Source organism: Panthera uncia, chromosome D1, assembly GCF_023721935.1.
Source record: "Panthera uncia isolate 11264 chromosome D1, Puncia_PCG_1.0, whole genome shotgun sequence".
In the NCBI taxonomy this organism is placed as follows: Eukaryota; Metazoa; Chordata; class Mammalia; order Carnivora; family Felidae; genus Panthera; species Panthera uncia.
The window spans coordinates 49,378,219-49,432,562 of NC_064808.1; the positions used below are offsets into that span (position 1 = coordinate 49,378,219).

Below are 54,344 nucleotides of genomic sequence, written 5' to 3' on the forward strand. Positions count from 1 at the left end.
GGGGGGTGGGAGGGAGGGCAGGGTGGGTGATGAGTATTGAGGAGGGCACCTTTTGGGATGAGCACTGGGTGTTGTATGGAAACCAATTTGACAGTAAATTTCATATATTAAAAAAAAAATAAAAATAAAAAATAATAATAATTAAAAAAAAAAAAAAAAAGGTGAGGAGAGCAGGAAGGGTCTAAAATAGGGTGGGAAATGGAAAGGACTGCAGTTGGGGGAAGCAGAACGATTTCTGGTAAGCATCAATGCCCTGTAAAGAGCTGGATGACTACTTCAGACCGCACATGGTGAGGTACATGGTGCCAGAAATGTGTTCACTGTAAAAGCTGAAAGAAGAGTCCTATGTTTGTCTTCTACGAACTCCCTGGGCACACGGCACAGATTTCTCTCACAGCAGTGATACAAGTCTATGGCACAACATGAGCTGTTAGTCCTATCCTTACAATCTAATATAGCTCAGTATTTTTCCCTGAGGACAGTTTACACATCTTATTTACACTTAAAAAAAAAATCAGTTGCCTTCTATACACTAATAATAAACTTTCAGAAAAAGAAATTAAGACAAAAACCTAATTTAAAGGGCACTGGGTGGTTCAGTGGGTTAAGCATCTGACTCCTGATTTCAGATCAGGTCATGATCTCATGGTTCTTGGGTTCAAATCCCATGTCAGGTTCCCCGATAAGCATGAAACCTGCTTGGGATTCTCTCACTCTCCTTCTCTCTCTGCCCCTCTCCGTACACATACTCTCTCTCAAAATAAACAAATAAATAAAACAAAATCCCATTTACAACTTCATGAAAAGGATAAAATACCTGTGGATAAGTTTAGCCAAGGAGATGAAAGATCTATACGCTGAAAACTATCATTCATTGATTAAAGAAACTGAAGAAGGCACAAACACAAAGATCTTCCATGCTCATTGACTGAATTATTGTTAAAATTAATATTGTTAAAATTACCCAAAGAATATAAAGATTCAATGCAACCCCTCTCAAAATTCCAATGGCATTTTTCACAGAAAAAGAAAAAAATCCTAAAATTTGTATGGAACTACAAAAGATCCTGAATAGTCAAGGCAAACTTGAGAAAGAACAAAGCTGGAGGCATCACACTTCCTAATTTCAAACTATATTATGAAGCTATAGTAACCAAAACAGTATGGTACTGGCATAAACACAGACACACAGATCAATGGAAGAGAACAGTGTGCCTAGAAATAAACCCACACATATGTATGGTCAATTAATTTACCACAAAGGAACCAAGAATATACAATGGGGAAAGGACAGTCTCTTCAATAACCATTATTAGGAAAACTGGACAGCCACATGCAAAAAAGAAAATGGACCACTATCTTAAACCATACACATACACAAATAAAAAATGGATTGAAGACCTGAAATCATAAAACAAGTGAACACAGAATAATTTCCACATTAACTCATCATAAGTGTTCATACTCCAGTATACCTTTTCTGTTTTTGAATAAGATATGAGTTTTAACAAGCCACCATTCATTCATTGGGAATGTCTCCAATATGAACATTTTGAGGCAGATTAAGATAAGCCTCTTGGCTGAACACTGTTTGGGATCCTGAAGTAGCTTACAGAAGATAAAGGAAGTTCTAGTATACAGAGTATTATTTAATACAGAGCATTAACACACCTTACTGACCTCTTAATGTTTGGAATAAATGATAGACCCAAGGTTATGGATGTCTCTCTAGCCTATATCCCAAAGAGTACTTTTAAAAATGCAGACTTGAAGACTACATGTAGATTTGTTACTCTACTTCCCATTGCAGTTGATAACCCTCCACCAATTCTAGGTCCCACTCAGCACCAGGACAGCCAAGGATATTATCAAGAATGGAGTAATTTGCTGTCACTGTGGTCTCTGTCATTCAGAGTTCAGTTCTTCGTTAGCAGTCTTCCGATATTCTTGTGAGCTCGTGGTTTCTCATGACCTTCTCATAAGGACTGAAAGTTTGAGTTTTATTAAATATCAACTCTAAGGGTATTGCTTGGCTCCTCCCTACTTCAATAAATTAGGTGAATATATGGAAGCCATAGGTCCCATTTATGAAGTAGAAATGATGATGGCCGTGATATCAAAATCATGATAGGCAAAGACTTTATGGTGATATATTTAAACTCCATACCCTTGTGGCTTCCTTTGGGAGACTGGAAAAGCTCAGACAGATATATGCCCAATAAAATATTTCCCTCTAATATAGTTCTGTCATATCAATTAAAGAATAATCCCTGACAAACGTTTTATTGCATTTACTACATTCACAGGATTCCCTCCAGTATAAATTCATTGATGTAGGTAATCCTGGGTTTCTTCCTTCTCTTGAGTATGAAGTTTTTGGTGTTTTTTAAGGTTTGAACTCCTATTGAAGGTCTTCTCACATTCCTTACATTTGAATGGTTTCTCTCCTGTATGAATCATTTGATGTCGAATAAGGGAGGAGCTCCGGCTGAAGGATTTTCCACAGTTAACACATTCGTAGGGATTATCTCCAGAATAAAGTCTTGAATTTTTATTACTATTTTTACTCTCACTGAAAGCTTTTCCACATTTACTGCCTTCACAGACCTTTGCTTCAGTATGAATTTTTTGATGCTTAGTAAGATTTGTACGTCTGTTGAAGAATCTCCCACACTCACTACATTTATAGGGTTTCTCTCCTGTGTGAATGATCTGATGTCGAATGACGGATGAACTCCGGCTGAAGGCTTTCCCACATTGATAGCATTCATAGGAATTCACTAAGGTATGACTTTCTGGGTGCTGAATGTCTATACTCAGGCTCAAGGCATTTCCACATCTATTATATTCTAAATGTTGCTTACCTACTGAATCTAAATTAAATTTGAAGTTAGTTTTAAACTTATCACATTTTGAGAACCCCTTTTTCATAGAAATTCCCTGTTGTATATCAAAAATTGAATTAACTGACTCAACATCTAAGCTTTTCTTATTCTCACTACCTTCAAAGTTTCCCTCCTCAGTGTAGACTGTCTTGTGAACAAAAGCTTCTTCTGGCAAATTTATGTCCCAGTGTTCCTGGCTCCTGCATAGCCAATCATCACTCATCCAAGCATCTGAAGAAGGGGGTCCACTTTTGGTCAGTCTTCTCATAATTTCTCCATGAGATGATGATTCTCCAGAAATTCTCTCCTTTGTAACTGAATCTTGGTTTTCTGAAATTACCTCTCTGTCTAAAAAGAAATTAAAAATTCTATGAGCTAGCAGAAGGGAAATTGTTTAATTAGGAAAGGGATGCTAAACCACATAAGGAAATATGCAGATTTTATGGGTCTTAAATACAGAATGGAAATGTGAGGTGAGATTAGAAAAGGAGAAATACAGAAGAAATAAAAGGGACAAAAGTATTAAAAAGGAGGTTAGAAGATCATAAAATATGAGAAGAGCTATTCAAGTATATTAATGAGAATACATAGAGCTTGGGTCAAATATCAGCATATGAACTGGGATAGGGTAGCATTTCATAGTTCACATTGTTACTGGTTCATAACTAGTCTGTGTGGATTACACATAGTCTTCCTTTCCCTAGCATCTTGTCTTTGTCTCTTTTAACCCATGCTGTTCATCAATAATAAATACACCCTTCTGAAACACCAATTTAATCATATCTTTAAAAACAATCTACATTTACAGGCTCCACACCTTAACCAGCTAAAACAAACTTGCAATCAGTGTCTCTATTTCCATACAAGCTGCAGTTATTCCTCATATTTAACAAAGGCAGAAAAAAAAAAAAAAACTATAATCAAAGGTAGCAGAGAAACCACCCTTTTTGTGGGCTCAAAATCACTCCTGATTCTAATAGCCCTATGATACTTCTCTAGGTATTTCCTAGAATGCAAAACTTCACCTGTTCTAGTTATGATTTAATTCTCTTGTTTTCACCTGTCTTCAGTTTGTTTCATTTAATAATGTCCCACTTCCCTTCTCAAAATTGCTTTCTCACTTAGCTTCTGTATAAATACTTACATTCTAACAACTTTTTAAAAACTAAATTTCACTGACTTCCCTTTATCCTCTCACATATAACTTCAGGTTTATCTAATGCGTTTACTTCCATACTTCACTGGTAGCCAAAACACATCTTCCACTTGGTAGTCTCACATATATTATCGACCCCTGTTTTTATCCATCTCCAAGACAATGCCACTCAACTATCCTACTACTCTCTTCCAACTTAACAAATGAGCCTGAGAATTTCATCTTTCATGTGGAAAGAACTTCCCTCAATGTCCTCACTTGTTTAGTGAGTCACTGTCCTTCTAATATTTACACTAGAGTCCACAAAGAGATCTTGAATAACCATTGCTCTTTAGCTCTCATATCTAATCTGCCCTGAGGTACTATTTTTTTATGAAATGATGTTTACCTCAAAGCAGCTCCACTGATATATCCAACTTTGTCAAATACCTATTAATTCTGCCTGGTTTAGTCTAATTTCTAGCAGAAACTATCTGTCTGTGTAATACAGTGGAAACTAGACCATTAAGTCAGAATCTCCTGGGGTGGAGCCTAGGAATATAATGAGGGTATCAATTGTAGTTTCGCTGTTTCTGCCTCACCAGCGTAAACTGGGTGTGTGGGCAGATAACCTATAGGTCTTCAGTGAGAGAGGAATCTCTTCCAAACCTGGACCTAATTTAGATGGTGAGATCCTGGACTTCAAGCTTGATGCCATAATGAGGTCTTAGGAGAGAATAAATATATTTAATAATGGGGAAAAAAATAATTTGTGGCCAGAGGACAGATTATAGATCAAAATGGCTGCACATTCATAAAAAACTCACAGCTAACATCATACTCAAAGGGCGAAAACTTAGAAGCTTTCCCCTAAGGTCAGGAACAAGACAAGGATGTCCACTCTCACCACTTTCATTCAAAATAGTACTGGAAGTCCTAGCTGCAGCAATCAGACAAGAAAGAGAAATAAGAGGCGTTCATACTAGTAAATAAGAAGTAAAACCCTATTTGCAGATGACATGATACTGTACATAAAAAACCCTAAAGACTCTATCAAAAAACTACCAGAACTGATAAATTTAGTGCAGTTGCTGGATGCAAAATTAATATACAGAAATCTGCTGCATTTCTATACCTTAAAACAAAGTAGTAGAGAAATTAAGGAAACAATCCCATTTACAACTGCACTAAAAATAAAATATGTAGGAATAACTTTAACCAAAAGGGTGAAAAACTTGTACTCTGAAACCTATTAAACACTGATGAAAGAAATTGAAGTTGACACAAAGAAATTCCATGCTCATGAACTGGGAGAACCAATATTGTTAAAAATGCCCATATTATACAAAACAATTTATAGATGTAATGCAATCCCTATCAAAATATCAATAGCATTTTTCACAACACTAGAACAGATACCATATGTTTTCACTCTTATGTGGATCCTGAGAAACTTAACAGAAACCCATGGGGGAGGGGAAGGAAAAAAAAGAAAAAAAAGAGCTTAGAGTGGGAGAGAGAGCCAAAGCATAAGAGACTCTTAAAAACTGAGAACAAACTGAGGGTTGATTTGGGGTGGGAGGGAGGGGAGGGTAGGCGATGCGCATTAAAGAGGGCATCTTTTGGGATGAGCACTGGGTGTTGTATGGAAACTAATTTGACAATAAATTTCATAAAAAAAAAAAAAAAGAGAATCCTAAAATTTGTATGGAACCATGAAAGACCCTGAATAGTCAAATCAATCTTGAAACAGAAGAACAAAACTGGAGTATCATAATCTCAGATTTCAAGATATACTACACAAAGCTGTAGTAATAAAAACAGAATGGTACTGGCATAAAAAATAGACATATAGATCAATGGAACAGAATAGAGAGCCAGAAATAAATCCATGATTTTATGATCGATTAATCTACGACAAAGAAGGCAAGAATATCCAACGGGAAAAAGACAGTCTCTTCAACAAATGGTGCTGGGAAAACTGGACAGCTACATGCAAAAGAATGAAACTGGACCATTTTCTTACTCTACACAAAAATAAACTAAAAAACGGATTAAAGGGGCGCCTGGGTGGCTCAGTCAGTTAAGCGTCTGACTTCAGGTCATGATCTCACAGTTCATGAGTTCGAGCCCTGCATCAGGCTCTGTGCTGACAGCTTGGAGCCTGGAGCCTGCTTCAGATTCTGTGTCTCCCTCTCTCTCTGCCCCTCCCCCACTTGCGCTCTGTCTCTGTCTCTTTCTCCCTCTCTCTCAAAAATAAATTTAAAAAGGGATTAAAGACCTAAATGTGAATCCTGAAACCATAAAATTCCTAGAACAAAATATAGGCAGTAATTTCTCTTACATTGGCCGTAGCAACATTTTTCTAGGTAGGTCTCCTTTGGCAAGGAAAACAAAAGCAAAATTAAACTCTTGAGACTATACCAAAGAATCTTTTGCACAGTAAGGGAAACCATCAACAAAACTAAAGGATAGCCTACTGAATGGGAGAAGATATTTTCAAATAATATATTCAATAAAAGGTTAGTATCCAAATATATATGGAAGAACTTGTACAACTCAACACTAAAAAAACAAATAATCCAATAAAAAAAATGCGCAGAGAACCTGAATAGACATTTTTCCAAAGCAGTCATTAGATGGCCAACAGACATATGAAATGATGTTCAATGTCACTCATCATCAGAGAAATGTAAATCAAAACCACAATGAGACATCAGCTTGCACCAGGCAGAATGGTTAAAATCAGAAACACAGAAAATAACAGCGTTGGCAAGGATGTGGAGAAAAAGGAACACATTTTGGGGGAATACAAGCTGGTGTAGCCACTGTGGAAAACAGGATGGAGGTTCCTCAAAAAATAAAAAATAGAAATACCATATGATCCAGTAATTCCACTACTGGTTATTTAGCTTAAGAAAATGAAAGCACTAATTCAGAAAGATGTATGCACCCTATGTTTACTACAGGATTATTGATAATAGCCAAGATATAGAGGCAACCAAAATGTCCATTCATAGAGGAATGGATAAAAAAGATGTGGTATGTATATACAATTGAATACCACTCAGTTATAAAAAAGAATGAAATCTTGCCATTTGCAACAACATGAATGGATCTAGCAGGTATCATGGTAAGTGAAATAAGTCAAAGAAAGGCAAATACCTTTATGATTTCACTCATATGTGGGATTTAAGAAACAAAGGAAAAAAGAAAAACAAACAAACAACAACAACAAAAAGAGTCTTAAATATAATGAACTGATGGTTACCAGAAGGGAGGTGTGTGAGGGAATGGGTGAAACAGTTAAGGGGATTAAGAGTGTATTATCATGATGAGCGATGAGTAATGGAAAGAATGAATGAATCATTATGTTATGCACCTACAACTAACATAACACCATATTTTAACTATACCTCAAAAAAAAAAAAAATGGATGCACATTCTTTTACACTCTCCTATAGAGCAATGGAGTTAATTTTTCTTCCCCTTGAAAATGGGCTCCTTCTGTGACTGCTTAGCCTACAGAATGTGGTAAAAGTGATACTATGCCACTTCTGGGCCTGGCCTTTAGGAGACTGACAATTTCCAATTCCTCTCAGGATACTCCCTCTCAGAACCTGGCTGGCATGCTATGAGAAAGAAGCCCATGCCTCAAGAAGAGGCCACATGGAGGTACTCTGGTCCATGGGGCCAGCTAAGTTCTCTGTGACAACCAGCCTCAACTTCCAGCCATGTGATGAGCCATTTTGATCATTCCATCCCAGCAGAACACTGTATCTTCAGCCAATATCGTATAGATCCTGAGAACTCCTAAGTCAACTCACAAAACTGTGAGAATTAATAAAATGATTGCTGTTTAAAGTCAGTAAGTTTGGAGGTAAGTTTTTAGAAACAATAAGTAACTGAAACAGTTAACTGTTCCAGTAGCATTTACTGAATGGCAAAATTCCTAAATGTATTTCTCTAAGCAAGTTTGTGATGTTCGCCTCATATTTCTATAACTCATTTTTCATATAACTCTATTATTCCCATTTTTAAAATAATTTTCATGTATTTTGTTATTTTCAAATCACTTAGTTCTAGCACATAGGAAAATTACCAATATTTTTATTTTACATCTAGCCACCTTATAAAACTCTTAACAGATATAGTAGTTTTGACAATGAGTTTCTTGGATTTCTAGGTAGAAAGTTACCATTTACAAATAATAGCCTTTTTTCCCTCTTTTCTACTAGTTAAATTTCTCATTTTTTGGTCTTTTTGTTCATTAGTTACATATTTCAGGTCAACATTCAACAGGTTGAAGCAGTGGCTGCTAACTTCCAAGAGAAAGAAGTGGAGTCCTATTACAGGCTAGACCCATAACTGGCAATGTCACTTCTGCAGCATTTGATTGATTAAATAGCTCAGTGCCAGCTGAGATTCAAAGGGAAGAGAAACAGTCGGCATTTTTTTTTTTTTGGTTTAATTGAAGTATAGGTGACACACAATGTTACATTAGTTTCATGTGTCCAAAGTCTACGTCTTGATGAAGAGAGCGACAAAGATTCCGTAGCCACCTTTAAATCACTATAATCTATTAACGGTTTTGGAAAATAAATGACATTTACAGAGGCAAATTCCAGATTGACTGAAGTATTATATTTAAATGATGAAATAGATGAAGTCAGAATAAAATCAGGAAATGTGTTTCTAATTTGGGGATGGAAAAATTCTTATGCATAAAACTAACAGATATAAAGCACTGGGGGAAAGATATGTGATAACATAAATTTTAAAAATATGTATGGCAGACACCATAAATAAAATAATAAAAAACCTGCAAGATCTCATTTGTCGTAACTATGATCAATAGTGAGAATTTACATAAATTTTATTATATATTAAAAACCTCTAAATTCTTAATAGATAATGGACATAAAACCATTTGCTGAATCACAAGTGACCAAAACAAATAAAATAATTTTCAGCTTTTTCATAATCCAATACACATCTATCTATCCATTTTTTTCCCCTTTTGTCCTATATATGTGCAAAAGCTTGAGATATAAAGGTAGGGCAGAAAGGGACATGGTCCCTACCCTCGAGGAACATAAAGCCTAATGTGGGAGACAATGACCTATACAGATACAAGTAAAATATAATTGTGACAAATGATAAAAAGAGAAGATTATGGTGCTATGGGAGTATATAACAGAAAAAACTAACTAGTAGAAAATGTGAAACTATCTGAGATCTGAGAGAAGACTAGGAGTCAACTAGGCAAAGAACAGGAGAATGAGATGAGAGATGATGATGGACTACATGGACTACAGTAGTGGCACTACGTATGGAGAGAAGTGGAGACATTCAAGGGACATTTAGAAAGATACACACACACACACACACACACACACACACACACACACACACACACACCCAAGTACTAGACAGGTGAAGGAAGGAGAAGTTGTGTCAAGGATAATACTCTATACTTGTGTAACAGGATGAATGGCAGTGCTGTTTACTCAGGGAATAGAAAAAGACTGGAAAGGAAAAGTTATGACTTTGGTTTTATGGAACTGAAGTTATCTTTACGACAGCCAAGAGAAATGTCATGTCCTTCAGAAAAGAAGCCTGGGCTGGGGATACAAATTTGTAAGTCACCTATACATGTGTGGTAAGTGAAGGTGCAGTTGTAGATGTGATAACCTCAGGAAGAAAATACAGAGTAAGAAAACAAGACAAAATGAGACCAAATCTTGAGAAACGCTGGAATTTATTAGAGAGCTAGAGAAAGATTAGTCTGCAATAGGCAGAGAGAGAATAATCAGAAAGAGAGGAGGAATATCAGAAGTATTCCAAGAACCTACGAGTGTTTTAAGAAAGAAGAGCAGATAATACTGTCACTTGCTTTGGAGAAGTCAGTGAAACAAGGAACGAAAACATATCCACTGGATTTAGCTACAAGAAAGTCATCTATGACCTCAGTAAGAACTGTTTCAGATGGATATTTGGAATAAGAGACAAGTGAAATGGACCGAGGACTAAAAGGTGAGGAAATGAGAAAAGTATAAAATATCTTGAGAAGTTTGGCTATAAAGAGGTGAGTGATAGAGAGGTTGAAAGAACAATTTTTTTAAATCAGTAATGACCTAAAAATGTTAAAAAGCTAAATGGAGAGGAGTGCCTGGGTGCCTCAGTCGGTGAGCATGTGACTCTTGATTTCACCTCAGGTCATAATCCCAAGGTCTTGAGATATCCCAAGATATCCACGTTGCCCCTGTGCTGAGCATGGAGCCTGCCTGAGATTCTTTCTCTCCCCAACTCCTGTGTGCTCTCTAAAATAAAAATTTTTTAAATTAAAAAAAACAAACATAAAAATAAATTTAAAAAAAAGCTAATAGGAGGACTAGCTAATGAGAGGCAGAAATGGTGAAAATATAAGTGAAAGAAGACAGGGAGAAATGGAGTCCAAAGGAAAATGGCAGGGGGGATGGGCAAGGGAATTTACCTTAGAAAGGATGAAATTGAGTAATCTGCGTATCAAATTAATAAAGATTTCAGGTAAACAATAGCGTGCTAGGGTGCTAATAGATAATTAGTGAGTATGATTGGTATAACCTTTCTCTAGACAATATGGCACAAAGTAACAAGACCTTTAAATACATTCATGTCCTTTGATGCTGAAGTTTCTCTTCTAATAAGGCATATCCTATGGAACTTATCAGACACGCCTGAAAACTGGGCAACAACCTGAATGTCCAATGGCTGGGGGGAATGGTTAAATATATTATGATACTTGTATGTGATGGACCATTACATGTGAAGCCCCATTTCCACAGACTAGTGATAACACGTAATTGCCCTTGGTATCATATTAGGTGAGAAGAACAGAATAGAAAACAACATATTCCTGATGATCCCATTTTGGAAAAAAAGAAATCTTCATAAGCCACAGAGACACATCATTGCAAAGAAAAAAGCCTAATAAATAAAAAAAAATGTTAATATTGCATAGCTCGGGGTAATGAGGTCATGGGTGAGTTCTATTCTTCATACTTTTCTATATATACTAAAATTTATCATAAGCACACAATACTTGATAATCTCCCACAAATACAATGTTAATAAGAATAAAGAGATTATGATGAAGGTAGAAAGTTAGGGCACAAGAAGTTCTATAGTAAAAGAAGGAAAACTGGAAGATTACTAAAGTCACTCTTGCATAAAGCAGAGCTTTGTTTTCTTTGAAAGAATACTACTTAATGTTAGGTTGTCTAATGTTTGTTAGCACTTCCCATGCTCCAGGAACTGCTCTAAGTGTGCCACACATATCAACTCATGTAGTCCTCACAGGAACGTGGAGATAAATACTGTTATTAACTCAGTGTTACAGATGAGGAAACTGGCAGATGGGTTGCTCCAGGCCACAGAGCTTTAAGTTAAGTGTCTGCGTTCCTCACCTGCAACATTCCTCCAATTACCCACTTATGAAATCGAATCTGTGAATGAAAAGCAATGATGACTTTTTTCCTTCAAAGCTTCTGCGGTTTTATCATCACCTCCCCAACTCTTAACTCAAAGGCTGTTAACCTCACCGTGTGTTTAACAAACAGAAGATTCTTACAAATGCCTCATATCTGCCTGGTTCTCACCAAAAAAAGATGTGCTTGGGATTTCTTGCTCTATTATCCATCTTCTGTCCTTACTTTCCAACTCAGAGAGCTCAACTGGTTTGGAAAATACATGTTCTTTTCATGGGGAACATGAAAAAACAACAAACAAACAAACAAACAAACATGACACTTCCGACATTTTTATAGGGAAAAGAATTCCATCCCTATGTAGTAGTCTAAGAGCTGCTGAAAGATAAGGCCAGGGGTCACCACAGACTTGTGTATTTCTAGCTCTATATTAGAAAAGACTCTCCCTCAGATACAGCAGGAAAATCTGCTATTGTGCCCAGAGGACATTAGGAAACCTGAACCCAAACCCAAGTGTCCCTACCTACTGTAGTAGTCCTATAGCTTTTTAGCAGCAGATAAAGAAACTACTGATGGGCAGCATAGGTAAACACATAGAAGTCACCTTGATGCAATGAATTCAGGTTCCTATAGTTCTCCAGCATCACGTCCCTGTACAGGTTCTTTACAGCAGGGTCCAGTTGTCCCCACTCTTCCTTGCTGAATTCCACAATCACATCTTTGAATGATATTGGTTCCTAAAATATTAAGTTTCTTTTTAATCAAAGGTCAGCCCCAAAAATATTACTAGAGAAGAAATGAATTTGGAAAGAATAGCGTAGGTGCCTAGAATATGTAAGAAATTGATGAAAATGTTTGGGGTTCTAAGTTTTGACAAACAGGTTATATTAGAGGCCTATCAACTTGGTACTCGCAAAAGGAAAATCAAGAGAAGTTTTAACCTGAAATTAACTTTCATTTTGGTTGAGGAGAAAAAGACAGTTGGAATAACTATGGAACAAAAAATTACTAAAGAGTAAAAATACTTGACATAAAAGGAATTCAGAAGAGAAAGAAAGAGTTTCAGATAGATTGACAGGAATTGTAATGAAGACGGAGGCTCTGCTAGCAGAAAAGTTAGGGCATTTCCTCTCGAGAAATATAGCCTGCTAACTCCTTACCATTCAGGTCACCCAGCCCAGCCCTTTCCTGATTACCCAAAGTAGCCACCCTCCTAGTCAGTGTCTACTGCAATATGCTTCTTTCTTTTCTTTGTAATTACTACTATCTGCAATTATCTTATTTGCTTGTGTTTGCCTGTCTACCTCTACTGTCATTTCTGCAAAGGCAGGGATCTCCTTTCGTTTACTATCACATAACCAGCCCTTGGACAAGTGGCATGTTAGACACTGTATCAATATTTGTTACAAGGGCCTTCACACCATCAACTGCTGCATTTCCCTCTTCAGCATTCTCAACCTTGTCATGACGGGCACATTTAATCACAATGAGATACACAAATCTTTTCCTTTCCTGTACCTCAAAGCCAGATGTCTCTAAGATATCAGAGGACCTTGTGAGTAAATTATCTAGGTTAGTTTTGCCTACTTCCTCACGTTTTTTCCTCAACCCTCCGCAACCTGGTTTCTATTCCCATGCCTGGTACCTCCGTGATGGTAAGTGAACGGGCACTACTCAAGCTGAATTTTCCTGAAATTTTAAAGGATTTATCCTTGAAATTTTCTCATCCTTGGCTTTCACTGACATCATATCTTCTTGGTTTTTCTCTACCACTCTGGTTCTTTCATTTCAGCATCGTCTGAGGTTTCTTCTGCTCCTGCCTATTAAATGACATTACTCAGCATTCTGCCCTTGGCTCCCTTCACTTTCAATTCTAAACATTCTCTGGGTAGGCTCTATTTCTCTGGTTTAAATTATCATCTACAATCCTGAGGGAACACATGCACAGAAAAATACAAAGATTCAATATTTTCCGAAGAGTGTATCACCAACGGAAATAAAATAGATCCAATGTCCTATGGAAGAAGTAATAGTCTTATATCCTTAGATGGACCTATGTTTGGCAAAAGTTCAAAAACCAAAAAGAAAATGCAGGTCATTTCAGTAGAGAGCAGAATTCTAATTCACCTGGGAATTGCTAGTCAGTGAGTCAGCTTCCATTTTCTCCTTGATGCTCCCCTTCTGGAGCGGGACAGAATCCTTGCAGGGTGTCTCTGAGGAAGATGAAGGAAAACATTATGGAGACAGATTTCCCCCGGAGAAACATTTATTGATTTACAGTAGTAGTTTTAACATGCTATTCATAAAAATCATCTTTAAAACTTTGGAAAAATAATGACATCAGGCACTATAAGCAATCAGAATCTCTAAAGGTAAGAGCTCAGATGTTATATTTTTTATTTTTTTATTTAAAAAAAATTTTTTAACGTTTGTTTTGAGATTGAGTGCTAGTTGGGGAGGGGCAGAGAGAGAGGGAGACTGTAGAATTCAAAGCAGGCTCTATGCTGTCAGCGCAAAGCCTGACATGGGGCATGAACCCATGAACCGCAAGATCCTGACCTGAGCCAAAGTCAGATGCTCAACCAACTGAGCCACCCAGGTGCCCCTATTTTTTATTTTTTAAATGTAGTTTATTTTTTAAAGTTTATTTACTTTTTTAAGAGAGATAGAAAATGAGCAGGGAGGGGCAGAAAGCAAGGGAGAAAGAGAATCCCAAGCAGGATCTGTACTGTCAGCATGGAGCCTAATGCAGGGCTTAATTTCACAAACTGTGAGATCATGACCTGAGCCAAAATCAAAAACCAGATGCTTAACTGACTGAGCCACCCAGGCACCCCTAAAATTATTTTTTAATGAAAAAATTTGACAGGTAATCCAGTCCTGGGGATCCCAAGGGCTGCTGACAGGCTCTGAAGACATCTCTGGGTACTTGGAGGATAGTAGGTGTGAACTCTGAACTATTTGTCTTCCATTTGACCTGTGGAGACTAGTGTGGACAGTTGTAAATAAATGCCTTATGGCGTTAGCTATAAAATCTTAAAAAAAAAAAAAGTCACATATAAGTAGACTCGTGCAGTTCAAACCTGTGCTGTTCAAGGGTCAACTGCATAAGAACAGATCAACTGACAGTAAAGATAGTTTTACTTCTTTTCCAATTAGGATGCCTTTTATTCCTTTTTCTGGTTTAGTTGCACTGGCTAGTACCTCCAGTATAATGTTGAAAAGAACTGGCAAGGGTGGGTATCCTTGTCTTGTTCCTTATCCCAGGGCAAAGCTTTAAGTCTTTAACCATTAAGTGTGATGTTTGCTGTAGTTTTCCACAGATGTCCTTTATCAGGTAGAAGAATTCCCTTCTATTCCGAGTCTGTTGAATACTTTTATCGTGAAAAGGCATTGGATTTTGTCAAATGCTTTTTCTGTGTCGAGATGATCTAGTGAGTTTTCCTCTTAATTCTATTGTGTTTTTTTGTTTCAGAATTTAAAGATTCATCAGTTACATATAACACCCAGTGCTCATCACAAGTGCCCTCCTTAATGCCCATCACCCATTTAGCCCATCCCTCCACCCACTGCCCCTCCAGCAGCTCTCAGTTTGTTCTCTATAATTAAGATCTCTTATGGTTTGCCTCCTTCTGTTTTTACCTTGTTTTCCTTCCCTTCCCTTATGTTCATCTGTTTTGTTTCTTAAATTCCACATGAGTGACATTATATGGCATTTGTCTTTCTCTGACTTATTTCACTTAGCACAATACACTCTATTTCCAGTCACATCGTTGCAAATGGCAAGATTTCATTCTTTTTGATAGCCGAGTAATACTGTATTGTGTATATAGGTGTGTGTGTGTATGTATGTATTTATAGAAGTAATGTATAAATATATATGTATATAAATATATACACACAATACATATACCACCTCTTCTTTAGCCATTCATCAGACCATGGACATTTGGGCTCCTTCCATTTGTCTATTGCTGATTGTGCTGCTATAAACATTGGGCTGCATGTGCACCTTCGAATCAGCATTTTTATATCCTTTGGATAAATACTTAATAGTGCAATTGCTTCCCCTTAATTCTGTATGGTGTATAGTGTTGATTTTCACATGTTGAACTATCCTATATTCCTGGGATAAATAACACTTGGTCATGGTGTATAATCTTCTTAATATGATGCTGGGTTTGCTTTGCTAGTTTTGTGATAGCTTTGTCTGTCTTTGGCATCAAGTTAAACTCATCATAGAATAAGGTAGGAAGTATTCCTTCCTCCCCTATTTTTTTAAAAAGTGTGAGAAACGGGTTCTGTGCTGACAGGTCAGAGCCTGGAGCCTGCTTCAGATTCATTCATTCTCTCTCTCTCTCTCTCTCTCTCTCTCTCCCTCCCTCCCTCCCTCCCTCTCTCTGTCTCTCTCTCTCTGCCCCGCCCCCACTTGCACTCAGTCTCTGCCTCAAAAATAAACAAACATTAAAAAAAAAATTTTTTTTAAGCGTGAGAAAGATTGGTGTTAATTCCTTAAATTTTTGATAGAATTCACCAGTGAAGCCATCTAGTCCTTGCGTTTTCTTTGTTGAAATTTTTTTGATTACTGATTCTATCTTTTCTGTTGTTAAAGAGGAGTTCAGATTTTCTATTTCTTCTTGAATCAGTTTTAGCAGTTCGTGTGTTTTTGGAATTTTTCTACTTAATCTAAATTAATTTTTTGGTATATAATTGTTCATAGTATTCTCTTATAATCCTTTTGATTTATGCAAGGTCAGTAGAGATGTGCCTACTTTTATTCCTGATTTTAGTTATCTCATTCTTCATACTTTTCTTGTGTAGCTAAGCCTTTGTCAATTTTGCTATTCTTTTCAAATGACCCCACTTATGGTTTCATTGGTTCTATTGTTTTTCTGTTCTCTAGTTCATTTATCTCTTTTTAATCTTTCTTATTTTAATTTCTACATACTTGTGAATTTTCCAGATATCCTTCTGTTACTGATTTCTAATTCCATCCTACTGTGGTCAGAAAAGATACTTTGTAGGATTTAAATGTTTCTATTAATTGTGACTTGTTTTGGCCTAACATGTGTTCTATCTTGGAGAATGTTCCATGTGGACTTGAGAAGAATGTACATACTGCCACTATTGGGTAGAGTGCTACTTTAGTTTATAGCATTGTTCAAGTCTTCTATTTCCTTTTTTATCTTTTTTCTAGTTGTTCTATCCACTAACGAAAGTGGGGTGCTAAAGTCTCCAACTAGTATTCTTGATCTCTTTCTCCCTTCCTTTCTGTCAGTTTTTGCTTCATATATTTGGGGGCCTGATTGTTGCAGTTCTTGCTCACTTAATTACTTTTTTTGAACTGATTTGTAAAGTCTATATTCTTTGTTGTGTGTGCCCACTTAAGTCTGTTCCCTTAGCTTAGTGGTCAGCTAGTGATTCCACATAGATTTCCTTAAATACCTGGAACCAAAGCAAACCAAACAAAAACCCATTTCCTAGTCTTTGCAGATGTGCTGCATGTGTTGAGGCATGCCTTCACCACTTAGCCAGATAATTTTTTTCAACTTTACCTTCACCTTTAGTTCCTGCTTATGCAAAGCCTGAAGGCCAGTCAGAGGTGAGAGTTAAGGCCATATCAGGTGTTTCTGAACATGTGCCCAGCCTTCTAAATCTCTAGGGATACACAGAAACTTTTCAAATCCTTTATTCCCCAAAGCATCTCATACCCCAGCTTTCCCATTAAATGCTTTGACAAATGACCCCTAGGTGGCCACCTCAGGCCCGGGACAGTTCTGAGTCAGATAAAATAAGGGCAATAAAATAAGGGCAATTGGGTGGGTTCTTCAGAGAGCCAAGACAGAAACTAAAAACCTTTCTCAGTCCTCTATTACCCAGCAACCTCTCCTTTCCTTCTCAATTAAACTTCAAGAATTTTCTAGGGGACCTGGGTGGCTCAGTTGGTTGAGCAATTGACCGGCTCAGGTCACGATCTTGTGGTTTGTGAGTTCAAGCTCTAAGTTGGACTCTGTGCTGAAATCCTTGAGCCTGCTTTGGATTCTGTGTCTCTGTCTCTCTCTGCCCCTTCCACACTCATGCTCTGTCTCTCTCTCTCTCAAAAATAAATGAACATTAAAAAGATTTAAAAAGAAAGAATTGCCTATAGTCATTTTGACATTCATACCTCATCCATCCATTCTTTTTTTTTTTTTTTTTTTTGGTGGGGGGGGGGGCATGTGATAGGGAGAATAACAGATGCCAGAGATACCTATATCCCTAATCCTTGAATACACTGGCAAAAGGAACTCAGCAGATATGACCAAAGTTAAGGACCCTGAGATGAGGAATCATCCTGGATTATTTGGGTGATCATAATCTAATCACATCAATCCTAAAAAACAGAGAAGAGAAGGTTTCCCAGCTATGGTCAGTGAAAATGAGAGGGAGTGCAAACATGCATAATTAAGCAAGTGCATGTACTGTGACAACAGAATGGAGGGTAAGAGAAAGCAGTTGGAAAGGACATGGCTCAGGGGAGCCTGAGTGGCTCCATCCGTTGAGCATCTGACTTCAGCCCGGGTCATGGTTTTGCGGTTCGTGCGTTTGAGCCCTGTGTTGGGCTTTGTGCTGACAGTGTGAAGCCTGCTTTGGATTCTCTGCTTCCCTTTCTCTCTGACCCTCCTTTGCTTATGCACACTCTGTCTCAAAAATAAATATTAAAAAAAAATAAAAATAAAAAAAGGGACATGACTCTCCACTGACAGCTTTCAAGATGGGGGTAGAAAATCATGAGGCCCAGAAAGGAATGCAGTCCTACCAATGCCTTGATTTTAGCCCAGGGAGACCCATGTTATTAGACGACTCATCTATAGACCTGTAGGATAATACATTCGCATTGTTTTAAGTCACTAAGTTGGTGGTCGTTTGTTATGGCAGTAGTAGAAAACTAATAAAACTAACTACAAATAAGTACCACCTCAACTCCTTCTCTGAAACTGTTCTAAAGCTTAACAATAACTTCATAATCAACAATTTCAGTAAATTACTTTCAACACTCACTTAAAAAATTTTTTTTAATGTTTATTTTTATTTTTGAGGGACAGAGAGATACAGCATGAGTGGCAGAGGGGCAGAGAAGGAGAGAGACCCAGAATATGAAGTAGGCTCCAGGCTCTGAGCTGTCAGCACAGAGCCTGACGTGGGGCTCAAACTCACGAGCTGTGAGATCATGATCTGAGCCGAAGTCAGACGCTCAACTGACTGAGCCACCCAGGCGCCCCTCAAAACTCATCTTAATAGGACTTTTTTGCTGCACCATTATTAACACTCACTTCCTGAAGATTTCTCCTTTCTTAGCTCAAGATACTAATATTTCCTGGTTCTCTGATGTCCTAGATTACTGTTTTCTAGCCTGCTTACCTGGCTTTTCTTCTTCTGTTTAATCCGTTATTTCTTTTTCAAATAAGGACTACTGGATACCAACAATAATGATATCATCACTGTCCCCACTCAATGATTCTTTATCAAATATCTAATCAATTACCTCATGACTTATAAGGTCCACACATTCATATGACTGGTTATACATCTTTTACATTTCTTTTAATTTCTAAATCCCTCTTCCATACCCCTACTTCTCCCTTAAAATTATTTTGTTCTAGAAACTAGATTGCCTTGTAGTTTCTCAGAGTTTAGATTTTACTAATGGCATTCCCATGGTATAATTTAAAATGTTCCCCTCTCCTTTGTATTTCCTGTAATGGGTAGTTAGATCTATGGTAACTTAAATATTGATGTTCCCCAAGGAAATGTATTTCTCCTACTTCAATTCATACCTGTAAGTTTCCAAATCTTCTCTTTCTGAACACCAAAGCCACACTGTTAACTATGTATTAGTTTATTCATTGTGTATGGCCCATAGAGACCTCAAATTCAACATGCCACATAATTACTGTATAAATCCCCTCCCATAAAATCTGCTACTTATGCTCCATTCATGTAAGGCTGAGCACGGACATGGACATTTACATCAAATCTTATCTCATTCACCCCTTATATTCAGCCCATAATTCCTTTAGGTTCAAACTCCTCTGTTTTCCCAATGCTCCCTCATTCTTTTCTTTTTTTTTTTTTAATGTTTATTTATTTTTGAGAGAGAAAGAGCGTGAGTGAGGGAGGGGCAGAGAGCGAGGGAGACACAGAATCTGAAGCAGGATCCAGGCCCCGCGCTGTCAGCACAGAGCCTGATGAGGGGCTCGAACTCACGAACCATGAGGTCATGACCTGAGCCGAAATCGGAGGCTTAACCAACTGAGCCACCCATGTGCCCCTCAATGCTCCCTCATTCTTTAACACTTCATCTATCTTAACAGATTTTCCAGTTTTCAGAGCCCTCATGTCCTTTACAGAAAAAGTTTATCAACATCTTGTTTAAAGAGCCAGATAGTAAATATTTTGGGTTTTGCAGGCAATAGTTTCTCTGCTATACCTAATCAACACTGGTCATAGTATGAAAACAACTGTGGCCAAAATGTAAATAAGTGGGCGTGGCTGTGTTCCAAAAAAACTACCTCCAAAAATATTGGCCTTTGGGCCATAGTCTGCCAACCACTCCCTCAATACTGATATCAAAATTTTTAAGTTTATTTATTTTGAGAGAGAGAGAGAGAGAGGAAATTCCAAGCAGGCTCCATACTCTCATATGTGAAGCCTGACGCCGAGCTTGATCCCACAAACAGTGAGATCATAACCTGAGCCGAAATCAAGAGATGGATGCTTAAACAACTGAGCCACCCAGGCGCCTGGATATCAAAATATTTTAAAAGGCAAATCAAATCGATTTCCCTACCCAATCTGTGAGATCTCATTCTCTAAAAGCCAGGTAAGCAGGCTAGAAAGCTTTCTATTTCCTACAGAATAAAATCCATGCCTCCTGATAAAGTCCTTCATGATCTGGCCCTTGATACCCTCTAGCTTCAGAAAAAAGGAATTTCTTTTCAAATGGAAAGACTCCATTACTTTTCTTTTTAAGGTTCATTTTTTTTTTTTCTTTTTAATTGAGGTATAATTGACACATAATGTCATACAGTTGACCCTTGAACAACACAGGGCACCAACCTCCTGAGCAGTTGGAAATCTGTGTATAACTTTTAATTCTCCCAAATTTTAACTACTAACAGCTTACCACTGACACAGCCATAACAATCAGCACTGTAATGCATATTTTATGAATGTATTACATTCTGTATTCTTATAATAAAGTAAGCTAGAGAAAAAAATGTTCAAAAAATCATAAGAAAAAATACATTTACAATACTGTCTGTATTTATTAAAAAAAAAAATTCATGTATAATTGGACCCACACAGTTCAAACCCATGTTGTTCAAGGGTCAACTGTATTAGCTTCAGGTATACAACATCATGATTCAATTATATATATTGCAAAATGATCATAAGAAGTCAGGTTAACATCAGTCACCATATATAAATTTTTTTTCTTATAATGAGAACTCTTAAGATCTAATCTCTTAACAACTTCCAAATATGCAATACAGTATTATCAACTATAGTCACTATGCTGTACATTATATCCCCATGACTTATTTATTTTGTACTTGGGAGTTATATTTTATACCTTGTGACCCTCCACCCACTTGGCCCATACCCCACCTCTGGCAACCACCAATCTGTTCTCTTTATCTATGAGCTAATTTTCCTTTTTTTTTTTTTTTTAGATTCCAAATAAGGGTCAACTATTCTACCACCAACTCTTTACATTCTTACCTTCATCTTTAAGCATTCCAATCACATCCTCTATGAGGGTCACCACTTCCTTGCTGTTCTTTGGATGTTGTAAATTCACCCAAGTCCTAATGTCTTCAGGGAGAATTGTCAGAAATTGTTCCAGCACCAACAGCTCTAGGATCTGTTGCTTTGTATGAATTTCTGGTTTCAGCCACTGAAGACAGAGCTTCCAGAGTTGGCACAGGGCTTCATGAGGCCCAGACACATCCAAATACCGGAAATGTCTGAACTTTTGACGAGAGGCCTCAGAGTCACATGTTTCCATGACTGGGATGGATTCCTGCTGCCAAGACACATGTGCTTTCAGGGCCTCACTTTGTTCATGTAGAGTCAGGCTTTGAGGTTTTGAGATAGCCATCAACTTGTTCAGAGGCTGCATCTTCCCAGACAGAACTCCCACTATAGTTCCAATTTGTTTTACTAGAGGATTCTAATAATTCTTGGGTGAAGCACATGTGTACTATATATATGCAATGTGATTTGAATCAAGTTCTATCTCAATAAGAGAAAAGTTCCAGGAGCTTCAGATACAAAGCCAACATTCTGGTACCTGAGGAAATGAAAAAAAGATACCAATATGACCTATATTTAACTAACATTTTAGCATATTGCCAAAAGATAAAATACAAGTAATATTCTTAAAATTGTCCAATAAGATAAATATTATGGATTATACTTCCATTCTTGTTTCTTTCTTATAACGAGAAAATATGCTGTCCCTTCCCAATCACCCACCAAAAAGAAAATAAACACAGACATCACACAAAAAGTGATAAATGAAATAGTCCTTTAAAAAAAAAAAAAAACCTCACAATTTAATTGCAATTAGGTTTCTCCTGTATCAGGTGACAACACATTTTTGCTTTAAAATTAAGCAAAACAAATATTCAGAAGGATATTTAGGTTATTAAGGCTTTATACTAGAAAAGCCTAAAAAATCTCTTTCTAAATTCTCAATAAATATCAGTAAGGTTATATACAATGAGTAGAACAGAACACACCACTAGAACTTAAGAAACAATTATTTAAAAAAATAAGAGAATAGCAGTGCCTGGGTGGCTCAGTTGGTTAAGAGTCCGACTTCGGCTCAGGTCATGATCTCATGGTTTGTGGGTTCGAGCCCCACATCAGGCTCCGTGCTGACAGCTCAAAGCCCGGAGCCTACTTCAGATTCTGTGTCTCCTTCTCTCTGCCCCTCCCCCACTCCTGCTCTCTCTCAATCTTTCAAAAAAAAATTAATTAATTTTAAAAAAAGGAGAATAAATAGGAGTCATTCATTGTTGGGGGTAAATCAAAAAGTACATTCCAATGATACAAAAAACAGACACACAGATCAATGCATAGAGAGCCAAGGAACAAATCTACACCTCTATGTTCAACTCATCTATGAGAAAGCAGGCAAGAATACACAATGGGGAAAGGATAGTCTTTTCAATAAATGGTGTTGGAAGCTACATGCAAAAGAATGAAACTGGACAACTTTCTTACATCATATAAAAAAATAAACTCAACATGGATTAAAGATCTAAATATGAGACCTGAAGCCATAAAACTCCCAAAAGAAACATAGGTAGTTAATCTTTTGGACATCAGCCTTAGCAATGTATTTATGAATATGTCTCCTTAGGCAAGAGAAACAAAAACAAAAATAAGCTACTGGGACTATAACAAAATAAAAAAGCTTTTGTACAGTAAAGGAAACCATCAACAAAATAAAAAAGCAACCTACTGAATGAGAGAACATATTTGAAAATGACATCACTGATAAAAGGTTAATATCCAAAATATATAAAGAAATTATACAATTCAACATACACATATACACACAAACACACAAATAATTCAATTAAAAAATAGGCAGAGAACCTAAACAGACATTTTCCCAGAAAAGATACACAGATGGCCAACAGGTACATGAAAAGATGCTCATCAGGAAATGCAAATTAAAACCACAAGGGGGTATCATTTCATACCTGTCAGAAAATGGCTAATATCAAAAAAACAAGAAATAACAAGTGTTGGTATGAATGTAGAGAAAAGGGAACCTTACGCATTGTTGGTGGGAATGTCAATTGGTGCAATCACTGTGGAAAACAGTAAGAAGTTTCCTCAAAAAATTAAAAATAGAAATACCATATGATCCAGTAATTTCACTACTGGGTATTTAGCCAAAGAAAATGAAAACACTAATTTGAAAAGATATATGCACCGTATGTTTACCGAATTATTTACAATAGCCAAGATATGGAAGCAACCCAAGTGTCCACCCACAGATGAATGGATAAAGAAGATGTAGTGTGTGTGTGTACATATGTGTGTATGTGTATATATATGTATATACACATACACATATATATAAATGGAATATTACTTAGCCATAAAAGGAGGTGATTTTGCTATTTGCAACAACATGGATGGATCTAGAGGGTATTATGCTAAGTGAAATAAGTCAAACAAAAATGAATTCCTCATGACTTCACTTATATGTGGAATCTAAAAACCAAAACAAATGAACAAATAAACAAATCAAACAGACTCTTAAATATAGAGAACTGGTGGTTGCCAGAGTGGAGGTGGGTGGGTGGGGGGGGTGGGGATCAGCAAAATAAAGGGGATTAGGAAGTACAAACTTCCATTTTGAAATAAATAAGTCACGGAGATGAAAAGTACAGCACAGGGAATATAGGCAATAATATTATAATAATGTATGGTGACAAACAGTGTCTACACTTATTGTAGTGAGCATTTTAAGTACTATATGGAACTGTGGAATCAATATGTTATCTACCTGAAACTAATACAACATTGTAGGCCAATTTTACTTCAATTAAAAAAAGAGTGCATTCCCAGACTAAAATGATTAGAAGTTTTCATTTGTTAGGACTCATTATTGGCCAGTCTGCAATGTCCACCAGGGAAGTAATAGGCTCAGCTAAGCATTTAGACTCACATGACTACCATGGGCCATATTTGGCACTAGTTGTTCAGAAGGTCTCTGGACAGAAAACACAGCTTGCTAGCCGAGTAACTGGCATTGTTCTTCAGTGGGAGTCCTCACACAGTATAGCTCAAGTCAAGAGATCTACATAGGTTGTGCAGAAAGCACATTGACTTAAAGCCTTCCCACAAGAGCCAGAGTCTTTTTTAACAACTCTGAGCACAGCACTCAGGGTTCCCCAAAGAACTTCCCCCATTAGGAGAATCATCACATTCAGGGAAGTTCAGATACAGCTTTCTACCTGATTTACAATTCTCCCAGTCTGAAAGCAATTGAACTTTCAGGGTTCATTTTTTTTTTTTTAATATAATTTATTGTCAAATTGGTTTCCATACAACACCCAGTGCTCATCCCAACAAGTGCCCTCCTCCATGTCAGAGTTCATTTTTTACTATATACCTCTAAGCCAGTGGTTTTCAGGGGCAATTTGGTACCAGGGGAAATCTGACAATTCTGGAGACAGTTTTGGTTATCACAACTGGGGGCTCTTACTGGCATCGGGTCAGAGAAACCCAGGGATCCTGCTAAACATCCTACAATGAGTAAGATGGTGCTCAATAACAAAGAACTATTCAGCCTAAAAGGTCACTAATTCCAAGGTAAAGAAATCCCTGCTATAGAAAATATATAGTGACAAAGAGTACATACTTTGGAGTCATACTGACAGGAGGTTAAATAGAAGCTGTATTAGTAACTACATGTATGAAATTAAGCAAATTAGTTAACCAAAACCTGAATTTTCTCAATTGTAACATGGATATAATAATATCTATCTGACTGAATTACAGTGATTAAAAGAACTCTCATCCACTTCTTGGAAGATAATAAACACTAGACACCCATTTTGTTGAGAGTTTTTATCATAAATGGATGTTGAATTTTGTCAAATGCTTTTTCTGCATCCATTGAAATGATCATATGATTTTTATCATTCATTTTCTCAATGTGATGTATCACATTGACTGATTTGCAGACATTGCAAATCATTTATCTGGTAAGAGATTAATATCCAAAGTATATCAGGAATTCATACAACTTTATAACAAAAGAAAATTAGACTTGAAAATAGGCAGAAGATTTGAATATTTTTCCAGAGAAGACATTTGAACATTTTTCCAAAGAAGACATACAGATGGCCAGCAGATACATGAAAAATGCTCAGCAGCATTAATCATCAGGTAAATGCAAATCAAAAGCACACTGAAGTATCACCCCACACATTTTGAAGGATTATTTCCAAAAAGAGAAGACATACCAAGTGTTAGTGAGGATGTGAAGAAAAGGAAACCCTTGTACATTGTTGGTGGCAGTGTCAATCGGTGAATCCACTGTGGAAAACAGTATGGACATTCCTTAAAAAATTAAAATAGAACTATTGTATGATCCAGCAATTCCATTTCTGGATATTTATCCAATAAAAATGAAAACACTAACTGGGAAAGATATATGCACCCTCATATTCATTGCAGTACTGTTTACAATAGCCAAGACATGAAAATAACCTAAGTGTCCATCAACAGATCAATGGATAATGAAATTGTGTGCATGCATGTGCATGTGTGTGTATATACATATAGGAATATTATTCAGCCATAAAAAGAATTAAAATCTTACCATTTGAAACAAATGGATGTACCTTGAGGGCAATATGCTAAGTGAAATAAAGTCAGACAAAATACCGTATGATGTCTCTTATGTGTGTAACCTTAAAAACAACAACAAAAAACAAAATTGGTAGTTGCCAGAGGAGAAGGGTGATAGGTGGGAGAAATGGGTATAAGGGGCCAAAGGTTAAATTTAAAAAAGCCTGAAGCAATGGGCAAAATATCAATTTTCAATACTTTCCATTGTGTTTTTTAAAAAAATATTTAGAGAAAGAGAGTGCGCGCACACACGCAACCCCAGGAGGAGCAGAGAGACGACAGAGGATCCAAAGCGGACTCCATGCTGACAGCAGCCAGCTGCCAGCCCAATGTGGGGCTTGAACTCATGAACCACAAGATCATGACCTGAGCTGAAGTTGCACACTCAACCGACTGAGCCACGCAGGCGCCCCTCCATGTGTCTTATTGCAACCATATAATAACCACTTAAAAAACAAAACACAACACTCAGTAGATTTTCATATATACGTGTGTACATCTGCTTGTTAGCAGATCTTACAGACTGGCCAAAAGTTAGTTCACAAAAGTATTTCCTGACCTCATCTATTGGCAATGTCTACCTGAAAGATTATTCAACATTCAAATAAAGATTAGTATATGGAGCAAAAGAACAGTATAGAGAGGCCTATGAAAAGAGAGTGCAGAAGGAAAAATGCACAATGCTCAAAAAAGTCAAGGCAAGAAAACATTTTAGAACACGTACTGACTTTCTGAAGAAAAAAAAAACAAGTATGGAAATGAGTGGAATCTGTAAGACTGAAGGCAAAAGAAAATATACAATAGCACTGTACTCTAGTTGATAAAGTTCTTTCCTGTGGAGATATACATTAACAATTCTGATACATTATGCATGTATATCGGAATTGAACAATAAGTACATGCACTGCAGATTGTGAGAAGCAGCTTTCTTAATGTTTGAGTAGGAGTTTTCAGATAATCAAAGGAAAGAAGCTAGAATGGCTCAAGTGGTAATGAATTAGAGTTGGAGATATCAATATGAACTTCTGTGTAGCTTACTATAAAGGTGGTTACATACAGAAATATTTATAGATATTTGTATATACAGGGATTAGCATGCATGCATATATTTCCTAGCTCTGTCAGCTGAGTTGGCCTAGAAGCAAGGACATCCCAGGACCAAAAATAACACTTAGCTCCCAGGTCTCAGTTTCTAATACCATACTTCAATAAAAGGAACCAGGGCTCCACGGAAAAATGGCTGATTTTAAAACTGGAGAAAAAAAAATACAAGAAGAGGTGGACCATCTTGAAGTACTAAAAACTAAACAAAAGCTCAAAAACAAAAACACATTTACTGGGGCACATCAAAAGCACACCGGAGCCAAGCGAAAGAGCTCCCAATGGCCAAAGCTGGAACAATATTAGTAATAAACAATCTAACTATAAAATTAATGCCCATAGGCTATATTAATACAGATGACTGACTCAATAAATAAATGGGGTAGAATAGACAAATCTCCCATACAGAAGAGTCCAAATAATTTGTGTAGCTATTCAGCCCTCTAGGAGGTACAGAACTCTCTATCCCTGGAGTTTGGACTCTGCATAGTGAATTTCTCACAAAAAAGTATATACAGGAAAAAGGAAAAAGAGTAAATTTATAATGGAGAAACCTAAAATATATACCTCAACAAGTGATCAAAGTTAACACCAATAATGACAGGTCATGTTGACAGTATGTACCTTTGAGATGGTGTGGTAGAAATAGCACTTTGTCTCAGATTTTCCTTCTCTAAACCCATAACACCAGTCTAATCATGAGAAGGATTCTAACAGACAAATTCTAATAGATGGTCTTCCTATAAAATACCTGACCAGTACTCCTCAAATCTGTAAAGGTCATTTAAAACAAGTCTCAGAAACTATCCCAGCCAAGAGGAGCCTCAGGAGATATGATAACTAAATGTACTGTGGCATCCCAGATGGGATCCTGATCAGAAGGACGTTAGGTAAAAATTAAAGAAGTATGAATAAAGTATGGACTTCAGTTAATATATATATTTCACTGACTGTAACAAATGTACCATATTAATTTCTTACTAATAGGGTAAATGGGTATGGGGTGTATGGGAACTCTCTGTACTATATTCTCAAATTCAGTTAAGTAAGGTTTTACTTTGAAAAGTCAACACCCACATTAAAAGCCTTAGTTCTCCTCAGATGGTTTATTCAATTTATTTAGGAAAGAACTTTTTGTGGGAGGAAGGCACTGAAGCTGAACTGCCTCTTTATATAAGTGGGAAGGGAAATGGGAAGTTAGGGAGATGACTGAAATAGATGTTACACTTGATACCTATGTTCTATTTGATTCTCACTCCCACACTCTGTTGGAACTGCTTATGAAACAAATAGGCAGTTTCCACCTCCACTGTGGTTACCTCATAGTACATTCTAAGTTGTGGCCTTTTCTACATTGTTTCTTAAAACTATGTTTCTCTCCACTCCCCATCTTGTAAAATTTTTTTTTTTACATTTTTATTTATTTTTGAGAGACAGAGCACAAGTGGGGGAGGGGCAGAGAGAGAACGAGACACAGAATACAAAGCAGGCTCCAGGCTCTGAGCTGTCAGCAGAGCCCGATGTGGGGCTTGAACTCACAAACTGAGATCGTGACCTGAGCCAAAGTCGAACGCTTAACTGACTGAGCCACCCAGAACCCCCTCCACTCTCCATCTGGTAGAGATGTACTGACACCATTTATATGCTCCTTAGTACCCCTTTACATGTCTGCCAGACACAGGGCAAAGTGGATCAACTGAAGGAAGAATATTTGAGACCCAACACAAACCTTCTCTAAAGCTTAAGGAAAGCACAGGTTCATTAAAAAACAAAAGAAAGTTTCAAAGTGCTTAAGAGGTATCACGGAGTCCCAGCAAAAGACTAAACTATATGCCCAGATACTTTTTAAATTAACATAAAGGGAGAAAGCAGGGGTGAGGGTTGGAGGTGAGCAGTTCACAGGCAAAATGTTAAAAAATAAAACGAAACACCAAGGGAGCACAAAAATTAAAAAATTAAAGGTGGAAAGAATAACAAGGATATCCACTATAATGGTAAATGTACTGGGTAAAAATTTTCACTATATAAACACTCAAGAGACATGGAAAACAAAAGAACTGCAAAGTTACAAATAAAGGGATTAAAAACCTAACAAGCAAATGTAAACAATACACAGGGATAAAATGAATTAAAAAGCCCACAGGGCACCTGGATGGCTCAGTTGGTTAAGCCTCTGACTCAGTTCCAGCTCAGATCATGATCTCACAGTTCGTGAGTTCAAGCCCTGCATTGGGGACCACACCCATGGTGTGGGGCCTGCTTGGGATTTTCTGTCTCTCTCCCTCTCTGCCCCTCCATGGAGCACTCCCGTGTGTGTCCTCTCACTCTCTCTCAAAATAAATAATTAAAAACTTAAAAAAAAAAAAGCACAAGTATATTAAAGTAGACAAAAAGGAAACTTTAAATGAAGGTACAACTTATAATGAAATACGACTTATTAAATGTACCAAATAATGTAACTGGAATATGTTTATGGCAAAATCCTCAGAAAACAAAAGATGAAATCAACAAGGACACAACAAATAAATCCTTAGCAAATAAGCTATATCCTTAACAGATAAACTAAATCCTTAATCCTTAAACTAAAATTAAGTAATAATATAGTAGATATGAAAAATGTGCTTAGTGTGATGTAATGTAGTTTCTATTCAAGCACTTATGAAAATGTTTAAAAAAGCTACTATGTATGAGGCTACAAAAAAACTCAATAAATAAAAAGTATCTACCAGTGAACAGACTACATTTATCATCAGAATGAAAACTACAATTTGACACAAAAAACATTCTCAACTAATTCGAAATTTAAACTTTGTTTCTAAAATACACCTCAAAAGACAAAAACAATGGACATCAAAATCTATAGAGCATGGTTCAAGCTCCACTGTTAGGCAATGTTAAAGACTTACATATGTAATTAAATAATAATGAGATAAACATTCAACTCAAAGTGAGAAAAAGCAACAAAATATACTGGGAATTTATAGGTTAAGTATATAAATTAATAAATTACTCGGTATCAATAATTATAGAGCTAGAAGGACAGAGATGTTCAGGACGACATGCTTGCATTTAAGATTTCAAAAAGGGAACAGTTTGGGTGACAGAACGTCCAAGGTACGACTGTGACTGCGAGAAGCTTAAGTGGTCTGTAAGCGATGAACACGGGAATAAACAAAGTCAAGAACTGAAGTTTAAGCTCTAGTACTAACAGACGTCTTTCAGGACGATGGTGGCAGTCAGAATGAAGCGTTAACTGTGAGCCACTACCACTGGAAGGGAGGGTTCAATAAGGCGCAGGTGACAGGAATCTGGGGCGTTAAACAAGCAGGTGACACAGGTTCAAAGGATTTTATAGCATTGAGGAAAAATGGAACAGGGGCCAATTATGTGGGCAAGGTAGCATCTGTCGGTGAAGAGGGTTGTTTTAAACCTAATAGGTAGAGCAGAAGCTTGAGTTGAAAACAGCCTTGGAGATTAGCGCAGGTAGAGGAGCAGAAAGCAGTTTGCAAATGAAGCGTCTGAAATTTGAAAGACGCCTTGAAGTTTAACTGTTTGGAGGAGTAACAAGGAATGACTGGGAAAGAAGGCAAGTGGCAATGAAGGTTTCCCTATTTTCTTTTCCAGCTGATGGATCCAGTCACACTTGGTATTTCCACGAGGAATCAATACCAGTCATTCCCGAACCCACTAATGAAGATACTTTCCCCAGGTCAAGTGCCTGCAGATTGCCCCCGTTACAGAGTGGAAGTGAGGGCTGCACTAAACGCTGCTCAGGACTGCTCAGGACTGCTCTCCCACGCACCGATTTCCTTCCGCAGCCCGCGCCTTCCCCGCCACTGGTGACCCCTCCAGGTGGTCCCGCAGAGACTGCGGGGCGCGGCGCCGGAATCCTCTTAACTGCGCACAAGCCGACGCCCTCCAGCGGGATTCCCAATTCCGCGCACCCGCGTCCTCGTCGCCCGCTGACCCCGGCGATACCTGCGGGCACAGCTCCCAGCCGGCACTCTGTTCACTCACACCCAAGCGCCAGTTCCGACAGGAGCCACGGAGGTCTCTGGCCTCGCGGGCGGAAAGAGGCGGCGTGGGTAATCACGCCGGAACTAAGAAGCCGTGACCACACCCGCCTATTAAACGCCAACGCCGCCGCCCCTCTGGGTCTCCTAAAGGCCAAGGCGAGCCTCGGGCGCACGCACGCGCACAGGCCCCGGGAGGAGCCCCCAGCGGCCCCTGCGGCCTCAGTCTGCAGAGTAGACTGGGGGCTTCTCCCAGTCCCGCCCCCTTCCTCAGCCCCGCCCCCTCCGTAGACTTTCGTCCAACCCCAGGGCCACGAACTAATGGATGCGAGCTTCCGGTAGGGTGGAGGCGAGGGTAAGGCGCAGGGAGAACGGCATCTCAAACATTCTTTGCTTCCCCCATCCCATCCCGGAAAAGTGTCCAAAATCTTCCTCACCTTTTCCGTGCCCCCCCCACCCCACTTGAGTGGAACCAAAAAATGTGACAATTTCGAAAGGATACCAATTTGTATATAACATGATTTTCACTGATTTTATTGATTCACTCATTCATTCATTCTGTTTTGCAACCAAGTAAAAAGTCTCGTGGAAGATCATGAGTTCAGTTTTGGCTGAGTTGAGTTTGAGATACTTTGTGACATCCAAGAAGCAATGTCAGATAGGCATACGGATCGAGGAGTCTGGAGACCTTAGAGGTGTCTGGGGCCAGTGGTGTAAAATTTGTGTCAATTCTGGGTAGATGATAGTTGATACTATGAGTGAGGATGACATTGTAGAAAGAACAAAAAAGAGAAAATACTAAAATGAAAGGGCCCAGGATTGAGCCCCAAAGGAAGAACTCAAAATAGTAAATCAGGGAGAGCCTCCCAGAAAAGGAGCTTTACATCTAGAGCACGAATTGACCAAAATAAAACAAAAGGGGAATTAGATATTTTTTTTGCCAACCTCCTCTGTGCTCACTACTATCATAAGCAAATTATAAATATCATCTCACTCATCACCACGACACTATAAGGTAGATATTATCATTCCCCAATCTGTTGAAACTAAAATCTGGCAAAGCTAAGCTCCAAGCTCAGATCACTTCATATTTGCATCACTGCTATTCACTCAATGTTTCAATACTTAGAGAGCCATTAGTAAGTTTTGACAGAATTGTGGAATGACATTTTCCAAGATTGGGGGTATGGTGTGTGCTATGAATTGTTTGCAATGAGGCTGACCTGTATGAAAGTCACATTAAATTAGCTAGGCAAAATCAAAATTTTAACTTGTAAGTATTGCCAGTAAATAGGCTCGAATATAATCTATAGCTGATTAAAGAGCAGAGAAATGGAAAAAGCACAAAGTAGGAAGGAGAAGGACCAGCCTTTCTCCTCTCATACCTTTCATAGATATGAGGTTTCTGACCACTTACCTTCAGAGGTCCACGGAAACACTGACACTGCTCTCTAATTGAATAGGGTAATTTTCAGGTTGCAGTCACCTCACTAAAGGTTTTTTTTAGTTTATTTTTTAAAGTTTATTTAGAGAGAGAGAGAGAGAGAGAGAGAGAGAGAGACGGGGGGGGAGGGGGAGGGGTAGAGATGGAGAGGGAGAGAGAATCCCAAGCAGGCTCTGCATTGCCAGTGCAGAGTCTGACACGGCTCGAGCCCACCAATAGTGAGATCATGACCTGAGCCAAAATCAAGAGTTGGTTGCTTAACTGACTGAGCCACCCAGGTGCCCCAAGTCCAGATATTTTTTAATGGAACAATCTTATGATTGTTCTTGCAATATATGACTTTTATTGTGAAGGTAAAACTAACTGGGACTTGATCCTTAAGATTCATACAGTTGTCTGCTACAGACTCCATTTCCTTCTAGCATCATGAAATCTAGGTCTTCTGAATTAGAACCTAATTCAGCATACAGAGAAAACTTAAATCAACACTTTTCCTAGGCCACACATTCATTCAGCAAATTTTTATTGAGAATATGTGACCAGTACAGACATTGTACTAGCAGTAGGGAACACATTAGTAAACACAATCAGGGGTGCCTGGGTGCCTCACTCGGTTAAGCGCCTGACTTCAGCTCAGGTCATGATCTCACAGTTCGTGGGTTTAGGCCCCTCGTCAGGCTCTGTGCTGACAGCTCGAAGCCTGGATACTGCTTCAGATTCTGTGTCTCCCACTCTCTCTGTCCCTCCCCCACTCATGCTCTGTCTCTCAAAAATGAATACACATTAAAAAAAAAAATTTAAACACAATCAGATGAGGACTGTCTTAATGCCCAACAGAAGCATTCCCTATGCTAAGCTCACTCAACTCTTCTGTGTTCTTCACTCAACATTCTGTATTCTACATATTCTCATAATGTTGTGTTATGTACATTATGAGTTATACTGGTCAGTTTGGAATGTATAGGTTGTCAAGACATTAGTGGGGGTGATTTGGTTTCATAGGCCATGGGTAATGGATATTTGTCAATTTTTGGCTTCTGATCATTTGAGTACCTTTTCCATACTTATGGCCTTCTGTGAATCATGGGCTAGTAACAGCCTATCTGCCTCCACAGAAGCTGAATACACCTGAAATTCACTTTCTTTGCCTTAATTGCAGCTATTGTATAGCATGTAACTTGGACTCAATCAATTAGATACACTCAGTCTAGACTGAATTAAGAGCTAGTGACATGAAAAAGCAAGGACAGCAAACCATTTCTTTTCTTTTTTTAGAAATAGACTTTACTTTTCAGATCAGTTTTAGACTTGCAGAAAAACTGAGAAGTGCCCTTAGTTCCTATATACCCACTTATCTTCCATTATTATTGTGGTATCTTTGTTACAATTAAGAAAATCAACATTGATATTAACAAAAATTCATACTTCATTTGGATTTTCTTTGTTGTTCTTTTCTTTCCCCTCATATCCTTTTTCTGATTCAGGATCTCATCCAGGATGCCACATTACATTTAGTTGTCATGTCTCCTTAAGGCTTCCTTGGCTGTGACAGTTTCTCAGACTTGTTTTTGATGACCTTCACAGTTTTGAGGACTACTGGTCATATATTTTATAGGAAGCTCATGTATTAGAATTTGTCTGATGTTTTTCTCATGATTAGACTGAAGTTATGGGTTTAGGGAAGGACAATCACAAAGATAAAGTGCTATTTCCATCACATCATCTCAAGGGTATATATATATCAACGTGACTTATCACCATTGCTGTTAACCTTGATCACCTGACTGATGTAGTGCTTGTCAGCAGATAACTTCTTTTTTCTTTTTCTGTCAGTGGCAGAGGAAGCACCAACTCCCAATTTCCAGCCTCAGCGAATCAGCAGCTTCCTCTGCAGGGCCTGGGCTGATGGTGTTGGCAGATTAAAGTGCGCCATCTAGTGCTAAACGGCAGTGATGTTCTCATGACACCCATTCTGTGACAGGATTTTGGCCTGTAGTTCTGGCTGCAGGACCAGAATTACCATTGTTTCAGTATTTTTCCTTTTAGCTTAAATCACACATAGTCAGTCTCTATTACTTACAACTAAGAACCCTAATCATATATTATCTTTATTATTATTTTGGGGTGTATGCACTAAATTTTTTTCTTTAGAAGCATTCTGACAATTTATTCCCTCTCACTATAGCAGGAGATATATCAAATTTTTTGTTGGTTTGTTCATTTTGAGAGAGAGAGAGAGAGAGAGATAAACTTCTATTAGTAATGTGAAAAATTCCCACTGGCATCTATTTTGATGGAATGAATGGGAGCATAATTCTCTCAGCATTTGAGTTATCCATTCCTGTGTAACAAACCATCTCAAAACTTAGTGCCTTAAAACAGTAACCATTTTATTTTGCTCAGGAGTCTGTGGTTTCAGAATTTGGAGTGGGAATGGAAAGTATTGGTAATGGCAATATTAAAGACATGACCATGGAGCGAATGGCTGAGATCATTGGAGGAATGAAGATCAGGGAATTCTGAGAATACAGATATTTGAATATTTGATTTTATGTGAAAATTAGATAACTAAGATATATAACAGGAGTAGTGTCTTGGGAAAGTGACAGTGATCCAGAGCTTAAAGTCTTCAAGGAAAAGGGGGAGGTGACTTAGGAATCTAAAATAAAGTAAAAATCTCACAATCCCACTTTCTCAGCCACCCCTATTTCTTCCTTCTTCCCCATGGTGAGACTTCTCCAAATTAGTGTTCATATATTCTGTTCACATTGTCTTACTTTTCCTGTTTTCCTGTTTTCCTTACTGTTACTGAAATAGATTTCATTTAGATCATCACAGGCAGCCAAGTCACCAACTTCACATATTAGTGTTTTGTCCTTGTCTATATCACTTCAACTAGCACATTCTGTTTGAATGAGTTTCCTCTGATCCTCACGCCCAGATTGGTGTTTGTCTATTGTAGTGCACCTCCAGTAATTTTAAAAGAATAGTAACAAATGCAAAAATGTGTATTAAAACACATTATGTGTCAGTCATTGTTCTGGATGTATTGGATACAATCAGAGTTGGACATGATAAAATAAGAGCTCAATAAGTTATTTTAAAATGAATGCATGGATGCATGAATGAAAGAAATAAGAAATATAGCTACTAGATTTTATTACTTCACTGGGGAGGTCTTCTACTGAAGAGTCAGTAGTTCTTGACTCATATCCATGGTAACTGTAGAATGGTTATCATGGAATCTCCTCTAGACATGTGATTGGCTAAAAGTTGGGGGAAAATATGCAAAGGGCTGTCAGCCAGATTGTTTGGACTAAGGGTTTATGAAACCTGAAGTAGACCCCAGAATTGACCATTGTAGAGAAGTTGAGACACAGTCAGATGTGGTTATAGGCATCTAAGCCTATGAAGGGGTCAGCCTAGGATTAGTAAACTCCAATTCCTCAAATTCTAATTTCTCTTTTGCTTTTGGAAGAGATATTCATTGGGTAAATAGGGCCCTTTCAAAAGAGGCTGACCAGAATGGTTAGAGGGTGCCAAAGCACATTACATGAAGGAAATTTAAAGAAACAACTGAGTGTTTGGCTGTGAGGACTGAATTTGGGCAAGTATAGAAACTGACTTCAGTGAATTGTGGTATAGTATAATGAAAGTTGTTCTAGGACTAAAACTAAGGAAAGTGGGTTCAACATAAAGGAAAATTGATTTTGACTTACCATAAGGAAGATCTTTGTAATAGCTAAGAACTATCTATAACTGACCCTTGAACAACACAGGTTTGAATTGCATGGGTCCACTTATATATGGAGTTTTTTCAATACAGTACAGTGATGTAAAGGTATTTTCTCTTATGCTCTTCTTAATATTTTCTTTTCTCTAGCTTACTTTATTGTAACAATAGAGTATGTAATAAATATAACATAGAAAATATGTGTTGATTGACTGTTTATGTTATTAGTAAGACTTCCAGTCAATAGTGGGCTATTAGAAGTTAAGTTTTGGGGGAGTCAAAAAGTTACATGCAGATTTTCAAATATGTGAGGGTTGGCACAATCTAGTTCAAGGGTAGCTGTATAAATGAAAGAGAATAATCCAAGAAAGTAGGGAGCTATATATTCTTGTTTTGGCAAATGCTGGACAATTACTCAATAGAAATATTATAAACTGGTTTAAGTCTCAGGCCTATGTTTGGAATAAATGACTGTGAAATTCCCTTTTTACTCTGATAGTCTATGTTAATATAAAATTTGGGATGATGAGATTAAAAAACTCATTTTTTTTGAGCTTTCAAGAGAAAACATCATGAACTAGGAAGTATTTTGCTTTTGGTACCATTTTACAAGGTGAAATGCCGAGCCATGAATGATCCCAGTATTAAAGACTCTTCCAAATATATTGGTTGTTTCTATCAGAGCCTATTCCTGGAGATTTATATGACTGAGACATCTAAATCTGAAATGTCTTCGATGTTAGGGTCATGTATGCAACTCATATTAGATGTTACTTCAAATAATCCAGTTTAAACCTCTTAGATTCAATTGTGACCATGCTTAAAACATATCCATATTAGCTGAATTAACCACAAACACAAACTCCAAAATAATACTTGATGTGTTTCATAATCAAGAAAACCTAACTTTTTATCATTTTATTTCTCCTCTGTGTTCTAGTTTAGCATGGAGTATTCATGGATTTTAGAACATGTCCTTCACTTTTATACTTCTTGAAATGATCTAATTCATAACTGCCTACCAAAAGCCTGCACCTTTTTTAAGGATGTTACCATAGTTCTAAAAGTCAAACCCAGAGATCACTGCCTCTGAAAAAAGGACTTTCTTCCAGCTAGTTTCCTGAGAGCCCCTTTGACATCCTTGTTTCTCAGGCTATAAATTATGGGGTTCAACATTGGCGTCACCACTGTATAGAACACAGATATCATTTTATCCCGCTCTTTTGTGATCTTGGAGTTTGGCCGCATGTAGGTGAATATTCCTGACCCATAGAAGAGGACGACAACAATGAGATGGGAGCCACAGGTAGAGAAAGCCTTGAGCCTCCCCTCCCCAGACTGCATCTGGATCACAGTGGAGATAATATTCCAGTAGGAGACAAGGATCAGGCAGACAGGAGCTAAGAGGATGACCACGCCCATTGCAAAGATGGCCATTTCTGTGCTATAAGTATCTGCTGAAGCCAGCTTCAGAAGGGCAGGAGGTTCACAAAAGTAGTGATTAATAATGTTCTGTCCTTGATAGGGTAGTTGGAAAGTAAAGGTGGTATCCACCAGAGACACTAGTGCCCCACTGGCCCAGGATCCTATGGCCAACTGGAGACACACCTGGTGGGTCATGATAGTAGAGTAGTGCAGGGGCTTACAGACAGCCACATACCGGTCATAAGACATCACTGCCAGCAGTGCGCACTCTGTACACCCAACCAGAAGGAAGACAATTATCTGTGTCATACATCCAAAAAAAGAAATAGTTTTCCTCTTTACAAGGAAGTGGACCAACACTTGGGGGACAATGCTAGTAGAGAAACAGAGATCTGCGAAAGAGAGGTTTCTAAGAAAAAAGTACATGGGAGTGTGAAGTCGAGAATCCATGAAGATGAGAATGATGATGAGCAGGTTTCCAAATACAGTCAAAAGATAAATGATGAGAAAAAGAGTAAATAGCAGGATTTGGGTCTGCAAGTCCTGTGAAAGGCCAAAGAAAATAAACTCAGCCACAGAGGTTTGGTTTTCCTCTCCCATGAGATTTATGTCTGTTTACCTGTTGGTACAAATAAAAAGAACAAACTTTGGGTTTGTGACATCAAGTCCTATAGAAGAGTATCATTTAAGGCTTAGTTTAAAACCAAATTGGAGGGGCGCCTGGGTGCCTCAGTGGGTTAATTAACCCTCCAACTTCGGCTCAGGCCATGATCTTGCGGTTCACAAATTGGAGCTCTGGCGTCCTTGGGCTCTATGCTGACAGCTCAGAGCCTTGAGCCTGCTTCAGATTCTGTCTCCCTCTCTCTGCCCCTCCCCCGCTCACACTGTGTCTCTCTCTCTCTCTCTCTCTCTCTCTCTCTCTCTCTCTCAAAAATAAATAAATATTTTAAAATAAATAAATAAATAAATAAATAAATAAAGCCAAATTGGATATTTCTAGCCTTTTGCTATCCAAGTTGTTCTAGTTAATATTAAATAGAATATTGTAATTCTTATTAGGTGGTTGTAATTTAAAACTGCTTCATTTTCTTCCAAAACTCTTCTTCACAGTGCCACTTATTTATAGATAACTATGACAGTGTTAAAGCTTTCTTGGCTAATTCTGATATGAAGATATTAGACTTCATGTGGACTTTACTAAATGGCTCTACACATATTGTTACAAAATGACTGTGTATACTGTTAGCACTGTTATCATGTATAAAATTGCACCACTAACTGTTCAAAATACTCCATCTTTAATTATAACATACGCTTGAAAGATGAGAAACAGCTTTCAGGCATCAAACTCAATTTGACCTCTTAAAAAACAACAAATTTTTCTTGGTTTAAAAATAAAGCCTTAGCATTTCATACACTAAGGATTGTTCTATTTTAATTAAAGAGTAAAATACGAAAAGTAAAACAATTAAAAAAACAGGAAAAATAAATTAAAATTCTTGTGATATCTAGATAGGATCAGACTGACACAAGAGCTGTCTAGGAAAACGTGAAGTTTACAACATAAACTGAAAGACTTCTGTGAGAAAATAATATCATGAATAAGATTAAAAGATAAACTATAAACTGAGGAAAATATTTGAAGGAGACATTATGTCAGACAAAAGTTAAAATACTTTATCACAGGGACATCCGGGTGGTTCAGTCAGTTAAACGTCAGACTCTTGATTTTGGCTCAGGTCATGATCTCATGGTTCGTGGGATCGAGCTGCATCAGGCAGTGCGGAGCCTGCCTGGAATTCACTCTCTCTTCCTCTCCCCTGTTCAGGTGCTCTCTGTCTCTCAAAATAAATAAACATTAAAAAATACCTTATTACATTAACATTACATATAAAACACTATGAAAATTGTTCAGTCCAAGAAATAATGGGCCAAAGACATGAACAGACTACTTACAAAGAAGAAATGCAAAGCTGCGAAATTTAAGAAAAATACTCTATATTATTATAACTAAATAAGTACAACTACAACAATGAGGGATATATTTTTCACTTGGGAAATTAGCTAAGATTTCAACAAAACAATCACATCACAAAATAGTAACTAGTAGTTTATTGAAAATTTAACACATGACAGGCATTTAACACATGACAGACACTATTAATCTTACTTTGCAGATGAGAAAACTGAGATATCACAGAAATATCACAGAAATATCACAGAAAAGTTCAGCTACATTCCCCAAATTAAACAATTAATAAATGGCAGAATTCATTAACCATATAATGAGGGTGCAGGAAAAAAAAAGACATTTTTGTACAATGCAAGTGGGTAGGAAAATTAGTCCAATCTTTCTAGAAAAAAATTTTGTCAAATATATTTTAAAATTTAAATATTCATATACTTTGACCCAGTTCTCAATAGTATGGGGGAGGAAGATATTCTTTTTTTACTAGTCTTTTCTTCCTTGTGAGGAATAATCTGACTTGTGATACTCTAGTGTGTTGCTTCGTCCATATTTACTCTTGGTTAGGGTTATTGTGCTTTAAAAGGTCATGCATGTTCTATTTTCTCACTTCTTCATGGTACTGAACTGATAAAATGGACAAAGTCCCCCTCAAGTTGTAAGGGAGGTTGAAGATTTTGAAAGACTTTAGAGGAGACTGAGTACCCCAACCCAGGCTAATCAGAGTTCTGAATTTGAGTGACATTAGGGACTAGTGCAATTAACAAAAAGCAGTGTCTTATTTTTCATGTTTCTTGTTTCTTTTCTAGAACTCTAAGGAGAGGGGGGACCTGGGTGGCTCAGTCAGTTGAATGTCTGACTCTTGATTTTGGTTCAGGTCATGATCCTGGGGTTATGGGATCAAGTCCTGGGTGGAGTTTGTGCTGAGCATGAAGCCTGCTTAAGATTCTTTCTCTCTTTCTCTCTCTCTCTCCCCCTCAGCCTCTCTCCCCCGCTAGCACTCTCTCTCTTAAAAAAAAAAAAAAAGAACTCTAAGGAAGAATGACCAGGACTAGAATATTAGTATTAGTATTAGTAGTATATTAATATTAGGAGTTCCTGAGTTCCCTAGGCCTAATATCATCTAATACCCCCAAATATTATCCCAATTTCTAAATACATTTCTAGGAATCCATTCTAAATAAATATTCTAAATTTCAGAAAAATGTTCACAAGAAAATATGTTTATTATGTTAGATAATAATGGTTAAAAACAGACACATAGACAAATGGAATAAAATAAAGAATGTAGAAATAAACCTACACATGTACAGTCAACTGATCTTTGACAAGGGTGCCAAGAATACACAATGAGCAAATGACAGTCTTTCCAATAAATGGCGTTGGGAAAACTTGATATCCACATGCAAAAGAATGAAATTGGACCTTATTTCATATCATATACAAAAAACAACTGAAAATACTTACGACCTAACACTAAAAAACTCTACAAAGACAATATAGGGAAAATTTTCTAGGCATTAAACTTGGCAATGATCTTGGATTTGACACCAAAAGCACAAGCAATAAAAGCAAAAGATAGACAAGTGAGATTAAAAACAAAAGAAAAGTAGACTAACTAAAACCTTCTGCACAGCAAAGGAAAAAATCAACAAAGTGAAAAGGCAACCTATCAAATGGGAGAAAATATTTGCAAACCATATATCTGATAAAGGGTTAATATCTGAAATATACAAGGAACTCATACAACTCAATGACAAAAAAGCAAATAATCCAATTTTTAAAATGGACAAGAAAACTGAATAAACATTTCTCCAGAGAAGATATACAAATGGCCAACCGGTACAGGAAAAGTTGTACATCATCACTAATCATCATGAAAGTGTAAATCAAAACCACAATGAAATATTACATTACCCCTATTAGGATGGTTATTATAAAAGGGTTGGAAAAAAGACCCCAGAAGTTAACTAGTGTTGACAAGGATGTGGAGAAAAGAAAATCCTTGTACGTTGTTAGTGGGAGTGTAAATTTGTACAACCACTATGGAAAACAGTTTGGAGGTTTCTCAAAAAATTAAAAATAGAACTATCATATGATCCAGCAATTTCATTTCTGGGTTTATGTCAGAAGAAATTGAAATCAAGAAATATCTGAACTCCCATGTTCATTACAGCATTATTCATAATAGTCAAGACAGAAGCAATTTAAATGTCCACTGACAAATGGATAAAGTAAATGTTGAATATACATACAATAGAATATTATTCAGCCTTAAAAAAGAAGGAAATCATGCCATTTGTGACAACATGGATGAACCTGGAGGACATTATCCTAAGTGAAGTAAGCCAGATACATAAGGATAAAGAGTTAAAAAACAAACGAAAAAAGGACAAATGCTACATGATATCACTTGTGTAAAATAGTCAAACTCATAGAAGCAGAGTGGTGTGATCATTGCCAGGGGCTTGGGGAAGGAGGTAATTATTAGTCAAATTAGGTATTAGTCAAAGGATACTAAGTTTCAGTTATGTAAAATGAGTAAGTCCTAGAAATGTACTGTACAGCAGAGTGCCTATAGTTATTCAAAGAATAACTATTCCTCTCCCTCAATTATTTCTGAAATTCCAAAGGTAATATAATAACTTTTCTCATCACTATCAATAATGTAGTGTTTGTTATTTTCTTTTTTCCTTGACTTTATTGTCTAGCTGTTATTGAATACTACTATTTCTTCTCTTCCCAACAGAGGATGATTGATTTCATTAATAATAATAATGCCAGTCATCTTCCACTGGTACTTACAAAAAGTGGTTTTGCTAATGCCTTAGGGACCAATGTTAATATATGTTTTCAAAATGCACAGAAAGAAAGAACTTTCAAAAATTTATTTTTAAAAGTTTATTTATTTTTTATTTTCTTGAGGGGAAAAGGGAGAGAGAGAGGGAAAAAGAGAATCTTAAGAAAGCTCTATGCCCAGCGCAGAGCCCAACATGGGGCTCAATCTCACAAATGTGAGATCATGACCTGAGCCAAAATCAAGAGTCAGACACTTAACCAACTGAGCCACCAAGGCGCCCCATTTTTTTTCTTTTTTAATGTTTTTGTTCTTTAATAGGCTATCTATTACCAATATAGGAAAAATATAAAAATGGGTAAATCTATATAGCACTTAATTGAGGATGCTCTAAACTAAAGTCACTTTATTGCATCTGCTTTCAGTCTTGATAAAGTAACTGCTATAGGACTAGCTCTCTTGCTAGAAGCAAATATAAAACAAAATATGGAACAACTATATTCAGACATTGGATAATAGCCAGTTCAGAATGTAATCCTGTATAGCAAGGAAGCAAATAAGGTGGGTTTCATGGTCACATTAACTTTATGCTTAGAGGCACTTTCAGAACCACAGTCCATGCAGCTGGAGCCTAAGCAGAACATGATGGCCTTACTGAGCTGAGGAGACAGAGACCCATAAATGATAGTGCCAAAGCATTTGGAAATTGTGAAAGAGCATCAGAAAGGAAGTAGTTGTACAGTAAAGGCACTTTAGGAATCTGAACAAGTCTTGGCTGCATAATAAGCAAAGCAAGCATAGGATAAGACAGGGAAAACGCCTGAAAAAACAACTATTAGGGGCCAGGTAAAGCAGCAAGATTTTGGAATTCCAGCCATCCAAAATTGAGGGGCTTCATGGAAAACTCTTGGCAATGAGTTGCTCAGTGAGTTGCTTCTGGCAATGAGACCTCTCAGAGGACAGGTCTTAGGAATAAGCTATGATAAGTTAAAAATGCATTTTATAAACCCCAACATATAAAACAATAGTTATAGCAAAAAAATCAAACAGAATATATAAAATGGAATTGCAAAAATACTCAATTAAACAGAAGGCAAAAAAAGATGAAAAGAACAAGGAATACACGGGAAAAATAGAAAGCAAATACAAGGTAATAGACTTAAACCTAATTGTATTCATAATACATGAAAAGTAAATGGATAAAACATTCTTATTAAAAGGGAGAGATTGAGAGCTTGGGAAGATGGCAAAGTAAGAGGACCCTCAGCTCACCTTATCCCATGGATACAACTAGATAACATTCACATCAATGTAAATAACCCAGACAATGACCTGAAGACCAGAACAAACTCCACAACTGAAGACAGAAAAAGGGCCAAATTGAAGGAGGTAGGAAGGGTGAAGACATACTTTGAGAATGAAATAGACCATGGCAGTCTGCAGTGGGTAGGTAGCCAATGGCATGGAGAAGGGCAAAAAACAGATGTCACATCTGGGAGCCTGCACCGAGGAAGATGAATCCCTATAACATTTGGCTCTGAAAGTGAGAGGGACCAAACCTTGTGAGTTCTTATAACCAGCAAGATTTAAAGTCTTATATTTAAAAAAAATCAGAAGACTCAGCTCTGGGAGAGCCCAGAGTGTGTTAGGAAGTGGAGTCCTGCCCTTAAAGAGATAGCACAACAAACAGCCAGGGAAGATACAGCATGGAAGCAGTAGTTTGAAAAATGCTGGGGGCAGATGGGAGGGAGAGTAATTTACTCGTCTCAGATGGCACAGATAGGCAGGGATCACAGGGAGACCCCTCCAGGAACAAAGGAGTTGGCAGGCACCATTTCCCTCCTTTGCCCTCCACAGCATAAACAAAGGGCCACCTGCAAGAACCAGCACAGTGCTGACACTTACTAACTTGGTTATACCAAGCCTCACCCCCACTCCCACTTTGGCAGATCCATTCTTCCCAGTCACGCTTGCCTTAGTCCTGGCTCTATGGGTTCCCTCCCCCAAAAGACCAGCACAAACCCCACCAATGCCACATCTCTGGACCTACGTATTTTGCAGGATTTCATTTCTGGCAGCAGCAGCAGCAGATCTCATTTTGCAAGTAGACCAGTGCACACCTTGTTAAAAATGTGCCCCACTTGTCTAGGGACAAAATACTGCATACAACAGACAAAGATAGCCTCTGCGGACAACTGGACTGAAGAAAAAAGTGGTCAGGACTCAATAGCAGGTCATATGCAACACACATAGGAGACACTTCCTGAAGCACCAGCAAGAACAGGTCTGTCTGGAAGAACAGGAGACACTGCGTTGCAGGACACTATAGGATCTAGTTGACTTTCCTAACACACAGAAACAGACACAGAGAGTTAGACAAAATGAAGAGACATCAGAATACGTCCCAAAGAAACAAATAAACAAACAAACAAACAAGACAAAATCACAGCAAAAGACTTCAGCAAAATAGATATAAGTAATAGGCCAGAGAAAGAATTTAAAGTAACGATTATAAAGATACTCACTGGACTTGAGAAAGGAGTGGAGAACATCAGTGAGACCCTTAAGAAACAGATAAAAAAGAACCAATCAGATATGAAGAACACAATAAATGAGATTTAAAATATACTTAATGGAATAAATAGCAGTCTAGAGGAGAAGAGAAACAAATTAATGACCCATAAGACAGAGTAATGGAAAGTAATCAAACAGAGCAAATGAGAGAAAAAAGAGAACAGACATAGGGAATCAGTGACTCCATGAAGCCTAATAACATTTACATTATAGGGATTACAGAAGGAGGAAAGAGAGAAAAGGGGGCAGAGCATTAATTGAAAAAGTAATAGCTGAAAACTTCCCATTTCTGGGGAAGGAAACAGAAATCCAGATCCAGGAGGCACAGAGTTTCCCCCAACAAAATCAACCAAAAGAGGTCTGCAATAAGACACATAGTAATTAAAATGACAAAAAGTGTAGTAAAGAGAAAAATTTTAAAGCAGCAAAAGAAAAGAAGACAGTTACATACCAGGGAAACCCCATTAAGCTATCAGCAGATTTTTCAGCAGAAACTTTACAGGTGAGAAGGGAGTGGCTAATATATTCAAAGTGCTGAAAGGAAAAAATCTGCAGCCAAGAATATTCTATCCAGCAAGATTATCATTCAAAATAGAAGGGGAGATAGAGTTTCTCAGACAAACAAAAATTAAAAGAGTTCATAACCACTAAACTACCCCTGCAAGAATCATTAAAAGGTACTCCTTGAGTGGAAAGGAAAGGCCATAAGTGAGAATATAAAAAGCAGGAAGCACAAAAGCAGTAAAAATAAGTATGTCTGTAAAAATCAGTCAAGGGATTCACAAAATAAAAGGTTGTAAACTATGACATCATATACCCAAAACGTGGTGGAGAGAGGACTAAAGAATGAATTCAAACTTAAGCAAACATCAAGTTAATATAAACTGCTCTATGCAGAAGATGTTATATACAAACCAAATTGTAACCACAAAGCAAAAAATAAAGAGAAAGGAATCTGAGTATATCACTAAAGAGAGCAAACAAACCATGAAAGAGAACAAGAGAAGAAATATCAGAGAAAAACTACAAAAACAACCACAAAACAAGTAACAAAGTGACAATAAATACATATCTATTAATAATTACTTTTAATGTAAATGGACTAAATGCTCCAATCAAAAGACATAGGATGACAGAGTAGATAAAAAACCAAGACCCATCTCTATGTTGCCTACAAAAGACTCATTTCAGACCTAAAGACACAGGCAGATTGAAAGTGAATAGATACAGGGTGCCCGGGTGGCTCAGTTGGTTAAGCATCAGCTTAACCTTCAGCTCAGGTCATGATCTCACAGTTGGTGATTTCAAGCTCCGTGTTGGGCTCTGTGCTGACAGCTCAGAGCCTGGAGCCTGGAGCCTGTTAAGAATTTTGTGTCTCCCTCTCTCTCTGCCCCTCCCCTGCTCATGCTCTGTTTCTCTCTCTTTCAAAATGTTTTATTTAAAACATATTGTTTTTTAAGTTTATTTCTTTATTTTGAGAGAGAGAGAGAGAAAGAGAGCAAGTAGTGGAGGGGCAGAGAGAGAGAGAGAGGGAGAGAGAATCTCAAGAAGGCTCTGACTGTCAGCATAGGCCTGACATGGGGCTCGATTCCAAGACCCTGGGATCATGACTGGAGACAAAATCAAGAGTCAGACACTTAACTGAATGAGCCACCAAGGTGCCCCAAAAATAAATAAAACATTTAAAAAAAAATTAAAAATAAAAAAGAAAGTGAATAGATGGAAAAGCATTTATCATGCAAATTAAAGTACAAAGAAAGACAGAGTAGCAGTACTTGTATCAGACAAAATAGACTTGAAAACAAAGACTTTAACTACAGACCAAGAAAGATAGATCATTGGATAGATGATCCAAACCTAAAATCAACAAGGTAACAGTGGCTTTCAATGTCACAGTGGACAAGATGGATCTAAAAGATATATTCAGAACATTCTATCCTAAAACAGAAGAATACACATCATTTTAAAGTGCATATGAAACATTCTCCAGGATAGGTCACTCACCTATTAGGCTACAAAATAAGTCAATAAATTCAAAAACACTGAAGTCATACTATACATCTTTCCAACCACAATACTTTGAAACTAGAAATAAAATAAAATATTTAGAAAGAGCACAAATACATGGAGGATAAACAGCACATTACTAAACAATGAATGGGTCAACCAAGAAATCAAAGAGGAAATATAAAAAATACATGGAGACAAAAGAAAATGAAAACACAAATGTCAGAAATCTTTGAGATGCAGTAAAAGCTTTTCTAAGAGGGAAGTTTATAGCAATACAGGTCTACCTCAAAAAGCAAGAAAAATATCAAATAAACAACATAATCTTACACCTAAAGGAGCTAGCAAATGAACAATAAATGAGCTTAAAGCCAGCAGAAGAGGTGAAATAATAAAGATTAGAGCAGAAATAAATGACATAGAAACAACAACAACAAAAAAAAAAACACCAATAGAACAGATCAATGAAACCAGGAGCTGGTTCTTTGAAAAAATTAATAAAATTGACAAGTATCTAGAAAGACTTATCAAAAAGAAAAAAACAAAGGACTCAAATAAATAAAATAACAAATGAGAGAGGAGAAATAACAAATGACACCACAGAAATACAAACAATTATAAGAGAATGTTATGAAAAATTATATGCCAACAAGTTAGACAACCTAGAAGAAACAGAAAAATTCCTAGAAACATATAACCTCCCAAAACTAAATCAGGAAGAAATAGAAAATTTGAACAGATTATCAGCAATGAAATTGAATCAATAATCAGAATACTCCCAACCCCATCAACTGATGAATGGATAAAGAAATTGTGGTTTATATACACAATGGAGTACTATGTGGCAATGAGAAAGAATGAAATATGGCCCTCTGTAGCAACATGGATGGAATTGGAGAGTGTTATGCTAAGTGAAATAAGCCATACAGAGAAAGACAGATACCATATGTTTTCACTCTCATATGGATCCTGAGAAACTTAACAGAAACCCATGGGGGAGAGGAAGGAAAAAAAAGAAAAAAAAGAGGTCAGAGTGGGAGAGAGAGCCAAAGCATAAGAGACTGTCAAAAACTAAGAACAAACTGAGGGTTGATGGGGGGGTGGGAGGGAGGGGAGGGTGGGTGATGGGCATTGAAGAGGGCATCTTTTGGGATGAGCACTGGGTGTTGTATGGAAACTAATTTGACAATAAATTTCATATAATAAAAAATAAAAAAATAAAAAATAAATAAAAAAATAAAAACAGCAAAAAAAAAAAAAAATACTCCCAACAAACAAAAGTCCAGGACCAGATGCTTTCACAGATGAATTCTACACAAATATTTAAAGAAGAGTTAATGCCCATTCTTCTCAAACTATTCTGAAAACTAAAGGAGGAAGGAAAGCTTCCAAATTCATTCTATGAAGGCAACATTACCCTGATACCAAAACCAGATAAAGACACTACAAAGAAAGCAACCTATATAGGGCCAATACATCTGATGCACATAGATGCACAAATCCTCAAAATACTAGAAATTGTATCCAACAATACATTTAAAAAATCTTTCACTACAATCAAATGGCATTTATTCCTGGGATGCAAGGATGGTTCAGTATTCACAACTCAACCAACGTGACACATCACATCAACAAGAGAAAGAATAAAAACCATATGACCATTTCAGTAGATGCAGAAAAAGTATTCAACAAAGTACAACATCCATTCATGATAAAATCCCTCAACAAAGTAGGTTTAGAGGGACTCTACCTCAAAATAATAAGGGCCATGTATGAAAAACTCATAGCAAAGATGGCGACATAGGAGGATGCTGGGCTCACCGCGCGTCCTGCTGATCACTTAGATTCCACCTACACCTGCCTAAATAACCCAGAAAACCGCCAGAGGATTAGCAGAACGGAGTCTCCAGAGCCAAGCGCAGACGAGAGGCCCACAGAAGAGGGTAGAAAGGGCGAGGCAGTGCACGCTCCATGGACTGGCGGGAGGGAGCTGGGGCGGAGGGGCAGCCTGCCGGCCAAGCAGAGGCCCCGAGTCTGGCTGGCAAAAGCGGAGGGGCCGGACGGAGTGTGTTCCGACAGCAAGCAAGACTTAGCGTCTGGGAGGTCATAAGTTAACAGCTCTGCTCGGAAAGCGGGAAGGCTGGAGGACAAAGGGAGGGAGAGCTGTTGAGCCCCCGGACGACAGAGCTCAGTTTGGTGGGGAACAAAGGCGCTCACCAGCGCCATCTCCCTCGCCCATCCCCCAGCCAAAATCCCAAAGGGAACCAGTTCCTGCCAGGGAACCTGCTCGCTCCTCCGCGCAAACACCCAACTCTGTGCTTCTGCGGAGCCAAACCTCCCCCAGCAGATCTGACTCCCTCCCGCTGCCACAGGGCCCCTCCTGAAGTGGATCACCTAAGGAGAAGCGAGCTAAGCCTGCCCCTCCTGCCCCCATGCACCTTGCCTACCCACCCCAGCTAATACGCCAGATCCCCAGCACCACAAGCCTGGCAGTGTGCAACTAGCCCAGACGGGCCACACCACCCCACAGTGAATCCCGCCCCTAGGAGAGGGGAAGAGAAAGCACACACCAGTCTGACTGTGGCCCCAGCGGTGGCCGGTCAGACATCAGGTCTGACTGCGGCCCTGCCCACCAACTCCAGTTATACACCACAGCACAGGGGAAGTGCCCTGCAGGTCCCCACCACTCCAGGGACTATCCAAAATGACCAAACAGAAGAATTCCCCTCAGAAGAATCTCCAGGAAATAACAACAGCTAATGAACTGATCAAAAAGGATTTGAATAATATAACAGAAAGTGAATTTAGAATAATAGTCATAAAATTAATCGCTGGGCTTGAAAACAGTATAGAGGACATCAGAGAATCTCTTGCTACAGAGATCAAGGGACTAAGGAACAGTCACGAGGAGCTGAAAAATGCTTTAAACGAAATGCAAAACAAAATGGAAACGATGACGGCTCGGATTGAAGAGGCAGAGGAGAGAATAGGTGAACCAGAATATAAAGTTATGGAAAAAGAGGAAGCTGAGAAAAAGAGAGATAAAAAAAATCCAGGAGTATGAGGGGAGAATTAGAGAACTAAGTGATACACTAAAAAGAAATAATATACGCATAATTGGTGTCCCAGAGGAGGAAGAGAGAGGGAAAGGTGCTGAAGGGCTACTTGAAGAAATAATAGCTGAGAACTTCCCTGAACTGGGGAAGGAAAAAGGCATTGAAATTCAAGAGGCACAGAGAACTCCCTTCAGACGCAACTTGAATCGCTCTTCTGCACGACATATCATAGTGAAACTGGCAAAATACAAGGATAAAGAGAAAATTCTGAAAGCAGCAAGGGATAAACGTGCCCTCACATATAAAGGGAGACCTAAAAGACTCGTGACTGATCTCTCTTTTGAAACTTGGCAGGCCAGAAGGATTGGCACGAGATCTTCAGTGTGCTAAACAGAAAAAATATGCAGCCGAGGATCCTTTATCCAGCAAGTCTGTCATTTAGAATAGAAGGAGAGATAAAGGTCTTCCCAAACAAACAAAAACTGAAGGAATTCATCACCACTAAACCAGCCCTACAAGAGATCCTAAGGGGGATCCTGTGAGACAAAGTACCAGAGACATCACTACAAGCATAAAACATACAGACATCACAATGACTCTAAACCCATATCTTTCTATAATAACACTGACTGTAAATGGATTAAATGCACCAACCAAAAGACATAGGGTATCAGAATGGATAAAAAAACAAGACCCATGTATTTGTTGTCTACAAGAACTCATCTTAGATCTGAGGACACCTTTAGATTGAGAGTGAGGGGATGGAGAACTATTTATCATGCTACTGGAAGCCAAAAGAAAGCTGGAGTAGCCATACTTATATCAGACAAACTAGACTTTAAATTAAAGGCTGTAACAAGAGATGAAGAAGGGCATCATATAATAATTACAGGGTCTATCCATCAGGAAGAGCTAACAGTTATAAATGTCTATGCGCCGAATACCGGAGCCCCCAAAATATATAAAACAATTACTCATAAACATAAGCAACCTTATTGATAAGAATGTGGTCATTGCAGGGGACTTTAACACCCCACTTACAGAAATGGATAGATCATCTAGACACACGGTCAATAAAGAAACAAGGGCCCTGAATGATACATTGGATCAGATGGACTTGACAGATATATTTAGAACTCTGCATCCCAAAGCAACAGAATATACTTTCTTCTCGAGTGCACATGGAACATTCTCCAAGATAGATCATATACTGGGTCACAAAACAGCCCTTCATAAGTATACAAGAATTGAAATTATACCATGCATGCTTTCAGACCACAATGCTATGAAGCTTGAAATCAACCACAGGAAAAAGTCTGGAAAACCTCCAAAAGCATGGAGGTTAAAGAACACCCTACTAACGAATGAGTGGGTCAACCAGGCAATTAGAGAAGAAATTAAAAAATATATGGAAACAAACGAAAATGAAAATACAACAATCCAGACGCTTTGGGATGCAGCGAAGGCAGTCCTGAGAGGAAAATACATCGCAATCCAGGCCTATCTCAAGAAACAAGAAAAATCCCAAATACAAAATCTAACAGCACACCTAAAGGAAATAGAAGCAGAACAGCAAAGGCAGCCTAAACCCAGCAGCAGAAGAGAAATAATAAAGATCAGAGCAGAAATAAACAATATAGAATCTAAAAAAACGGTAGAGCAGATCAACGAAACCAAGAGTTGGTTTTTTGAAAAAATAAACAAAATTGACAAACCTCTAGCCAGGCTTCTCAAAAAGAAAAGGGAGATGACCCAAATAGATAAAATCATGAATGAAAATGGAATTATTACAACCAATCCCTCAGAGATACAAACAATTATCAGGGAATACTATGAAAAACTATATGCCAACAAATTGGACAACCTGGAAGAAATGGACACATTCCTAAACACCCACACTCTTCCAAAACTCAATCAGGAGGAAATAGAAAGCTTGAACAGACCCATAACCAGCGAAGAAATTGAATCGGTTATCAAAAATCTCCCAACAAATAAGAGTCCAGGGCCAGATGGCTTCCCAGGGGAGTTCTACCAGATGTTTAAAGCAGAGATAATACCTATCCTTCTCAAGCTATTCCAAGAAATAGAAAGGGAAGGAAAACTTCCAGACTCATTCTATGAAGCCAGTATTACTTTGATTCCTAAACCAGACAGAGACCCAGTAAAAAAAAGAGAACTACAGGCCAATATCCCTGATGAATATGGATGCAAAAATTCTCAATAAGATACTAGCAAATCGAATTCAACAGCATATAAAAAGAATTATTCACCATGATCAAGTGGGATTCCTTCCTGGGATGCAGGGCTGGTTCAACATTCGCAAATCAATCAACATGATACATCACATTAATAAAAGAAAAGAGAAGAACCATATGATCCTGTCAATCGATGCAGAAAAGGCCTTTGACAAAATTCAGTACCCTTTCTTAATAAAAACCCTTGAGAAAGTCGGGATAGAAGGAACATACTTAAACATCCTAAGAGCCATTTATGAAAAGCCCACAGCTAACATCATCCTCAATGGGGAAAAACTGAGAGCTTTTTCCCTGAGATCAGGAACACGACAGGGATGCCCACTCTCACCGCTGTTGTTTAACATAGTGCTGGAAGTTCTAGCATCAGCAATCAGACAACAAAAGGAAATCAAAGGCATCCAAATTGGCAAAGATGAAGTCAAGCTTTCGCTTTTTGCAGATGACATGATATTATACATGGAAAATCCGATAGACTCCACCAAAAGTCTGCTAGAACTGATACATGAATTCAGCAAAGTTGCAGGATACAAAATCAATGTACAGAAATCAGTTGCATTCTTATACACTAACAATGAAGCAACAGAAAGACAAATAAAGAAACTGATCCCATTCACAATTGCACCAAGAATCCTAAAATACCTAGGAATAAATCTAACCAAAGATGTAAAAGATCTGTATGCTGAAAACTATAGAAAGCTTATGCAGGTAATTGAAGAAGATATAAAGAAATGGAAAGACATTCCCTGCTCATAGATTGGAAGAATAAATATTGTCAAAATGTCAATACTACCCAAAGCTATCTACACATTCAATGCAATCCCAATCAAAATTGCACCAGCATTCTTCTCGAAACTAGAACAAGCAATCCTAAAATTCATATGGAACCACAAAAGGCCCCGAATAGCCAAAGTAACTTTGAAGAAGAAGACCAAAGCAGGAGGCATCACAATCCCAGACTTTAGCCTCTACTACAAAGCTGTCATCATCAAGACAGCATGGTATTGGCATAAAAACAGACACATAGACCAATGGAATAGAATAGAAACCCCAGAACTAGACCCACAAATGTATGGCCAACTCATCTTTGACAAAGCAGGAAAGAACATCCAATGGAAAAAAGACAGTCTCTTTAACAAATGGTGCTGGGAGAACTGGACAGCAACATGCAGAAGGTTGAAACTAGACCACTTTCTCACACCATTCACAAAAATAAACTCAAAATGGATAAAGGACCTGAATGTGAGACAGGAAACCATCAAAACCTTAGAGGAGAAAGCAGGAAAAGACCTCTCAGACCTCAGCCGTAGCAATCTCTTACTCGACACATCCCCAAAGGCAAGGGAATTAAAAGCAAAAGTGAATTACTGGGACCTTATGAAGATAAAAAGCTCCTGCACAGCAAAGGAAACAACCAACAAAACTAAAAGGCAACCAACAGAATGGGAAAAGATATTTGCAAATGACATATCGGACAAAGGGCTAGTATCCAAAATCTATAAAGAGCTCACCAAACTGCACACCCGAAAAACAAATAACCCAGTGAAGAAATGGGCAGAAAACATGAATAGACACTTCTCTAAAGAAGACATCCGGATGGCCAACAGGCACATGAAAAGATGTTCAACGTTGCTCCTTCTCAGGGAAATACAAATCAAAACCACACTCAGATATCACCTCACGCCAGTCAGAGTGGCCAAAATGAAGAAATCAGGAGACTATAGGTGCTGGAGAGGATGTGGAGAAACGGGAACCCTCTTGCACTGTTGGTGGGAATGCAAATTGGTGCAGCCGCTCTGGAAAACAGTATGCAGCTTCCTCAAAAAATTAAAAATAGACCTACCCTATGACCCAGCAATAGCACTGCTAGGAATTTACCCAAGGGATACAGGAGTACTGATGCATAGGGGCACTTATACCTCAATGTTTATAGCAGCACTCTCAACAATAGCCAAATTATGGAAAGAGGCTAAATGTCCATCAACTGATGAATGGATAAAGAAATTGTGGTTTAGGGGCGCCTGGATGGCGCAGTCGGTTAAGCGTCCGACTTCAGCCAG

At 37.9% G+C, this 54,344-nt stretch overlaps 2 protein-coding genes across 3 annotated transcripts; both read right to left on the reverse strand.

The window, feature by feature from the left end:
* Window positions 1–2,256: 2,256 nt before the first annotated feature.
* On the reverse strand, window positions 2,257–34,509 carry ZNF215 (zinc finger protein 215). Of its 2 annotated transcripts, XM_049650910.1 has the most exons (6): window positions 34,255–34,509; window positions 21,255–21,825; window positions 13,617–13,702; window positions 12,094–12,226; window positions 11,661–11,756; window positions 2,257–3,233 (listed from the first exon to the last, which is right to left on the reverse strand). In XM_049650910.1, exons 2-6 carry the CDS (start codon window positions 21,652–21,654, stop codon window positions 2,326–2,328), a joined length of 1,623 nt encoding a protein of 540 aa, XP_049506867.1. In that variant the 5' UTR covers window positions 21,655–21,825; window positions 34,255–34,509; the 3' UTR covers window positions 2,257–2,325. The 2 variants fall into 2 exon arrangements, with proteins under 2 accessions (XP_049506867.1, XP_049506860.1); XM_049650903.1 differs by lacking the exon at window positions 11,661–11,756.
* Window positions 34,510–37,189: 2,680 nt separating this feature from the next.
* Window positions 37,190–38,251, reverse strand: LOC125936679 (olfactory receptor 2D3). The gene has a single exon (XM_049650921.1). The coding sequence runs from the start codon at window positions 38,230–38,232 to the stop codon at window positions 37,288–37,290; it is 945 nt and encodes a 314-aa protein (XP_049506878.1). The 5' UTR covers window positions 38,233–38,251; the 3' UTR covers window positions 37,190–37,287.
* Window positions 38,252–54,344: the final 16,093 nt, after the last annotated feature.

Coding starts and splice junctions, on each gene's coding strand:
- LOC125936679 (XM_049650921.1), bottom strand. CDS start 38,232: ATGGGAGAGGAAAACCAAACCTCTGTGGCTGAGTTTATTTTCTTTGGC.
- ZNF215 (XM_049650910.1), bottom strand. CDS start 21,654: ATGCAGCCTCTGAACAAGTTGATGGCTATCTCAAAACCTCAAAGCCTG. Junction 13,703..21,254: donor TGGAATGCTTAAAGATGAAG/GTAAGAATGTAA, acceptor CATCTTCCTCAG/AGACACCCTGCAAGGATTCT. Junction 3,234..11,660: donor CCCAAGCACATCTTTTTTTG/GTGAGAACCAGG, acceptor ATTTCTTTTTAG/ACAGAGAGGTAATTTCAGAA.